At 36.9% G+C, this 70,539-nt stretch overlaps 8 protein-coding genes and 1 pseudogene across 11 annotated transcripts in view; 5 read left to right on the forward strand and 4 right to left on the reverse strand.

Annotated features, from left to right (window-relative positions):
* The first annotated feature begins 1,777 nt into the window (after window positions 1–1,777).
* On the forward strand, window positions 1,778–4,022 carry LOC103933748 (style cell-cycle inhibitor 1-A). Its single transcript, XM_009343436.3, is given in 5 exon segments — window positions 1,778–1,936; window positions 2,136–2,252; window positions 2,794–2,849; window positions 3,602–3,668; window positions 3,671–4,022. Coding segments are annotated over 5 exon segments (474 nt in total). The 5' UTR covers window positions 1,778–1,866; the 3' UTR covers window positions 3,835–4,022.
* Window positions 4,023–4,981: 959 nt separating this feature from the next.
* On the forward strand, window positions 4,982–10,339 carry LOC103933747 (proteasome subunit alpha type-2-A). The gene is given in 13 exon segments (XM_009343435.3): window positions 4,982–5,137; window positions 5,297–5,360; window positions 5,465–5,541; window positions 6,578–6,642; window positions 6,875–6,921; window positions 7,084–7,159; window positions 7,615–7,682; window positions 8,081–8,117; window positions 8,119–8,151; window positions 8,829–8,914; window positions 9,231–9,293; window positions 9,451–9,516; window positions 10,054–10,339. Coding segments are annotated over 12 exon segments (708 nt in total). The 5' UTR covers window positions 4,982–5,137; window positions 5,297–5,319; the 3' UTR covers window positions 10,103–10,339.
* Window positions 10,340–10,495: 156 nt separating this feature from the next.
* Window positions 10,496–13,859, reverse strand: LOC103933769 (pentatricopeptide repeat-containing protein At3g24000, mitochondrial). The gene is given in 2 exon segments (XM_009343453.3): window positions 10,496–11,627; window positions 11,630–13,859. Coding segments are annotated over 2 exon segments (3,006 nt in total). The 5' UTR covers window positions 13,695–13,859; the 3' UTR covers window positions 10,496–10,686.
* Window positions 13,860–14,553: 694 nt separating this feature from the next.
* LOC103933746 (DEAD-box ATP-dependent RNA helicase 10) lies at window positions 14,554–20,012 on the forward strand. The gene is made up of 13 exons (XM_009343434.3): window positions 14,554–14,884; window positions 15,014–15,137; window positions 15,243–15,312; window positions 15,701–15,763; window positions 15,868–15,942; window positions 16,420–16,539; window positions 17,317–17,358; window positions 17,453–17,527; window positions 18,332–18,478; window positions 18,591–18,728; window positions 19,160–19,271; window positions 19,351–19,439; window positions 19,573–20,012. The coding sequence occupies exons 1-13, from the start codon at window positions 14,722–14,724 to the stop codon at window positions 19,708–19,710; spliced, it is 1,356 nt and encodes a 451-aa protein (XP_009341709.2). The 5' UTR covers window positions 14,554–14,721; the 3' UTR covers window positions 19,711–20,012.
* Window positions 20,013–20,447: 435 nt separating this feature from the next.
* LOC103933744 (protein PHOTOPERIOD-INDEPENDENT EARLY FLOWERING 1) lies at window positions 20,448–33,125 on the reverse strand. Its single transcript, XM_009343432.3, is given in 21 exon segments — window positions 20,448–21,260; window positions 21,395–21,972; window positions 22,158–22,865; window positions 22,867–22,942; window positions 23,379–23,446; window positions 23,517–23,581; window positions 24,060–27,123; window positions 27,208–27,270; window positions 27,391–27,459; window positions 27,739–27,777; window positions 28,199–28,333; window positions 28,416–28,489; window positions 28,573–28,911; window positions 29,373–29,508; window positions 30,252–30,322; window positions 30,421–30,557; window positions 30,676–30,764; window positions 30,874–30,954; window positions 31,088–31,195; window positions 31,354–31,434; window positions 32,878–33,125. Coding segments are annotated over 21 exon segments (6,483 nt in total). The 5' UTR covers window positions 32,938–33,125; the 3' UTR covers window positions 20,448–20,818.
* A 757-nt stretch (window positions 33,126–33,882) lies between these two features.
* On the reverse strand, window positions 33,883–41,163 carry LOC103933766 (G-type lectin S-receptor-like serine/threonine-protein kinase At1g67520). Its single transcript, XM_048573727.1, has 11 exons — window positions 40,858–41,163; window positions 40,300–40,634; window positions 39,533–39,586; window positions 39,057–39,134; window positions 37,329–38,729; window positions 36,711–36,833; window positions 36,395–36,603; window positions 36,104–36,314; window positions 35,763–35,997; window positions 35,484–35,634; window positions 33,883–34,861 (listed from the first exon to the last, which is right to left on the reverse strand). Exons 5-11 carry the CDS (start codon window positions 38,551–38,553, stop codon window positions 34,553–34,555), a joined length of 2,463 nt encoding a protein of 820 aa, XP_048429684.1. The 5' UTR covers window positions 38,554–38,729; window positions 39,057–39,134; window positions 39,533–39,586; window positions 40,300–40,634; window positions 40,858–41,163; the 3' UTR covers window positions 33,883–34,552.
* Window positions 41,164–42,397: 1,234 nt separating this feature from the next.
* LOC125468089 lies at window positions 42,398–44,538 on the reverse strand (annotated as a pseudogene).
* A 3,365-nt stretch (window positions 44,539–47,903) lies between these two features.
* Window positions 47,904–51,271, forward strand: LOC103933743 (G-type lectin S-receptor-like serine/threonine-protein kinase CES101). Of its 3 annotated transcripts, none has more exons than XM_048574078.1 (7): window positions 47,904–49,325; window positions 49,421–49,531; window positions 49,607–49,809; window positions 49,899–50,109; window positions 50,221–50,461; window positions 50,576–50,717; window positions 50,819–51,271. In XM_048574078.1, the coding sequence occupies exons 1-7, from the start codon at window positions 48,113–48,115 to the stop codon at window positions 51,125–51,127; spliced, it is 2,430 nt and encodes an 809-aa protein (XP_048430035.1). In that variant the 5' UTR covers window positions 47,904–48,112; the 3' UTR covers window positions 51,128–51,271. The 3 variants fall into 3 exon arrangements, with proteins under 3 accessions (XP_048430035.1, XP_048430034.1, XP_018499630.2); XM_048574077.1 differs by having other exon boundaries at window positions 47,915–49,325; window positions 50,576–50,726; XM_018644114.2 differs by having other exon boundaries at window positions 47,934–49,325; window positions 50,224–50,461; window positions 50,576–50,726.
* A 17,224-nt stretch (window positions 51,272–68,495) lies between these two features.
* The window catches only part of LOC125468003 (cysteine-rich receptor-like protein kinase 10), a 3,238-nt gene continuing 1,194 nt past the window's right edge, over window positions 68,496–70,539 (forward strand). Inside the window, exons 1-4 of one of the 2 annotated variants that reach the window (XM_018644116.2) lie at window positions 68,496–69,762; window positions 69,882–69,992; window positions 70,068–70,270; window positions 70,360–70,539. The exon at window positions 70,360–70,539 is cut by the window's right edge and continues 31 nt beyond it. In XM_018644116.2, the coding sequence (XP_018499632.2) occupies window positions 68,574–69,762; window positions 69,882–69,992; window positions 70,068–70,270; window positions 70,360–70,539 (1,683 nt within the window). In that variant the 5' untranslated portion in view covers window positions 68,496–68,573. Of the gene's footprint in view, window positions 69,763–69,881; window positions 69,993–70,067; window positions 70,271–70,359 lie in introns of those variants that run through there. The other variant, XM_048574079.1, reaches the window with a different exon arrangement.

Raw genomic sequence — 70,539 nt, forward strand, 5'->3', positions numbered from 1 at the left:
CTTTTGTGTGATACCCGAAGATTAATCTACGTCTGTTTTCTTTTTCTTTTCATCTCGTTCTTTTGTTTTATTAAACTTAATTCATTAGGGTTTGAGTTTTTAATTTGTATTTTGATTGTAGGTTTCATTTTCGGGTGCGATTTGTAAGGATTTTCAGTTTTTTTTGTCAAAATTTCTTTTCATCTTTATCTTTTGTTCATTGACTTTATTAGGGTTTGAGTTTTTTCATGCGTATTTTTGCTGTAATATTTGTATTTCATTCAACTTGCTCAGATGGTCAGATGTACAAATTTTTTGATGTAATGTTTCTTATTTTTTAATGAGCATACACCATGCCCATGATAGAGTTATACTTTGCATATATAGCCAATTAACTCACCTTATAGCCAATTAACTCACCTGAAAAGGAATTCTACTGCAACTAAAATCTGCAAATACTCACTAACTTAAGCGTCATACGTTTTTTACAAGAAACTTTTCGTTCTCTTTATTGGTTGCAAGCAAAGATGTTGTTTGTAACTTTTTGTATGATTACAAGATTACTTGTTGGAGAATTAAAATATCCTGTTAGCCGAGGAGCTCGAGCAAGAGTTTACTAAAAGCTGAAAAACGGAAGACTGGGGCCTTTTTACAAAAAGTATGGGAAATGAGAAACGGAATATCTAGGTCGCACACTTTCTCTCATTTTATGACATTAATAACCACTTATTTTATGATATCAAGAATCATTCACTTTACATTTTATTTTATTGTTGTACAATCAAGCACAAGCATGTATAAAAAATAAATCAAAGATTTTGCTTCCTTTTTTTTCTTTTCATCTTCTATCCAAATCCGAATCCCTCAAACGCAACTTTATTCTTACCATTTAAATATTCCACAAATTCGTATATATGTTATACGGCATTTGAGGTATGCTACTTAGGTTCCATTTTGGTTTATTTTAGTATTATTTTTCTTCTTAAATTGCAGCAACTTTAATCCTTTCAAACCTTCACCGTAACCTACCCCTGATCCCTCCCATTGATCTGGCGTTTAGGTCAAAATACATTATTATTCCGGTGAAAGTTCAAGCCAAACGTCCATGAAGATGAAAAGAGAGAAACTTTATTTAAACTCATGCATTGTATCTCTCAACAAACAAACTTATGGTTTTAATGTAAATTGAGATTTTTATCATAATATATAATTACCATTAAAAGCAAGATGCAATTACAAATTAGAATTAAAATATATAAACAACAACCAAACCACCATGAATTCCCTTCAATCCAAGTTTCATTACAAAATAAAAAATAAATAAAACCTTCACCACTCTATCCCAAACCCTAAAATGCTTTTGTAGAGATAAAACAGAAAGAAAAAAAAAAAAACTCTTACTGACTAATGGATGGTGATTTCAAATATTTGGAGCCTCCAAATTAGGCATGGGCTGATCTGGGCTGCTTGGGGATCTGTCATGCGCGATCCTATGGCATGGTTTACCCAGTGGATCTTGTGGCTGCTATTGCTCCAACCTTCAATCAACGGATGATTTTAATTACCAATTTACAATGGCTTTTTTCTTGTTTTTGTTTCTGTTTTTTGGTCAATTGTGTGAGTATTTTTGTTAACACAAACTAAAATTAACACGGAAGAAGTTGTCACAAACAAATAAATTTACAAAAAAAATGATTGAACACAAATAAATTTCAAGGAGGGCAAAGTTGTCAAATAACACTACGAAAAGGCCAGATGAGATTTGTGGTTAGAAGGATGCTAAAATTTCCCAAAATATTATATATACAAATTCCCTGGGTCGGTCGATGATCTTGGTCTCGGGCTTTCCCTGGTTCCTCTCACCTTTTGTAATTCTCTGCAATTCAAATGGGAAGCGACCGGAAATCCGAGGAGAAGAAGAAGAGTAGGAAAAGGAGCACCTCTTCATCGTCCGAAGGTGCTCAATTCTCTCTTTCCTCTCTCTCTCTCGGCCATGTTGTTTTCCAGTTGAGAAAGCATGGGGCTTTTGATTTTCTCTCTTTCCCCAACATTTTCTCAGCAACCAAACAAGTTTTATTTCTCCAGGGTTTGCTTGAAAGTGTGTGCAATTTGTTCCTCAGAATATATATATTGAATTCTGTGTTTTCTTTTAACAGATGAGGGAAAAGGCAAGAGGCAGAGAACAGTAGAGGATGAGGACAGGAAGAGCAGAAGGAGTGACAAGAAGGACAAGAAAAGGTCGCATAAGAACTCAAAACACCGTTCCGCTAAAGGTATATCGATACGTGTCTGAGTCTCACACTAGTTTAAGATGGATTTTACTTCGTTAAATCGAACTTTGCAATGCTTGTTAAAATTGAACTTTTTAGGATTCGGATATGGCTATGAGTATATTCACTTTGTTTTGACCTCAATCTGCTGTTGTATATAGGCCTAATAGTTAAATTGCGAAAAAGAAAATTATGTTTCAGTTAGCTTAGCAGTCCAATTAGCTTAATGGTATATTGGAATTGTTATGTTTTTACCAGACATGTACGGGCTTACTAGTTGAATAATCATGTAAATTGTGCTACAAGTTGCAGTCGAATTAGAGTAATGGCATTGTTAGTGGTTTATCGGGCACGTTCGGTGTTTGTAGAGTATGGGAAAACGTTGTTTCATCGAGTTGTTTTGACATTGAAAAAGTAAACACAAACCTACGAGATTAAGTACATGAAAGTGCATTATTTGACTAACCATTGTAGCTTTTTTAGCCTATTGAGGATGAGGTTCTTTATGGGAAATTACTTATCACATTGACGTATTTTGCCTCAGAAAAGAAGACAAAGGATAAGCACAAAAGTAAACATCACAAAGGCGATCACCTCTCGGTAAGCTTTCTTATCTCCAATCATGAATAAAAATTTGGTGTTTGAAGTACTCTCATCTGTGAACTATATATAATATGGATTTTATATGTACCTATAAATCTTTACAGAAATAAAAAGACAAAGGGTCAAACTTCTTGCAACAATTCTTTACAAAAAAAAAATGTCAACCTGTCATTACATTTAATGTTATAAGTGCTTGAATATGTTGGCAGAAGTCCTCCATACTTTGAGTAATTCGCCTCCTCTGAGTTACCGAAGAAGCGAGGTAATCACATAATGTTAGGCTAAAGTTGCAGAGATTCTCTAAAGTCGGCAAAAATTTGATTTCTATTATTTAGACCTTTTTGTTATTATTGGTAATCTGTTTTAGCTTCAGATGAAAGAGCATCAAAAGTTTATATTGTTTAATGGAATATACAGAAAATATGGGAACTTAGAGAGCGGCAACGGATAGTTTCCTACTTGTGAAGTTCTAATGTAGAAACCAGAAAACAAGAGATCTAGTTTCAATATGCAGTTTTCGGTATCACTTGTCTTTTCTTGCAAGTTATAGTTCGTCGGAAGTAGTGTCTTTAGTATTGTATGGAATAGTTTTTGATTGCACGCAAGAGTTTGCGGTGCTCGACCTATGGCGCAAGGAATTGTCTGCTTTTTGATATTGATCACTTGATGGTCCTACTTATTATGGTGTTCAGTGTATCCGGTTCTTGAACATTAATTTTCTGATGGTTAGGATATCGTTTTTCTTGCAGAAAATTGACTTCCAGGAGCTGTCCACCGATGACTATTTCTTAAAGAACAATGAGTTCTCTATGTGGCTGAAGAAGAGAAAGATGTGTTCTTCTCCGATCTTTCATCAGAGTCCGCACGCCAACTATTTGCAGACTTTGTGAAAGTTTGGAACAAACAAAAACTTGAATCCAAGTACTACGAGGGGATCGCAAGCGGGCCCCGGTGTGCCCATGCGTGGAAAATTAAAGGGTGAAATGCAAGAGCAGTAGATGATCCGGCTTTACCTGTTTTGTGCTGGTTTTCGGTTAGGTTTTCCGTCTACAGAGGGATGGTTTTGGTGTGACTAAACATCACAAATATATAGCTTAATTTCGTATGTGATTTCTTATTTGTAGCATGGTAAAAGAAAGGGTGTATCAAGATGAAGTAGTTGACACGGCATATGCAGTTTTAATCTTCATTTCCCTACATGGCATTTGTAGATTGAGCTCGAGCTTGTTGCACTAATGAGCCGAGTCCGGCCGTGCTTAGCTCGAGCTCACTCTAGAAGAGCCGAGTTGAACCAATTTCAAGCTCGGGCGAATGTATCCAAGCTTGATCCATTTTGAAAATCAATTTAATTAACAATCAAACAATCAATTCGACCAAAGTTAGAAATTGACGCAATGTTTATAAAGTCTTAAAATTGAGACTTCATGGTCTCTCTTGAAAATCATGTGAAATGTAGTTAGGTCAAATAAATTCGTGTCAAGGGCGGCCGGCCTTAGTTTTAGAGAGTTTTAACGAAATACTCTTGGTACTGTTCATTTTTAACAAAAAATTACATTTTTACCTTTTCCTGAAACTATTCACTACATCTTTATTTGTCATTTTTCATTAAAACTAAAGTTTTTTTTTTTTTTTTTTTAAATTACTTTCCTTAGTTTTAATAGGACCTCTAAATTTTATAGTCTTTGAAAAACAACCTTTTAAGATATTTTGTTACATTTCCATCCTTTGTAATTTCCTTTTTTTTTTTTTTTTTGTGTGGTCAAATGAAAACTTCATTAAAGACCCGAAGATGGGGAGAAAGTACAAACAAAGGCAATGATAGTCCAAAGGCAAAACCCAAAATAAAAAAGAGAGTCCAATTGATGTAAACTAGACAATAGCAGAATATGATCTAGACAATCAAATATCGTTTGACCATTAAAAATTGTCGATGAAGTTGACTTTTCCATCCATTCGTGTGTACATGTTCTTTTATAAAAAAGCCGACGTGGAAAAGAAATTTCCGTCATTTGACAGAACTAACAGTTGTAACACAACGAAATTACAAGGATGAAAATGCAACGGAAAAATCTGCAGGGTCAGTGTCCAAAATAAAAAAACTAGGGGGTCAAAAGTAAAAACCCAAGTAAGTAAACAAGACACAGGTAAACATGACACGCCAGTCCATACGCCGTCGTTTCATCCATCTTCTTCTTTTAAGCACTGAAGAGTGAAGACTCTCCCTTCAAGGAGCCTTCTTCTCTCGCAGGCGGTTCTGAATTTCCGAGTTTGATCCTCCGAGTCAGGTACTCCTCAAAAGACCCGAAAGCTTGCCGTTAGGGTTCTATAGAAACCCAATTTCCTAATTTTCACTAGAAATCGAAAACTTCACTTCTCAAGCAACAATTAATTGTCTTTTTTAATTGAAAATTGATGGGTTAGTTCTGATTTCTCTGTTTCCGCAGGATTTTTTGGGCTGGAAAGCACAATGGGTGATAGCCAGTACTCGTTTTCTCTTACCACTTTCAGGTATTTGACCTGTGGACTCAATTTTGTATTAGAAGTTTGATTGGAATCGTGTTTTTTTTATTGTTTATTTTGGGGCATAATTTTTATGTTTATTTGGGATTCAGTCCTTCTGGGAAGCTTGTTCAGATTGAACATGCGCTGACGGCAGTTGGGTCTGGCCAGACGTCGTTAGGGATTAAAGGTACGCAAACTGTTATGCCTTCTCTAAGTTTTTATTTTCGGATACGTTTGAATTTACACATTCTAGTGTTCGTCTCGAATAAGAAGGTAGACAGATTCAATTGGTCAGGAAAAAAATGAACAATCTGTTCGTTGTTGTTTGAAACTGGTGTGCAAGAGTTAAAGGGTATTACATGTTAACTATATTAGTTCGGTGGTTGCCTCTTGTCCTTGTTGGTAAGAAAGAAAAATTATTTCCTGTTAAGGAATGAGTTTCCAACGCCTCAAATGGAACTGAGTTCTTAGTGATCCACGATAAATGAAATTGGATGGAAGCTGAGTTTAGTTTCTATGGGTAGGGGAAGAAAATGGGTGTAGTTGAAACCAGTGCATTCAGGAGAGAGAAATAAAAGAAGCTAAGAGTTAGACATGGTAGAAATTAGTGCTTAGGTTTTTTAATTTATAGTTTTGTTACTGATGGGAAGGGGCTTTGTCTTTCTGGCCGTTTGTTGCAGCGGGCTAAGTGTCACAAATTTGGGGACAAGGGTTTTTGCAGCTGAAGGTCTTAAATATCTATTTTACTAAAACATAGATAGTTCAATTATATTGCAATTTTTCTTTGGTGGTGTACTCTGTAGTACGAAAAATGAATGATTGAGATTGAAAGTAGAAATTTAAAATGTAACATTTTTTTGGTTCAAATTATTGTGATCACCCTCGTGATATACCAACTATGATAGCAACGTGCCTATCGTATGCAAGATTGGGGATCATGCTTCCGTTGGTAATTTTAATGGACATCGAATGAAAGATCTTACGACAGCATTGGAGTCATTAGTTATATAAAAGGATCATTGTTCTTACTGCTATAGTGCTAAACATAAATACCATCTGTTGCTTAAATGTGTATATCTTTAACTTTCTGAAAAGTTTCCGGATCTTTTTTCATTTTGATTCAGCTTATTGATTTGGTTTTTATGCCAGCTAAGTTTGGAAATCTATCATATAGTTAGTGTTAATGATTTTGTTATTTAGAAAAATCTATCTGGTTGTTGTAGCTGCTAATGGAGTTGTCATAGCAACAGAGAAGAAACTGCCATCTATCTTAGTTGATGAAGCATCTGTGAGTGATTACGCTACTCTCTTTTATAGAATGCAGTTCATCAGTTTTGTACTAGTTCCATGCTGGTGCTGGATTTCCAAACTTTTTGCACTGATGTATAGCTTGTGTATCTCATCAACTATCTTATTTAGAAATTGAGTTTGTTTTCTTTCCACCTCTATGGCATGTTCTCTCAGATAATCACGTAGTATACTTCCGACTTCTTGTAACCTTTCAAGTTTTTGGGTTGCAGGTTCAGAAAATTCAGTTATTGACGCCAAACATTGGAGTTGTTTACAGGTTTGTCTGTGCTATATGCTTGAGTTTTTCAAGTTGAGGTTTCATATTACTAGTTTGATATTACTGTCATGTTGTTGCTGCTATAATGCTTCAATAATCTCTGATCCATGGAAAGTCTTAGCTATGATAAAAATAACTGCAATTTACTGTTCCTTCATGCAGTGGCATGGGTCCAGATTTCAGAGTTCTGGTTCGGAAAAGTAGGAAACAGGCAGAGCAATATCATCAGTTGTATAAAGTATAACTCAAATTCTGTCTTTTTCATCTCTTATTACCTTTATTTTTACCCGTAGTATTGATATTGTTCCTTGAGCATATGCTAAGTATTGGAATTTCAGTTTACATTCCTTAGAAGAATCCATTTGAATCTATATTCTCTTCAATGTGCACCACACCATTGAAGCATTTTTTTTTTGTTTGGTAATTTTATTGTTTTTTGAGCTTCTAAACATAGTATATGAATTTGTTTTGGTCATGGGATGGGGCTTCAAATGGATTGAAGTCTTAGTATTTTGGGACTACGTCTAACTAGTATCTTTTTCTTAAGTGATATCTACCTTCTACCCCAATTTGTGATAATGAGTCTCAACTTGAAACAAGTTCATTTATTACTTTCCTTAGTCACTCAGTCAATTACTGTAATTTGTCCTATTTTGAACGTAACTTACAATGTGATTTGGTGGGTATTTACAGGAACCGATCCCTGTCACACAACTAGTGAGGGAAGTTGCTGCTGTTATGCAGGAGTTCACACAGTCGGGGTAATCATCTTTCTTCTCACAACCTAGTTTACTATCTTAAGATTCTTAACTATGTTCTTGCTCATATTTAATCATCCGTCTTGGTCCAAACTTCGAAGAAATTGAAGGGTTTTAATGCTTGAGTTGCTTATATATTAAAATGCGTTAAGGGAAGTTTAGTATCATTTAATCATTTTAAAATTTTTAGTATTTTAAATGATTTATCGTTGAAAATATGCCTGCGGAACTTAAAATTTGAAAGATTTTCATCTTGATAACTTAAGCTTGAGTATTGTAATTTTATGCTTAGACTTCGTGCACAAGCAAATGTATGTTTTGTGTTTTCAACTTGAGTCTGCCACTAACTTTAGGTCCTGTCCCACCTTAGAAACTCTGATTTGACTTTGTCATCTTTCTAGTGGTGTAAGGCCTTTCGGAGTTTCACTGCTGGTTGCCTGGCTTTGATGACAAAGGTCCACAACTATTTCAGGTATGTGTATTCTGTCCTCTCTTAGTGTAAACGTATGGTGCACAAGTGTGCTTGAGTCTTTGAGTACAAACTATAGAGGTCCAAGGAGAGCAATCCTTTTTTCTTTTGGCGTTCCCTTTTCTTCTTAAAATTAGCATGCTCTTGTATTTCAATATTTCTCTTAGCCATCAGTTTTTATGCTCTTGTGTTTCAATATTTCTCTTAGCCATCAGTTTTTTCTTTCTTGATTTCTCATCTTGTGACATTTGAATGTACTACTCAATCATAATTCCTTTACCAAAATTGTCTGTTTCCAGTACTAAAGTTGCAGTTGAAACATTTTTGCTTTTAAAACATTGCACTTCGACCTCCTCTCATCATGTAAGTGAGATATGGCAACATCATTTGATTTACAACGAAATATGTGAACTTTAAATTTAGGGTAGTATATGTAACATGCGCATTTCCTCCTTTGTATATGAAATGCCCCTTTTATGCTGGCAGGCTATGTCATAGAATGTCTTCAACCTAGCTAAGTAGCAATTAATGTTGCAATCTAGTTGTCTGAAAAAGTCATAATTTAGTTGGCAAAACATACACACGCATACCACAACCTTTTAAAGATTTGGTAGGTATTTATTTTTCCGATATCTATTTTCCATTGAATTTCTGCATGACTGATTTTTGTTATGCTGTAGGTGGACCCATCAGGTTCTTACTTTTCTTGGAAAGCTTCTGCCATGGGGAAAAATGTTTCTAATGCAAAAACATTCCTTGAGAAAAGGCACGTTAGGATTAACAATTATAGAAACTGTCGTCTAATTTATGTTCCTTTTGTCTAAATTTGTAAACTAAAGCAATAACCACACGGTGCTTAATATCTCATAATTGCATTGTACACTTAATTATGAATCAAGTTGGAGACTGAACGAAATTTTGGAACTCAATGGTCATTGATTCGCAAGAGTAGTCTTCGTTCTATTTTATTTATCTCAGTAATTATTGACAGCCTATATTGGATGTCTAACCAGGATATCCTGGCCTTGAGTTTTATGTTTTCTTTGAATTTAGCTTACGATTCATGTGACTATTTCTTGTAGGTACACCGAGGACATGGAACTTGATGATGCTGTCCACACAGCAATATTGACCCTGAAAGAAGGGTATGCACTTTATCCTTCAGTTTTTTATTTTAATTTTAATCTTCCTAAATGAAACAAATTCAGACCTGAATTAATGCATATATCAAGTACAGCTGTATTCTACTATACAAATATAAGTTAGCTCTTTCATGACGTTTCTTTCTGCGTTTGGTTTTAGGTTTGAAGGACAAATCTCTGGGAAAAACATTGAGATTGGCATAATTGGTGCTGACAAAAAATTCAGGCAAGTTTCCGTGTGTTACAAAGTGCCGTTACTTTGCTCATTATTTATATTCTTAGTTTGTTGTAGTTCTTCCTTTCGTTTTTTGCTAAAATATGGCGGATTGAAAAATTAACTTTGAACTTAAGCAAATCTGGGCTGATTTTCACCGGCTTTATTTGAGTAGTAGTTTAGCTTTAGTTTCAGCCAGGACGAAATTTTAATCTGGCTCACTTAGCAACATGCAAGCAGTAGTCCAACCATGACCACAGATATGTAGACTTGCATGAGTTATAACATAAGATGCAGAGTTGTTTTCATGTAAATGCACGATTGTAAACCGCATAACATAAGTTGATGCATTTCTAACCGGCAGGTTTGATTAATATGGAAAACCAAAGAAAAATAAAAGCTAAAGTATATAGTACTAGTTTCCTAGTTTTAATTTTTGTCGCTTCCTTTCTTATTCAACACGAAATACTATAATGTGTAAATTGGTTCACCCTTTAGTTGGGATGCTGCATTTGCATATGAATATTTGTTGTGATTTTGTTGTTGCAGAGTACTTACACCAGCTGAAATAGAAGATTACCTGGCCGAAGTGGAGTAGATTGGGACCAAGAGAAACGGAAAGATCAGAGCAACCAGACTACAGAGTACTCACTGCTTTCGGGAGTTTTGTAGTACCCCCCGCTTTGTTGTTCTAGCAAAACATGCTTTCGGGTTTTCTTTCTTCAACTATTGTGCTTATTTTGTAAAATGCTGTTAAACCTAATCGTTACTCGCTTCTAACGATGGTACATGCTTGTGGCTCTGGCTTTTTCCTCAATAACTGCAAGCTCCAGTATGCATTAGCTTCACTTCTTTGATAAGCTCACTTATCTGACAAATTCGCCAATCCCTTTCAATTTTTGCAATTTCCAGAGACGTAATTTTGAATTGCAGTTCGGATCATGTCAACTTCAGGGTACAAAACTATTCGCATACGAATTAGGTCCACAAATTAGTATTTCAACTTCTGTTCCCATAAAATTAATTGAGATTTTAGATAAGAGTACAGAGATGGTACAAAAGAATTCAAGTCCCAATACATGTTGGAAGAATTGGGATTTCAAACCTATCTATTGCTTGGTGCCGAAGTAACGATGCTCTCTTTAATCAGTACCGTGTTATCGAGGTTCTTATTTAGCTTCCTCACCAATAGTCAGAACAAGAACACTTGCCGTAGCTGAAATGGTGAAACCGGTAAGGATCTCTCAATATGATTTTCTGCCCGACTACTGCACTAACATGCTTGTAGACAGAATGGCAATCGCCACACACACGAAGGTTCTTGAAAACCTTAACTGGTGAACCTTCTGGAGTATTGATCAATGCGAAAGCAAGGGCGATTCTCTCACTGTGGTTCCAAAGATTTTGTTCCTTCTGTTCTTCGTCTGTATCCTGCAGTGCGTAGCTGGTATCCGGAACATAACCTGCTTCTCTAATCATCTTCATGAGCTCTCCCAACTTGGCATAAATTTGCTCTGTCTGTGGATGGGACTGCTCTCCCATCCCAAATTTACTCACCTCGGTTTTCAACTTGACCCAACTGCACGCAGGCTTCTTCGTTATGTTTCTCGATCCCATCTGCCTCCTTACGTTCTCTACTTCCTCCCATCTACCAGTAGTTGCACATACATTTGAGAAAAGAACATAAGCTGAATCGTCCGATGGATCTAGCTCTAGGAGATGTTCTGCAGCTTTCCTCGCTAACTCCACATTACGATGGATTTTACATGCAGCCAGCAAGCTCCGCCACACAAGGTCATTTGGCGGGACAACCATTCCTTTAATGAAATTTTCAGCTTCAGCAAGCCTTCCAGATCGTCCAAGAAGATCAATCATGCACACACAATGCTCTATTCCTGGTGGTACGCCAAACTCTGTGGTCATTGAATTGTAGTACGCAAGACCATCATCCACCAGACCCCCATGACTGCAAGCAGACAGAAGTGAAACAAAGGTAACATGATCTGGTTTCACGCCAAGATTTAGCATTTCATGAAAAGCTTCCCTAGCCTTTGGGAAACACCCATGTTTGGCATAAGACGATATCAAAATGTTCCATGATAATCGTGACCTGCTGGTCGGCAAGGAAGTAATTTCAAAACATCTTTCATATTCCCGCATTTTCCATACATATCCATGGCAGCATTTGTAACGTAATCGTCTGAGTCAAAACCAAGCTTAACCACCAAGGCATGAAGTTGTTCGCCTTCCTCCAACATAGCCAGGTCTGCACTAACAGAAAGTGCCACAGAAAGGCTGAACTGATCTAAGTCCACTCCAGCTTTTCTCATCATCACTACAAGTTTCAAAGCTTCCTCTAAGCCATGATTAGCATTTGCAGATATGAGTGCATTCCATGCGATAGAGTTCTTGAAAGCTAATCCATTGAATATGGAATTACTTGAATTTAAATCACCACACTTAGCATACATTGTTATGAGCGTACTCTGCACATGCTTGTCCGAATCAAATCCTGTTAGAACTATATGCGCATGGATGGGCATTCCATGTTTGAGAAGATCGCCAGGAGTCAGAAAAGCACCAAGGACATTGATTATTGTAATGTAGTTTGCTGGAGTTCCTTCTTCTCTCATGAACTTGAAAGCTTTTATTGCCTCATTTGGTTCTTTGCTCTCAGCGTAACCACCTATGAGGGCATTCCAAGTAACTTGATCTCGGTTGGGCATTATTTGCAGCACCTTTTCTGCTTCAACCATCATACCAAACTTGCCGTACATTGTAACCAGTGCATTGCCAATTATCAGATTGTCTTGTAGGCCTGCAAAGACTGCAAGAGCATGAAGAATCTTGCCTTCAATGAGAAATTCAGGGTTCGGACAAGCAGATAGTGCACTTGTTAGAGTCACATAATTTACTGGTTTTCTCATCCGAAGCATTTCAGAGAAAAGTTCCAAGGCATTTTGGTACTCATCATTCTGCACATAGCATGCTAACATCGAGTTCCATGAGATTATATCCTTCTCTATCATTCTTTGGAAAACTAACTCAGCATCTTTGGACCTTCCAGCCTCCGAATACATACTTAAAAGAGTATTGCAAACACAGACATTTGACTCCAACCCTAGTTTTACAACTAAGCCATGAATTCCACTGCCCCACTTCAGTTTCTCTGAGGAACCAGAGACTGTCAACAATGTCGAAAGCGTTGTGGAATTCACCTCTTTATTAACACTCCGCATCCAGTGAAAGTGCCTTAATGATTCTTCGCAAAGCCCATTTTGTGCATCTGCAGAAATAATCGAATTCCATGAGATTATATCACGCTCATCCATCTGATCAAAGACGTAGCAGGCCGCTTCTACATTTCCGCAGCTACCATACATGGATATGAGAGAGTTTGCTACAGAAACACTAGTCTCTAGTCCGAGTTTCACAACATGTCCAAGAACTTGATGACCTAATAGTTCATTCCCTAGCATCCCACAAGTACTAATGACTATAGCAAATGTGTTATCATTGCAACACACTCCTTCATATATCATACGCTTATATATGTTTATAACTTCTTCCGAATCTCCATTAGTTGAACGGCCAACAATCAAAGAAGTCCAAGTAACCACATTCTTCTCCGGCATCTCCTCAAAAATCTTTTGAGCAGAAGACACAAAACCATAGGTGCCATAGAAGTGCAAAAGCGAAGTCCCAACAAAGACATCACAAAACAAACCAATTTTAACCACAAAACCATGGACCTGCAACCCTTCACTAAACCTACAAGCAGACTTATCACACGCAGTTATCAAACTAGCAATGACAAACCCGCTTGGCTTAACACCGCAGCCAATCATTTCGCAGAAGAATCCAATCGATTCGGAATACAACCCCACTCGTACATAACTCGATATCATCGTGTTCCAAGAAGCTTCATTTCTCTCAGGAATATTATCAAACACATACCTTGCATAACCAATACGACCAAACTTCGAATACATATTCACCAAAGTATTAAAACTGAACACACCAAGAGGCACAAAACCCTTCACGCACAATCCATGTAGCGCTCTTCCATTGATGTCTCTGGTGATCTCTGAGAAGCCCTTTTGAGAAAAGCAGTGAGACTTCGGGGTTGCGGGTGGTTTGAAAGGTGGAGATACTGAATGCCGCCATAGCTTGTGGGTTCTTCTGGGCATGGTGGGAGAGAGATGGGTTTTGGGTTTAGGTAGCTTCTGCGTGTAACAATGGCGGAATAGGTGGGTGGAAGTGGAAGAAGCACAAGTTTCAGAGCTGAGAGTTTTCTGCAGCGAATAGCCAGCTCTGCTTCTTTTGCTTCTTCAGTTCTTCCACTGAGCATACAAATTCTTCAATAATTTCTGGGTTAAGGTAATTTCAAGGTTTGACTATTGTAATTATTGGGCCTTAGGGTGAAATTGGTTAAGCCCAATGATGGATTTTGGCCCAGCTTTTATCTAGCCCAATGATGGATTTTGGCCCAGTTTTTGTCCAGCCCAATCTTACTCTTTCTCAAATTTTACTTTTTGTAACAAGCATCTTTCTTCGGGTGGTTTTATTGCCAATTTGCCATCCCTTGACACAAATCTATTGACTGACAACAAAAATAAAAACACAAAAATAGGTCTATACATAACACTACTCTTGTGCGTATTGTTAAGTATTGATTACTGAAGCTCGATAAGAATTTCTAAACTTTGCATAAATCAATGGACTATTTTGCAAATTAATGTTATTACATATTACTAAATCGATACACAAGCTTTTAATCGATCACTACAAATTGCTAAAAAGTTTAATTGTATTCTAACATATTCAATTTTATTTTGTTTAGTTGTTAATTTGTTTATTTTATTTGATACAAAAATAATAAATAATAAGTGTGTAAAAATTACTTTTTTATTTATTTTTTGGAAACAAAAAAAAATCACTTCTTTTTGAATTTGAAAGATAAAAATAGAAAGTAAATTAAGGCTAAATGAATAAATTATCAGGGGTAAAATTGTAAGTAGACATAATATAATCTCCATGTTATTTGTCGGCTTAAACCCTCACGCACCAGAGGCAGAGACTGACGCAAGAAAAACGAAAAACCCTAACGGCCGAGTCCCGTAGACTTCAACCTCTCGCGCCATACACCTACAGCTTCAGCTGACATTAATACGCTGCTGTTTCTGCTTCGAAGTACAAATCCGGCACCGAGACAGCATGGCGGCTACCGACGAAGAGAAGGAGGCGGCGACAACGACGGCGACGACGACGACGTTTAAGAATTTGGGGATATGCGACGAATTGGTGGATGCTTGTGAGAAATTGGGCTGGACAATCCCTACCCCAATTCAAGTCGAATCCATGCCTGCCGCCCTCGAAGGTCCGGTCGCTCTCTCATTGCATTTGCTTCAGTTTTTCTATCAATAAAATTTGAGCTTGCTTTGCATTTACAGATAGATTTTATATATATTTGGCTACTGATTGTATATATGATTTTTTGGGTATAAAGGAAAGGACTTGATCGCACTTGCACAAACGGGTTCGGGTAAAACCGGTGCATTCGCGCTTCCTATACTGCAAGAACTAATAAAGACTCCACAATCCTTTTTCGCTTGCGTTCTGTCTCCAACGAGGTCAGTTAAGCGACTTGAAGTATATGTTTATAGGAAGATAAATGTCTCAAAAAACAAAATTTGTTGTTGTTTTGTATTGTTGAAATTCATTTGGGTGTGCTGCAGAGAGCTTGCAATTCAGATCGCCGAGCAGTTTGAAGCTTTGGGGTCCGAGATTGGCGTCAAGTGTGCAGTGGTGAGCAATTGATGTTTTTAGTTTACTAGCTTGGCATAGTGCATGTTATGCATTGTATGAGCTTTGTTCTTTTGTGTATGTAGTGTCGTGGTAATTTGATGAAAATGTAAATTGTTACAGTTTTTAAAAGGTGAAAACTAATGAAAATATACCAGTAGCTTCTTTTGTTGTTTGTTACAGTTTTGTTTCATATTTAGGACGAATGTTTTTGAACAATTTATAGTGTCAATGTGTTGGTGCTTTATGTAGGCCTGTAAAGTACAGAGACGTTATCTTTTCTAATGCTCTGGAAGCTAACAACCTCTGAAGTTGTTAATTGAAGCTTTTTATTGATTTAACTATTCTAAACATTTTCAATGCTACTTAGTGCTTTACCTAATTGTTTTAGCTTGTTGGAGGAGTGGACATGGTGCAACAATCTATCAATCTTGCAAAGCGGCCACATGTTGTTGTAAGTTGTTATTTTACTTAACCGATAGCTTATGTAACAATTTTGTAGAAATGCCTTTGGGTTTCATGTCAACTTTTTCTAAAAGAATAGGTATTCTCTTGCAGGTTGCAACACCTGGACGCCTCATGGATCATCTATCCAACACAAAAGGATTTTCTCTTCGCACGTTGAAATTTTTGGTAGGAATTATTTTTGTTATGTCATCTGTTCAGTTGTTTCTTTGAATAACAACTTAGAAATGGGTTAGAGTGGTTTGGGCATATAAAATGTAGACCACTAGATGTAGTTGTTGGCAGAGGCAAGACTAGTAAAAGTAAGAACAAAAAGATCAAGAGGTCAGCCAAGACGAACATGGGATTACATAATGAAAAGATCATTGAAAAAATGATTTAGATTTAATAAGAAACATGAAATATATTTTGTTTTGGTCTATCATTTGTTTTTAGTTAGTTAAATTTGTTAAACATAGAACAACGTTTGCCGTCATACATTTTTTGAGAATATTTCTTGCATCTTCTTTCCCATCCATTAGACTAGCAACATTATCTTATACGATCATCTAGAACAATTTGTACTTGTGTGTGATATAACCTCAACTGTCCCATGACTGAGACTTGGTTAGAAATACTCTGAGTCTCTTATATCCAATGGAGCAGGTTTTAGATGAGGCTGACAGGTTGCTTAATGAGGACTTTGAAAAGTCAATTGATGAAATTCTGAATGAAATCCCTCGTGATCGGAGGACATACTTATTCTCTGCTACTATGACTAAAAAGGTACATGTCTAACTAATTTAAAGCATCTATGGAAGTGTTTGTATTGCTGCAATTGTTTTAGTTTTGTGTCATGACTTCTCTGCACGTCAAGTACCATAAATCAATTTTTTAGTTGGACTTATGTCACCAGCAAATAAAAGGAATATATGTAATTTCACTACTTTATTGGAAAGATAAAAAACAAAAGGAATGTTAAGAAGCCTGCAAATGAAGAAAAATTCTTTTATGCTGCTGTTACAGTTATATGAGGTTGCATTTTGTACTTCAAGTGTTCTTGTACTTCCTTCATGCTTCTTAGCAGAGACGATCGGTGCTTCTCATAATTTATATAGAGTACAGATTATGGAAGCAGATTCCTAATGCTTGTAATATTAGGGCTCGTTTGGCAAGTGCTTTTAAACGACTGAAATCGCTTTTAGATAAAATATTTTTGGAACCAAACCTTAGTAAAAATGCAAGTTAATTCTGCAAAAGCCCTTGAAGTGCTGCCAGCAAGAAGCTCATAACTGCTGCTTTTAGCAGAAAGCACTTTCAGTCATTTAAAAGTACTTGCCAAACGAGCCTTTAGGTTTTTGGGTTGAGCTGGCCTTAGTTTAGTAGTTAACAATGTATCTAGTTTCAGTCCTTGAAAGGCACCAATTAGATTGTGCTGGTGTTGCATTGGAGTGCAACACATAGGAAACAGATGAGTTGTATATGACGGAGGCTTGCCTTCTGAACCTTATATATTCCAAAAGTTATTCATCAGCTAATAGAATTGTGCTTGTAACATTGCAGGTTCGGAAGCTGCAAAGGGCTTGCCTAAGGAACCCTGTGAAGGTATGATGAAAGTGTTTGCTGGACCATGTTCATTCTGCACAATTCATTTTTTTCTTCCAGTATTAAAACAACTGCATTTCTTGACTTATCTCAGATTGAAGTAGCGTCTAAGTATTCGACGGTTGACACGCTAAAGCAGCAGTATCGTTTTCTGCCAGCCAAGTACAAGGTTTTCGCTGTCTTGCTATTTTTCTCCTCATATGATTTTTAATCCAGTGTTATTCGTCTACTCAGTTAGATAATCAGGACATGTCATGTTGCTCATGAGTCATATACAGATAATATTATGGCACGGACTGCTGCTAATAGTTTCCAATAAAAGTACATATGTGAATTATCACGAAGATATTTTGGTCAACATTTTGATTAGGAAAGAAGATCCTTCTATTATAGTTGTCATTCAGCAGTTTGGGAAAGCATTTTTTTAATTGCTTTGAGCTTTTATTTCCTGGTTGTTTGTGAAGCCAGATCCAGTAACTTGTGATTTCTCTTGTGCAACTGCAAATTAGTTTCTTTATAAATAGAAAAGAAATACAATGCCTGATGTTATGCCTTTTTCTCTTAAAACATTGATCTGTATTAGTATATAGGGTTATAGATAATAAAGAAATGTCAAGACCAGTAGGTTTAACTTGGGCTATAATAGCTTCTGAATTGGTTAATATATCTGGGGGACATCCTGGAGTGAAGGTATGATTTGAAGCATGTGTGCCTGGGGAGCGGAAAGGCATGCATGACAATATTATAATTATAGATGAATTGTTGGATTCGTTGGTGAATTATGAAATACCATAATACATGGTATGCACCATAAATGAGGCACATCAAATATTTGGTGCAAGATCCGGACACAGTTTGAAGATGTAATCATGACATGCATTCGTTCATTCACGAAGTTCCTAGCATTTTATGCCTTTGTTTTTGTTAATGTCTGTCTCTCTTGCTTATAAATTCACAGTTATTGTGATCACAGGATTGCTATCTTGTATATATTCTGACAGAGAAGTCTCAGTGTACAACTATGGTATTCACCCGCACATGCGATGCAACACAAGTTTTGGCTTTGATGCTTCGAAATCTTGGCATAAGGGCCATCCCAATTAGTGGTCACATGAGCCAGGTATATAACATCAAATTAAGTACTCTTGAATTTACTAATTTCATTTGAAGCACATTGTTTGGCTTATATTTCAAGGTTTTCTCTAACCTTGTTCATGTATTATTTCTGGCAGTCAAAAAGGCTTGGAGCCTTAAATATGTTCAAGGCTGGAGAATGTAATGTACTTATCTGCACTGATGTGGCTAGTAGAGGATTGGATATTCCATCAGTGGATATGGTTATTAATTATGACATTCCCACAAATTCTAAGGTTAGGCTTGCTATTTACTATTTGGGTCTTACAATATTTGTTGCATTTTTGTTCCATCTAAAACCCAATATTGTTATGGACTGCATTGCACAGTTTTTACCAGTACGACCCCGAAATGTTTGTCATAAAGTTAATTAGTGGTAGTGGACGACAATTAGTACGTGAAGACTTCATTACTAGTCAGTGATACAGAATGGCTTCCCTTGCCTCCCCTGCGTCCCTCGTCTCTTTCTATATAATACTTGTAATGCTTTGCAGAAAGCATGCTTGCTTAACCTGTAAGCGTACCTACTCAAGGAATAAAAAGATAAAAAGAGGAAGAAGAAAAATGATATATTTTAGTTCTGTTTAGGGGATATATTATTTGAAGAACTGTGCTATTCTTTTTTTCTTTTTTTATGCCATTGTTTGCTAACTATTATGAATCACAGGATTACATCCATAGAGTTGGAAGGACTGCTCGTGCTGGACGATCTGGAGTTGCAATCTCTCTAGTGAACCAGTATGAGTTGGAGTGGTATATACAGATAGAGAAGCTTATCGGTAAGCTATAGTTTCCCATGCTTGTCTGGTGGGATATCGAAACGAGTGTTTTTTACGCTTACAATTGGTTACTGTTCAGGCAAAAAGTTACCCGAATTTTCTGCTCAAGAAGAGGAAGTCTTGCTACTGTTGGAACGTGTCGGACAGGCCAAAAGACTAGCCCAGATGGTACTGTTCTTCCCAAGTTGATGTTTTTGATTTTTGTTTACATATCAATCTCAAGGATTTTGTTTCATTTACGGGGTATGTATCCCATTGAATAGATATAGTGCTCAACGTGTTCTACATTTGACATCTCCAGAAAATTAAAGAGAGCGGAGGCAAGAAGAGGAAGGGGGGAAACAATGGTGAGGAGGAGGATATTGACAAGTACTTAGGTCACAAAGGAGGAGGAAAGTCCGGAGGAAAGTCGAAGAAGTTCAAAAAATCTAGAGATTGATTCCCCTCCAATGCCAAGTTTTGTTCTCGAGAGAATTTTTTGCTTTTCGGTAACTATGTACCTCGATTCAACAAGGTGCCACCGAATACTTGCTTACCTTCTGTTGTTTGACGAAGGCAACAAGTAACTAGAGGACCGGCAATGAAATTTTTAATCTTTTTATGTAACATATCATGCTCAACATTTTCTTGACTGAGGGATGATGTTGAACATTTGTCCCACAATCTTTTTGGAAGTTTGATAAACATTGTTGATTTAGGTTTTCAGTTATTTAATATCATCATTTTCTATCATTTCTCTTATTTGGAATCCAAATTTCCAGTTGCAATACTACGGAGTATTGAAAAGATAGGGACAAACAATGTGGTGAGGTCCTAAGTTCTTGTCATGATAATGGACAAAATGATTCGAACTTGAGACCTTCTACGTCATAAAAAGAAAGTTACTGAAACAACAATTTCTGGGTTCCTATACCGCCTGGGAGCTACGACTGCAACGACTCCGTGGTTGATGTCTTATTAAGCACTTCCCATCGACTACACTTGTTGATTGATTAGGAAGAAGAAATCGAGCTAAATATGGTCAAAAATATAATTTAGCCAAAAGAAAAGTCATTGCACACTAAAGTTATCATGCTACACTCTAGGAATAAAACATATGATTTGATTATTTTTGTTACGTCTAATTCACGTCTAATTCAACTCTTTGAACAAGGGGGGGGGCGAGAGAGAGAGAGAGAGAGTAATTTCATTTGCTACTTCTAACGGAGTAAATATGCCCGTACAGACGTCTCAATAGAAGCCCTAAACAAATTCAAAAATCTGCCAGTGAAAAGTTCGACTACAAAAATTGTGTCACAATTTGTTTCCTCCGATCCTGGCTTCCATTCTTCGAGCAGAATGATCGATTTCTGCATATGACAGCAAGACGTGCCAAAACACTCCCTCTCCATCTCAAAAGGGTAAAAGTCCTAGCTCCCCAAATGTCATTTGCTTTATAGTCCACCGCGTCTGATGGGAGGGAGCAAAAAATCTATAATCCCAAATCCGATGGCCGGTATCCATCAACGTCTTTCAATACCAAAACTTGTGGCTCCAGCTCTCAGAGCTTACCCAATGTCGGTATATTCTGGCAATTGTTCATCATCGAGGCCTCCAATCAAGCCAGGAACGTAATCATGTGGCAGAACTCCAAAGGTTTCCATTTCCAGCAAAGACTCGTCAAGGCAAGAAAAGGAATTGCTTTCCAAATCATAAATTCCAGCATCCTCATCGATGGGGGCGTTCAGGTCAAACCTCGGATTTGGATTCAGGGGTGCAGCCATTGGGAAAGGTGGGAGTACCTGCTCGGAAACGAAGTTACGCATCTCACCATGCTCCACTGAACTTTTTCTGATCTTCGATTTGGAAGGTCTAACGGAATCGGAGAAGACAAGTTTGTGCTTTCCCGTGGTCGGTAACTTTGACATTGACCGAGACCTGATATCATTTGTCGGGAATACCGATGAGGCCCATCCCATGGCATCTTCATTGCAAGTTCTTGTTGCGGTCCTGAAAAGAGACATGACATTTATTAGCAACCTCCCAAAACCCAGAACTCCCCACACTTACGTAATTTTGACATCAGATACACATTTATTTTGCATTCAGCAATCGTTTTGGAATCATGTTGCAAGAGACCTTACCTGAAACGGTTCTCAGCCAAATTTACATTGCTTGATTTCCTAAGATGATGATCTTCAGTAGCTTTATTTAGCCATGGAAAATGGTCAGAATCAGATATTGATAAATTTAAAACAGATGGCAATTCATCCATTGTGTCATCTTTTGCTCCCTGAAATTCCAGAGTTATATCCAACCGTTCTGATTCAATTGAAGAATCTTTCCCCAGGTTTGGACGAAAGACTGTGTCATTGTCACGCCTGCTGCTGGCATCATTAAGTGCAGCTGGTACCAACTTGGTACCCTGTCTGTTGCTGGCATCATTCAGTGCAGCCGCTACCAACTTGGTACCGTGTCCGAAATTGGTCAATTTCATTCTTTCTGTACGTTCCATCATGGGAGTTTGAGACTTTTGGTTGGAAGGGCTGAAAATGCTTCCCCCAAAATATAAACCATTCTGGGAAGATGGGAGATTTTTTCGGCGGTCTTTGTGGGATGTCACCTTCCAGATAGCTGAAAGCAAGGCAGTGAAGTGTTTCTGAATGAGGAACTCTGTATTGGGCTGGTCAGCGGCAACGTTTAATAACATTCGAATATTATCCTGGCACATAAGAAAGATAATTAGATGATTACTGGTTTTTCCTTGCGCAATGCTTTAGTAAATGATAACCGTACCAATTTTAATGCACAATAGTTCACTAAGTCCAGTGATATAAGTGATTATGAGGTCGACAAAACATATGCAGTTCAGTATATATAAAAAAGTAAAATAAAAACCATTTGTACCTCTGTCACTTTTAGAAGAGCCTTTCCAGATCCTATATTGTTAACTTTTTCATAGTTAGGATTGTCCGGTGTAGACAAAACATATCTTTGGATGAGTTCCCTAAATCTCTCACAGCAATGGATGGGATGGCGATATCTTCCCCTATAAAACCCACCAGCGGTCATTCCATAAAGCACGTCACTAACCAAGCTCCAATGAGGACCATACTCATGTACAACAGCACATAACATAGCATCCTCCTGTGACAACCAAAAATCTGGTGATGGAATACAGTCTCTAGACCAAATGTTCCCCTTCTTTAGCTTCTCTGGTTTAATTAGTAGAATTCGCTTTACAGGCATGGAAGTGATAGAAATTTTCCCTCCCATTTTGCTTCTGCTAGCTGGCTTATGATCAAACTCAACCATACTCTCACATGGTTTTGACTCTGTAACTTCATCATGATCCATAGTAGTGAGGTTAGTATCAAGCTCCGTAGGACATATTTCAAGAGTAGACTTCTTGAGCTTCTTAGACTTCTTCTTTGAACTCTTCTCTTCGCCGACTGGTATGACTTCAGCTTTCTTACGTTTTCTCTGCACGCTTGAACGTGGTGATTCCGTATCGGAATAGGTAACCATCTCATGAGAGAGAGAGTCTTCATCTATGGACATAGGTTCGGCTTGTAGCTCTCCTTTCAAAGGTTTCAGTTCAGAAGCTAGAGACCTGTTTCTTCAGAGATTTAAATTTGGCTTTCTTCGATTTCTTCTTAGTCTTTGGTTTAGGATCAATTGGCATCTCATTCCTGGAATATTATACAACTAATTAATTAGAGAAGCTTCAACTTAAAAAGAAAAAGGTTTCAATAGCTACATTCAGAGGTTCCCAAATTTAATATGGTATTTCAGAGCCAAAGTGCTCTTATTTCTTCAGTTGACAGTTTGGATATTCGTAAAACTTGAATATCTTAATTGCTATTCTAGACACCAGTACAGATGCTTGTGTTGTGTGTATGTATGTGCAGGAGGGGATCTTGTAACATATACATATTGGGTGCCAGCTACAGGACTTTTTTCTGAGAAAGGGGGATGGGGGAGGGAGAGAGAAAAACATCAATTCATTTTTTCTCAACCTATTGCACCTGATACGATTCTTTTTACTATATCTGAATGAGTTGATGGGAAAAGAGAATTAATTTGAACCAACTACTATCAGGAAAAATATTGAGTCCGTCAGCTTACTTCATAGAATCACCATTTTCCTCTGCTTCATCTTCCTTCAGTTTAGCTTCGTATTCCAGTTCCTCTAACTGAAAAAAGTTTGCACATTAATTATTACATAGACACTACAATATGCAGCACAAAAACTATCCCACTGACCTGAATTTGAGCTAAAGCCTCAACCTGCTGCCGATATGCCTCAGTTGCAAAATCAGCATCCCATGCTAAGTACAAAATACACGAGTTTAGTCTAAAGTTGCAACACGCATACATGGCAATATAACATATTAGTAGTTTGAATTTCTCAAACTACGTCAATGACCACCATGTCCCAAATAATTGCAGAAATTGATTTGCAGATACCAGATACCATATCATGACAATATGTAATACAGTTAAGGGACAAATTGAAAAACAAGAGCCATGTAGGCAAAAAGATGATGTCAGGTGGAAACAATTTTATTGTAAGAGACGGGAGAAATCATTATAGCTTAAAGAAAATAAAAACTCTTTCATGTTCCAACTCAGTTTGATGTCTAACGCAAACTTAATTTGGCAAATTGAGGTAAGATGTGGAGTGAAGGTCACACGATTTTATCATGAAGTAACACACATGACAAACCATAGAGTTGGATATATTTAAGGTTACGATATGCCTCAAGGTAACTTAACAAACAATGCAAAGAATACAAGGGTACGTACTTTCATATACAAGAGGTTCCTCATCTTCATCAATCTCAGCTTCCATTTCCTCCTTGTATTTTTCAATGCGGTCCAGTTCCCATTCTGTCTCCTCAAACCTAGCCTGAGATTCCACTGCTTTCTTGTCTATAATTGGGTCCCACAATTCTAGAAAGCGAATTGCATACCTATCTATCGGACGTAATTGATTGCCAAATGATGAGATTTCTTGTCCTGCAGCTGCAGCAGCCGCAGCCATCTGTTTGACATCAGCCATCATGTCCACATCATCTTCTCTACAAGCAACAGTATGAGCTCTTCCTTCATTAGGATCACCCCCATTTTCTTTGCTTGAAGACGCCACGCATCCACCCCGATCTGCAGGTTCATCAATCTTCACATCGTCCTCATTTACTAATTCATCATCTTCCAATCTCACAATGGCTTCTTCTGTAAATTCTTGGTTGTCCACAGCTTCTTCCTGCTCAACTTTCTTTAATGCCATGTAATCAGCTTCATCTTCTGCATGCTTTAGAGCAGCTTCAAGATCAGCATTAGACAGAGAAACCTCAGTTGCGTTGTGATTTTTCTCCTTTTGCATATTCTTCACGGGAAGTGCCCTAAGACCAGAGAAAAGCTCCACAGGGTCAAGCTTTTTGAAGAATTCAGTGTTGTAGCCCCCACTCTGTATAACTAGATCATCAAGTGCACGCTTCTGATTTGCCTTCTTCAGGATATTTTCTTCAATGGTACTCTGACTGATCAACCGATAAATATTTACTTCACGTGTCTGTCCAATACGGTGGCATCGATCTTGAGCTTGTTGGTCCATAGCAGGATTCCAGTCACTATCATAAAAGATAACAGTGTCTGCCCCAACTAGGTTAATACCCACACCCCCACTACGGGTTGACAATATGAAAAGAAAAATTTTTGGATTCGTGTTAAACCGCTGCATTAAAGTCTGCCTCTCCTCTGGCGGAGTGGATCCATCTAAACGCATATATGTGTAACCATACAGATTGATGAAAGCCTCCAAGGTATCAAGCATCTTGGTCATCTGAGTGAATATTAGTGCTCTGTGACCTTCTGACTTTAGTTTTCTAAGTAAAACTGCAAGCTCTTGCAATTTACCACAGTCAAATTGTATAAGTCGCCTGTCAGGAAAATATACTTGCCTTCGAACAATTGCAGGTCTGAACGGTGATAAAAGTGGTGACAAGTATTCAGAGCATTTCTGCTTATAAGCTGGATGCAGAAACACAGAACTTACAGACTTATTGCACCAGCATACAGGTGGTGGCGCTCGTGCGGCGGGGATTGCAAACAAGAAGCTTTCAACCAGGTCAATCGTTTCCTGGAAGCGCTCCACTGGTGAAAGGACTATATCAGCAAGCTTTGAGGAGTGCATGTAGGATATAGGATTAGCCTTGTGACGATGAATATCAAAAACAGGATGTCTTACTGTAACAAGTTCCCTTAGGCTTGTTGAGTATATGGGTTTCCTGTTGCACCTCAAGGAATTCCACCATGCAATAGCTGCAGCATGTTCCTTTGCTTGTCTTAGTCTCTCCTCCATAATTGCCTTATGAATGTCTTCAAAAATATTGGTACCATGCAACTTCTTGCGATGTTTAAGTCCACCAATATCTTCAAGATTAATCAGTTCTACACGCTCCTTGATTGAATTTGATGGCGTAGCAAGAGCTTTAACTTCATCACTCTCCCAAGAATTCATTGTAAAATCTAAATGAGTAAGTAAAAACCCTAAACCCTTAAGGTCTACTGCAGAAAAGGGTCCAGGTAAAAGAATTGAACATACTGAAGAACTCAATTGTGTGTAAATACCCCCCATATCATAGGAACTGACAATTGGACGACCTTCAAATAAGTCGGGATGATTGCATACTTTACGAAGTTGCATTATAATACTTATCATTCCAAAAAAATTTGCACTTGCAAGAGTTGCTTGTGTTTCGGAGCTAGCAATGAAGTCTTCATACAAGTTACGCTGCCTCTTGGAGAGTCTACAGTATATGACATGCTCATGTTTCATAGGAAGCTGCTTCTCCACATCTCGTTTTAAACGACGGAGAATGAATGGACGAAGAACATTATGCAGACGATCAAGAACTTCTTTATTTACTCTTTCTTGCCCCTCAACCATCCCTGATATTGGATTAGAGAACCAATCCTTGAATTCCTGATGAGACTGAAATACATGGGGCATCAAGAAATGCATTAGAGACCAAAGTTCCATGAGATCATTTTGTAGAGGAGTACCAGTTAACAAAATGCGCCGTTTGGAATTGAAGTTCAAAAGAGTCTGCCACCTCTGAGACTTCCAATTTTTAATCAGATGGGCTTCATCTAAAATCAAGTACTTCCACTTCTTACGCTTGAAAACTTTTGAATCTTGAATAACCAGTCTGTATGTTGTTATGCATATATGAAATGAGTTTGGTTTCAACCAGCCTTGCCTTTTCAACTTGCGCTCTTTAGCACTTCCAAAATAAGTTAGGATTTTGAAAGCTGGACACCATTTAAGAAACTCAGTCTCCCAATTAAGCATTACACTAGTTGGGACCACAATAAGATGAGGACCCCATATTCCCTTTTCACATGCTAGGTGTGCAAGCAAAGCAATTGTCATGATTGTCTTCCCAAGCCCCATCTCGTCGGCTAGAATCCCATTCAGTCTTTTCTCATACATCGTTACAAGCCAATCCAAGCCAATATGCTGATACTCACGTAGAGGGAACTTAAGAAGAAAGGGGAACTTTGTGCGGACATTGGTTGTGGAGAAGGTGTTTCCAGTTGGCTGTGCAGATCTAGCGGCAGCAGCCGCATCCTCAAGTCTGTTTTCACTGTCTTTTCCCCCTTCTGAAATCTTAGTTATACTTTCACTGTGTTCTTCAGTAGGAGAATCAAGAGCTGGCTGGTGTTCACCAGAGTCAACATCTTCATCCATATAATCATCTTGCTTTGGTTCAACATCTTCAAGAGATGAAGAATCCACAAAATCCTCTGATAAAGCAGAGCCATATTCAGATTCACCATCTGCAACTTCATCACTGTTTAAATCCTGAAAACAGGTTGATAATAGAACAAAAATCATATATGATGTGAATCACTCAACCTACAAGCCGAAGTATACAATAAAGCATACCTTTTTATACCTTGCAAGCAGTTCCTGTAAAGGAACTTCACTCTCCTTCTGCAGTAAGGCAATCTGAAAGATGGCAAAAAACCATTCAAACAATCAACAACTTAGGCCAAACCATTTAGTGTTTCTACCAATATGCCTAAAGTATAAGGGTACACATGAAAGGTACATAGACTAGCTCCTAACCTCATCCATGCGGTCATTGGTATCTGCTTTTTCCAGTTCCTCCTCCTCTGATAAGGTTGTCTCATCATCCTGGGCATCAAATTCAGATCAATAAAACAAAGGCTATTGGCAACAAAATTCAACCACTTCAAAACCTATTTCCAACTACTGAACTAACACAGATTAACACAATTACGCTATATTAATAATCAACCAGAATATACCTAGAGGTTGCAAAAAACTCAAGTTTATAAAAACAGTATAAAAAGGCATCTACGATGGTTGAGTGGGCAAGTAACAAACAATAGCTACTTAAATCAGGAAAAAGACCAGGACTTTAAATTAGTGAGAACATAAAGTAATTCCCACCTGTTCTTCTCCAGCAGCAAGAATGAAGTCACCATCTTCCTACATAATTTAGAAAGAAGAGTGAGCAATAACCCTCTAATTTTTATTTTTATTTTTTGCAGAAAGAAAAAAAATTTAAAGATATTTTAAATGAAAGGAAGGGAACTAAATCTGAATTTGGAGAATCTGAAAGTTGGAACATATAAATTCAAGGTATATGTATATATAGATAAATACATACATACATATACACACACAAATAGTTTTATATTAACACATATATATCCACAATTTAATCTAACAAGTCTGAAATAAAATAATTGGTTTTAAAAACTACCATGCTAGGACAAACCAGAGCTAAACGAGTTCACCAGACATCAAGGTAGATAAACACCATGATGCAAAAGCAATGTTGCTGAACATATGCTATCATTGTAAAAGGAAGAAGAACAAAATGAAAACCTAAAAATAGCACTCTCACATGTTCATCGTTAAAATCATATCGCATCTGTCCTTTGGCAAGCTGTACAGGCGCTTCTGAATGATTTTTATCTTCATTTATCTCAATCTCTGATAAATGGCTTTCTGAAATGGACAAACCGCCGTTACTTTGCACCTGTAAATAGAAAACAGCTATCATGCCAACCATTCATAAACTGCACAATTCAGCATCACAACCACAAACACATACAACTTACACAACGACGACCAGTGACAACATCTGAGTTGATTTTCTCAGTTATATCGGACACAAAAAGATCGCTTTTTTCACCTGCAGTATAATTGAACACTCACCTCTTCAGACATGATCATAAGTTTCACTCGATAACAAAATACATTAACTGCTACACCTACCAGGTTCCTCCCCCACGGAGGTTATTTCTGCGGCATCTTCAACCTTTTCTGAACACATACCCTTCTCTTCTCCAACTGAGGTCATTTTTGTGCCATCTTCATCCTGTTTAACACGCTCCTCCTCCACCAAAGTCATTTCTTTGCCACCTTCATCCTTCCCTGGAGACATATCATCCTTTTTCCCCAACGAGATCAGTTCTGCACCATCCCAATTCTTACCGGGAGACATCCCATGCTCTTCCTCTACTGAGGTCATTTCTGCTCCATCGTCTCCTGATATCATTTCTGTAGCATCTTCACCCTTTTCTGTACTACTTTCTGGGCTAACCGAAAGTCCATCTGTCAGATAAGATTTATAAAAATGCCATTAATTCAAAGGAGCTCATTTAGCATACAAGAGACAGGGGAATAGATCCCATCAATGATATACCAAATCTACTATATATTGAGCACAACTCTGTGACTCTAACACTATGCACACGACACGAATAAAATTCATAGTGTTAGAGAAGAAAAACTACTGGAAAAGCCATCCCAACTGGCTCATAGCTCTTCCAGGACCAAAATATTTGGCTAATTGGAGAGGAATCTGAACAATGTGGAAATAATTACACTTAGATACATGCCTAAAGCAGGTAAGAAGAAAAGCATAACCCGCATCTTCCAACTGCGAATTTTTGAAACCTAGCTATCATCCTGTAGAAAATTATGCTAAAAGTTCCAGACCCATACTTAGAACATACAAACTGCCTCTCATAATTAAATAAAGTATAGTTGAGCAAAAAGTTATAACCATTCACCTTTCTCCGTAGGATATTGTTTGAGTAGCTCCCCAAGTGGAAGATCTACTTCATTCTGTAAAGCAGCCAACTCTTCCTTCCTTTCTTGTTCAGTAAAAAGAGCCTCGTCTTCCTCAATAGTGTTCTCGTCATCCTCCTAAAACAGCATCATCATGCAGGAAAACATCTGTTAAGAATAGAAATAATACATAAAGAGCAGTATCAAAACGTCCTTCAAATCCACAAGGGGTAAGAGTCTAACTCTCCAAATGCAAAGCAGTTTTTGCAAACATGGTAATGTAGACAACAAATTTTTCCAGTAGACATACAGGCAATATAACACTTTACAGATAGACACATACTCCAAATAGCATGTTTAGAGTATAAAACTCACAATAACAGAACCTGAGGCTTCATATAAAAGTTGCAAATACAGAAAACTAAGTATTGGAGTCAGAACTCTATTCCAAAATTCAATGGAAATTTTTTTCCATGTGATTATCCAGGCTTCATTTGATATTACAGAACTTCCCCGGACAGCAAACAGTTGCACTGTTAGCAGACAAATTGGTCAGTTCAACTGTAGACTTTATCTATGCATTACCTTATACTCGTGGTCAACTACATTACCAACTACGCTTCTTTCACCTTTGCCTGACATCCCTGATCCAAGGGCGGCATTGACTTAGATGAAAATACTATAAAGTATTGGAGAATGTTGACTGACGTACTTTTCCTTAACATCATCAAGTATCATGGAAAGAATTATTGTAATCCACTGCATATGCACATAGTTCCTTGCATAATTGGCCTTACTATCATGTAAATGCATACCCATCAAATTGAGTTAAAAAGAAACATCATATATTTACAGAATAGAAAAGGAAAGGAAAGACTCACAGTTCTATCTTCAGACTGTACGTCATAATCATCATCATCAACGTCAATGTCTGCTCTTTCTGTGTCAGGTTCTGTTTAAAACGTGTGAGAGTATTTTAGTTCAAGATAAAAGTAAAATAACTTTCTAGGTAAGAGAAGAACGTCAATGAAATAACAACCTTCAACTTACCGGCATTCAATTCAGTTGATTTGTTAGTATCATTTTTGTCCATCTCTTTGAATTGGATACTTGGTTGACCTTGGGTAGGATATTGCTGAACAGACTTGTAGCTGTCCCCAAGATTTTCTGCCAACATTGTTGAGTACCTGGAAATTCCATGCAGAAGTGTCATTCAGTTTACCAGGACAATAGCAAGAAATCAAATGCAGCGCACAGAAAACAACAACTAAGATCATATCAATTAACCACGAAAAAAAATTTCACCTCTCAGTTTGACCTAGAAGGAACTCAAGCTGCTTATCGAGTGCCTTTTTCTTTTTCTCATCAAGTTCCATCTGATGCTTGTAAAGCACCTAGAATACAATATTAGGCATATACAGTCAGGGCCCTATCTATAAGGACAATAAACTAGTGAAAATAAATTTTTTGTTAAAGTTGGTGACTTAGCAAAGATAAGCTTACCAGCTTTTCTATTTTCAGCCAGAATTTCTTCACATCCTTCGATATATTGAGTGCAATCTTCTTTAGCCGTTGCTCTTCCTCCTAAATTAAAATTCATAATGTTGCAAGGAAAATAAACGCTTGAGCAATTATATGAACCAATTTTGTGTAACATGAGAACTGAGATAAACTTGTATGCATAATGCATTGCGCTTCAGTTAGGAAAAAACAGAACCTTCAATTTCCTTTCTCCCCTTGTAGCCTGATCTAGCATGCCCTTGCTGGCTCTTAAAGCAACTTTCTTCGCCTGAGCTAATTTCCATTTTCTCTCTGACTCGAAATCCTGCTAATAACAAGTTTCATAAGCAAGGAATACCAAAAGCATTTATCTCATATTCTCAACTTAATTGAGAAGATTTCACACTTTCCAACATAATACTTGTTCTAAAGATAATAAAGCACAATCATACCAAAATTTAAAGGCGCATATCTATAAATTACCTTTGAAAGCCATATCATCTCTTCCAAAACATGATCCCAGTGAGCTTTTGGCCGACGAGGCTCACTTGCAGTTTCAAGGGCCTATCACAGTCAAGTTTGTATAAACTGAGTCAAGGATTAACAGAAGGATTGCAGCAATACATTCAAATTACTGACTGCTTTCAATATGTGGAATGTTTATCATCACCAAGGAACATGAAGACAGAAGACCATTACATGTAGGTGCATGTTATGCATGTAAAACAAAATACTTGGATTTTAACAAAATTTTGTCAGCTCTAATATTTTTATTGAACCTTGAACACAAAATTCACAACCTTGTATTCAAGATCCCTTGTTGCAACAATTCAACACAAGAAGCATTCTTTTAATCTCAAGTCCTATTAACAAACCCATTATCACACTTTGTAGTAGTAATAATACTTCAATATATTCCCATTGAAGAACGGAACCATAACGCAAAAATGAAGACTTTGTCCTAGCACTACTTATCCCCTGGAAAATTCTTTCACTTTGCTGCAATATTAGTCTGAAATTTTTCCAGAACAACAATCATAAGCATTGTAATGCACAATGATCACTTTAAGGGTTTCCTCTCAATGTCAAAACATCCAACAACCCAAAATTCTCGAATTGGTTTGGCACATTCTACACTAGGGAAATGTATCTTTCGCAGAACTAACGCCAACAAAAATTATTTCTTCTCATCTCTACACTTCTTATGAGTCATAAAAAGTTTATTTTATTTTAAACAAGGGTTATGTCATAACTTTTCAAGGCCAAATCCATTAAAGAAAGTGCTTTCTACTTCAATTTATTCATCCACTGTAACTTTTCACTCCATGGACTTCCATAATCTCAAAATTGCAAGACAAAATGAGAGTTCATAAAATAGTGGGGGTTCGGGCCACCTCCACTCTAGGTGCACACACTTTTATATATCACTGAGACATGATTGCTTAAGAACGAAATGCACATATGGAAAAATTCTCGAACGTCAGCAGCATTTTTGCATACGTTCAGCTCATTGGTTCCTGAGATAGCATCCTGAACGTTGTTTACTCAAAACGAAATAAACAAAACAAAAGCTCAAACTTCCTCCGGCCATGCTTTTAGCCTCGACCCAAGCATACACTCAACTAACACATCTCCAAAAAAGAATTCTCCTAAGATATACCCACGCCAGCAAAATTCTCACGAAATACAAGTTTCGTGTTAAAATCTCCATAATTTACCAGAAAAGTGAATAATTTATGAATTAAAATTACTCAAAACTACAATTTCAAGCCAGACACTGCTACAAAAAACGAGAAAAAAAGGAAAAAAAATATATATATTTCTAACCAAAAAAATCACAAGTTTCAAACTTCAACAACGCTAAGCCACAGTAGGATTACAAAACTACAAAAAAAAAAAAAAAAAAAAAGCATAAAAACAAAACAAAAAACTACTATTTATTCATTCCTAGCTCAATAAAAATTAAAATCTCGCAAAAATGCAGACGTATAATATCGGAAAGCTAACCTTTTGGCGCTTAGGTCTGGGTTCATGATCAAGCTTGGACCTTGGACCTTTGGAAGCCATGTCTTCGGGTCGTCGGATCCAGAAAACCAGTGGATCTGGACCGTACGATCAACGCCAGTGTGCTCTCCTTCTCCGATTGCTCTCTCCTCTTCCTTCCGGTATCTCTCTCTCTCTCTCTCTCTCTCTCGCTCTTTTCCCTTCTTTCTGTGTTTTGTGTTTTGTTTATCTGTGTGGGAGCTGCTTCTTTCTTTTCTGAGAGGACACCCCACCAGCCTCTGATGATCGTTACGGCGCTGCGTTTTGGGTTTTTCTTTTGTTTACGGAGTTGGATTCTGCTTTGGGCTTTCTTGTTATAGTTGGGTTATGGGCCAAATTAAATAGCTACAACGGCCCAACATGTTTCTTAGAAGAGCTCCAACACCAGTATAATCGCATTTTTTAACTGGAAAATAATATTTCCAATCCAAAAATGTCATCACAGTCCTTTTTTTCTTATAAAAACATAGTGAAAAAAATATAGACGAAGAAGTTTATGATGACTTTCTAGAATGTCGATAACAACACTCTTTTCTGTTTTGTGATAATAGGCAAAAATATTGGCTCAACAACAGTATTACATATTGTTTACTTCGAATTGTTTTATTATGGCCTAAAATACATAATAAAATCCTCTAAAGCCCCCCAAAATCCTCAGTGTTTAAAATGTGAGACTTTTATGAAAAGTTAGAAGAATTATAGAACAACATGATTGTACAGAAAATTGGTCAAAATAAATTAAAACGTAGAAAAATTAACTATGGAATACAAGCTTAAAAGAGAAATAGACGAAATACTTTAAAAGAGATGCATAGAAAGAGAAAATATTTTAAAGAGAGAAGCAAATACCTAGAGTACAAAACCTCAATCATACACACACACACACACACACACATATATATATATATATATATATGAACCCCAAAGGAAAACAAATGCTGGTCCAGTTCCACGATTGTAACTCTAGCCTAGGCCGCCAAATAAACTGCATCTGTCTTTTGAATCTCTCAGTATTCAACGTTCTCCTCATTAATATTTTTCCAACCAGGAAAACCCTAGTTGTCATCAATAGCACACCTTCTGTCTTATCAACTACCACAACCTATTGCTCCTCCTCTATGAGGGCCAATCGTTTCGAAAAGCTAGATACCATGTCCTCCATTGAAAACCAAACCAAACTAAATAGCCTTTTGCCCAAATTCCACACAAGCGCCGCCGCAACTCGCACCTCCGTAAAAACCATACAGCGAAACTATCCACACCAGAGAACTTGTAACCAAGAAACCCTTTATGCCGTCGTCGGAATAGAAATAGGAATTGTCGCCGAGCGACTGTTTTAATATTCTCTCCTAGGGAACCCTAGAGCCAATGAATACTAGTAGTTACGGACCGAATACTATTTTTTCTAATAAAAAATTCTAAATCCACTCCAACATTGTTATTCTTGAGACGTTTGTACATTGTATATCGCCATTAATTGCATATAAAACTTCGAAATTGCATAAAAGATTTATTACTGTATATGGTCTCGTACTTTTAAGAAGAAGGCTACCCATAAAATTACAGTTGCGTTTTCTTGCCATCCAAAAACAAGCTTTGTTGCAGTATTGGTAAGGCACAACAGATACAATCAATACCTTCAACGTCCAATGAATTCGGAAATGGACAACCCGTTTATATCCAGTGGTGGTCCCCTTCTATCTATATCAGCATTACCCACATTTCTCTCTGCGTAATAAAATGCTGGTTTTTTTGGTTCAGGTAACCGCATGCTTTCGTTTGTTAACATGAATATCAGCTCTGGCATGGTTGGCCGATCAGCTGCTTTTTCCTCCACACACAGTAGACCTACTTGGACGCATCTTAAAACTTGATGACTAATACATGTTTCAACTAGTGTTGGATCCATTAGTTCTTTCCCTCGATCTTCTTTCCATAACTCCCAGGCCTGGAGAAAAAAATTAAAATCATTGAATATCACACCTTAAAAAATGAAAAAATAACTTACATAAAGATTTCCGCACACTATTTTTCCCCTATTGCAGACCCCTGTTTTGTTTACTTTTTGTCCCTTCATTTTCTTTTGATTTGTTCAATCTGATGTTGAGAGTTGAAATGTGAGGAAGAGTTATCCCACATCAGCGAAGGACAAGATTTGCTATATGCTTATATGGTCTTGGGCTACTCTCCATATTGCTAATTGGTTTTATGGTAGAACCCTAATTTCATCATGATATTAAAGCAGATTGTCCCTCGTGTGAAAGCCCAAGGGCTACATGTGCTCACGCGTCGCTCACTTGTTATCCACGTGTAAGCTTGAAAAAAGGCTGCACGTGCAGGGGCATGTTGAGAGTTGAAATGTGATGAGGAAGACTTATCCCACATCAGTGAGAGACAAGATTTGTTATGTGCTTATGTGGTCATGGGCAACTCTCTGTATTGCCAATTGGTTTTATGATGGAATCTCAATTTCATCATCTGAAGGCTAGAAATAAATAAGGGTGTGACGGGAAGAAAAGGGGTGTGTAGAAAAAAAAAAAAAACTAACTCCAGTGATTTGTTTGGCATACATGTCCTACTAAGTTGAGCACACGATCTTCATTGCAGAAGCTGTTGTTTTTCCTACCACTGATAATTTCAAGCATTAACACTCCATAGCTGTAGACATCAGATTTTACAGAAAAGTGTCCTCCCATGACATATTCTGGAGGCATATAACCACTGTACCAAATGAGAAAAGAAAAACTTAAGTACATTATCTGTATATACGTACATTAATGCATGCTGCTCAACCAAAAGAAAAACAAGTGATGATACGAATGTATTCATATATGTTATTGTTTACTTACTGTGTCCCGACAATTCTCATCGTATTTGCTTGAAGCTCCTGAGTGAAAATCCTTGCCATACCAAAATCTGCAATTTTGGGGTTCATATTTTTGTCAAGTAGTATGTTACCCGCTTTCAAATCTCTATGAATCACTTTTGTTCTCGAGTATTTGTGCAAGTAAAGCATTCCTTGAGTGATTCCTTCAATTATATTGAAACGGCTTTTCCAATCTAGTTGCCGACGTCTGATGGAATCTGTCCAAGATAGGATTAAAGTTACGAGAGGATGTTATGAACTCCCAATGAAACTGAATAAATGAAATGAAGATCTAATATTAAACTAGCTAGTGTAATTCCCAACCAAATAAAAAGTAGTCCAAGCTTTTGTTTGGCATGTACTCGTATATTAACATCCTCTCGTGTTCGTGAATACAAAATCCAAACAGTCGAACAAGGTTGGTGTGTTGGAGTTCATAGATGAGTATCAATTCATTCTTAAACTCCTCTGTGCCTTGGCCTGAACATCTTGAAAGCCTCTTCACAGCTACTTCTTGTCCCGTCGTCAATTTTCCCTAAATTCATAATCCATAAACATGTCTCAGTAATTCCAAATACAAATATGATACTTTCTTGAGATTATTTAAAGCCTTACCCAATAAACAGGTCCAAAGCCCCCTTGTCCAAGCTTGTTTTCTTCAGAGAAGTTTCTTGTGGCTTCCAAGACCGATCCATAGGTAAATACGCTTAAATTAGGGTATCTCATATTTTCCTGATCATTTTGATTCCCAACAACATGACCTATAGGTCTCTTCGATTCCATGAAGTTAAGCAATTTTCTTCGAATAGTTGTCCAGTTCTTCCCTAATTGGATTAGCATGCGAGTTAAAATTTCAAATTAGGGACAACAATTGTGAGAGACGTGAAATTATGTACATCTAACAAGTTTACAGAAAGTTTAAAATGTTTACCTGCTGAAACCATATATATTCTTCTCAGGCGAAAGCCCAAGAAGCAGAACCCCATTACTAGTAATGCAGCGCCAATAGAAATGCCAATCCAGAACCATTTGTGTGCTGCATATAGTGATAGTATCAATTAATTTGTTATATATACGGGAAAGAACTGATAAAGAATATATACTTTAATATTGGCATATTGACCTGTTATGTAAAAAAGTCTAGATAATAACTATGATACAATCAAAATCGCTCGTGACTATATATTTTCAGCATAAAAACTTAAAAAACACTTTTACCACCCATAAGCACTTTATGGAGAAACACTTAACATGTGCTTCTATAGGAAAAGAACTTTTCAAGAAAGCACTCGAATTGTCTAGCTACTTAACTAACTAAATTCATGATGAATATTTATTTGAGTTTGTATCGTTCAATATAACCCAAATTCATTTTTTCGATATTCATCTTTTTGATATACATAAAGCTCATTTGATTTCCAGTTAGTTGATTTTTGTTATTTGTGTGCAGATTAATTGTCTCATAATTCTGTGAAGTGCTTGTAGGAGATATGACATGTAGTCCAAGTTCAATATTTAGTAAGATTAGTACATAGCTAGCTAGGCTTACCAATCTTTCCCACAGGTGGTGAATCCGGTGATTGTGGTAGTTGCGTTGCTGACGGCAAAACAAAACTAGTATTTGCAGTAAAGTCTTCAATGAATCCACAGTCCACGCTCCAAAATCGGCATCCTGCACCAGTAGTCGGATTACCAGATGGAAAGTCGAATCCAAGGCAGTCACAATCTTGCCAACAAGTAACCTTACAATCCTCACTACCACTACCAATCCAGTTGGGGGGTCTCGAAGTACTAGAGTTGATTACCTTGAAGTAACCCTTTTTCAGTTGAAAATCATCACCAGCTTCCCCAATACAACCACTTGGCCTGTCCCTCCTCACGCACCCTCCGATGACATTATAACCATCACAGGTCTGCGCTTCTATGATGGCAACTGATGCGCCAAACTCAAAAAGTGCCCCCCTGGTGAATAGCACCCATTCTGGCTCAGGATCACTAGGATCATTTCGACTAGTATAAGTGAGGTAGTCTTCATCTTGATTTGAAACAATGCTAAAATTGTACCTTTGCTTGGACACATCAGGGAAAATAAATTCAAATCTCCCATCTGCAAACACCCCGCTAGTCCAATACACAACATCATTTCGCTTTATATTCAGTTGGTGTCCATTGGTGTCCCAAAAAAGGCTGTAAGGCCCTGGTGGCATGGGGTTGTTTGCAGATCCCCATGATGAAAGAGACCAATAGAAGCCATTTCTACGATCAACACCCAATTTCATGCCCGGTAAAAATGTGTCCAATGGATAATCAAAACTTTGCCACCAAATACGGATCGTTGATCCGCTGGCGGAGTTCACTTCTTGTAGTACAAAATTGCCGGAATCCAAAAGGGTAGCCACAACACTAATACTAGTGTCATTAATATATGGAGCGGCTGAAAGGACAACAGGATCTCCATCTTGGCGGGTAATTTTCAACACGTTATTGAAGTCCAACGTAAGAAGTGGGGATGAAGTGGATGAAAAAGGTGTGTCTCGGTTGGCAATCCATGCCCTGTTTACTTTACTTCTAACACGCAGGATAGCAAGAAGAATGTTATCGGAACCACCAAGTTCAACAAACTTCATAGTGAACGATCCAGATGCCGAAAGTAGGGAGCCTGTGGAGTTGAGAGTGTCCCCTGGTTTCAGTGTGTCTATTGCATCATGACAAGTCCACAAGGATGCAAAACAAACCGAGATAATTGCGTACTTGATCACTGAACGTGCAGCCATGAATAGTGACCACAAGGCTACTTTAATTTGTTTGGATGATCTTGAAAAGTTGTAATGCGCTCGCACTCATCCGCTTCTTAGAAAGAAATGGATAGTTTCCGTGCAATGTTCATTGTTTTATTGTACAATACTAATGTTATATATCCAATATAGATGATGATGTCAAAGATGGCAACCTGAAAATGAAATTGAATCACATTTCCACATCAATTAGTATTTTGTTGCAATGTGCCACTTTTTTATTGGTATTTTGACGTCTGAAAATTCCTCACAAAATATTATACGAAGGTCAAGAAAATGCAACTTTTTTTTTATGAAAAAGTGGATGATTATATGCGGCACGCGTTGTGCCGAATTGTAACAAGGCCTGTAACTGTAATGTTTTAAGATATGTGTATTTGGGTTGGTAATCCAGCCATCAAGTGTGCAGCTTTTCTGAAACCGAAACTGAACTTCCTGTTCTCAGACCGTTAATTAATAACTCTAGTAATATGCAGATTTACCTGGTTAGAGTTGTCCCTGCCGTCTTGCAGCATGATGAGTACATAAGTCCAAATCTGATGGCATGAATTAAGTTGCGGCTGCAGCAATCAATGAAAAATGTGAAATACAAAGAAAATCGAAGCGGGCCGGAAAGAAGAAGCTTATCTTTTTGACATGTAGATTAAAAATATGAAGTTTTACTAATAATTCTCAAGCTGGAACCTGTATCTTCTTAAAAAAAAAATATTGGTGACAAATAATCTCCGAGGAAAAATTGGATACTAGATAACATCGATCCAAATTGAAAAATGATGTAGGAGTAGAAACCGAGGAAAATACATCTCGGCTAACTTGAAGGTGAGGAATATACTGTTCAGCTCACAGAAGGGCTGAGAGAAACAGATGAAGAAAGGGGTTGGAGGGAATTAATATGGATTATTTTTTGGCATTACTATTCTGCAAAATCAGCTTGTATATATGCAGTTTACTCAAATACCGAGGAAAACCAAGAGCCAGCTGGGACGAGGCCAAGTTGCAGGATTTTTGTCGCCTAACACGAAAAAATAGAATAAAGCAGCGTCAATGGAAGTGTGTCAATCTCTATGTTGTGCTTGTTTTATAGTTACATTGTTAACTGCCCTTGTCTTGCATTGAGCAACAAACAACTATAGCTTTAACCATATTAACATGTTAATGAGTAATAATTCAATAAAAATATAAAGGCTACAATTCGTTTGATGGTAGAAGTAAATGGTGAATTCTAAGAACGACTAATTACAAGAGGTGCCATATAGGTACATATTCTTCAGTAACCAATTATTTGATCTGGAGATAATTTGCACAAAACATAAATAATTATAAACCCTAACACGGCCACCACACATCACACCAATGGAACTAGAAGTCCCAACGCAGAATTGTCACAAAGATGATAGACACAACATACTTAGCACCGGAATTCGCACATAAAGCCATTGCAAACAGCGAGGCCACATAAGTACTAAGGTGAACTTAGATGAAATGTGGTGTTTAAATAGAAGAACTCTAATTAGTCAAAGGCTACGCTGGAAAAGGGCCATCTACTGGTAACTATAAATCAAGATTAATGCCCATAAATTGTCAATTACAAGAGCATTCAGTTTCCATGTCATCCAGGTATAGAAGATATTGAATTGCATTACCATGTCAATTAAAATTTTATTGCAATGTGCCACCTATAGGGTATAATTCCATCCGTTTTCGGTTCAAAAATTTGCACGTTACCTTTTGAATGGTATGTTGACGTCCGAAAAATAATCTTTATATGGTAGTTTTCGAGACTATCAACATTTTCCCCCTTCTGGTGCCGAATTGCAACAAGGCTTGTTATTGAAACTTCTCCGGATATGTGTATTTGGGTGGGCAATGCATCAAGTGCAGCTTTTTAGGAAACCGACTGAATTTCCCTTTTAGATAAATTTGTATTTATACATAGCTTGAGTAACCGAGATACACCTGGTTTGAGTGTGTCCCGGCCTGCTTTCAGCATAATTACACAGGTCCAAAGCTTCAGGCATGAAAATTGAGCAGCAGAATTAAGTTGAGACTTGAGGCTGCAGCTAGCCAGGATAAATGTGAAACACAAAGAAAATCAAAAAGTCAAGGGGAAACTTATCCATTTGACACGTAAATTAAATCTCTGGAATTTTACCCATCAAATTGTGAAGGTGTGCAAATAAAGAAAGAGGTGCACATATGGAGAAAAAAACGTGTGCGGATATTGTTTGGCCACTAAAAGAATGGCAAAAAATAAATTGAGCTATGTAGAAGCTGAGGAAATACCTTTCGCTTAACCTGAAACTGCAATGAGCTCACTGATACGGCTGAAAGAAAAAGAAGAGAAGGGTTGGAGGAAACCAATTCGAGAGGTTGAAACTTGTAAGTTGATTACGTGCGATTGGGTAGGCAGTGACCAGACCAACGATTTATAAACTCCAAAACCGAGGAGATTAATCCAAGAGCCGGCTGGGGAGGACGACAATGGCAATGAGCGGTCAACTACTCTTGGTCTTGGGTACCACGACCCCAGTGAAGAGAGTAAAGCAGCAGCGATGGAAGTGTGTCAATCTTTATGTTCTGCTTGTTTGTATCTACATTGTTAATTGCCCTTGTCTTCAAATGAGCAACAAGTAACTAGCTTTAGCCGTATTTATATTCCATTAAGTAATTCATTGAATTTTGGGAAATATTGTTACCTTTTTATACATCGATAGTAGGAGAGTGGTGAATTGAATTCAAGACTTCGGATACAAGATGAAACACTATCATCCTAATATATCTTTATATCATTGACAAGATACGACATAATGACGATGTGGCTATACCATCTAAGTTGTTCTTCTATGAAGGAGTAGCGTGAGAAACACGCTTAAAATATTGTGGACAGTAAAAGAAAAAAAAAAGACAAAATTATGGCTATCAATTGATATCATATTTACAAAACAATTTTAGGAAAGTTGCACAGACCACAGGGACCAATAACAACAGCTAGCCAAACGAAGGGTTTAATTTCACTAAACATACGCCTCAAAATTTATTGTGTTCTAACAAAATACCGGGTTAATATATTGGGTTGCGTTCTCCTAAAAAAACACTAGCAATTGTACACATTCTTGCAAGTGCTTATCAAAACTTTGAAAATAAAATTTACTGTTTCTGTACAACTATTTCTCACTAAAAGTTTATTTATTTGGGAGAAAATTGTGGAAGAGAAAATATAATAAACTGATGTGGTTACCTTGATGTAAGGCTCTAAAAACAAAAACCGTAAAATTATTTTATGTTTTATTTACTATAGTGCCCATAGTTTTTACTTTGGTTATTTTTCTTTAGTTTTGTTCACAGTGTTAATTTGGTATGAGATGTGTAATTTTTAGTAAACATGATCATTGATAGGAAACCTAAAAGATAGATAGCTCAAATTGTTAAAATACATTATGGATTGAGCCTCATAAAACGTGTGTAAAAAATTGTATAAAAAAAGTGATGCGGATTGCCCCCTATAAATAATATATACCGATTATCGACTTTTCTTAAAAAACAAAATTGCAGAAATTTGAAAAAGCACCACTTGAATATGAAACGTCGAAATTACATGCCGTATAAGATTTATCACAGTATTTGGTCTCTTATGAGAAAAAAGGAAAACCACCCATCGAATTACAGTTAAATTTTTCCTCAGAACAAGCTTTGTTGCAGTATTCATGAGGCACAAAATACATGACCAGTACCTTCTACATCCAACGAATTCGGAATTGGACAACCCGTTTATTGATACCAGTGGCGGTCACATTCTACCTATATCAGCAGTGGCCGCATTTGTCTATGCGTAATAAAATGCTGGTTTTTTTGGCTTAGGTAACTGCATGCTTTCGTTTGTTAACATGGATACAACCTTCGACATGTCTGGCCGATCGACTGCATTTTCCTCCACGCATAGTAGGCCGACTTGTATACATCTTAACAATTGACCTCTAACGGATGTTTCGACTAGTGTTGGATCCCTTAGTTCTTCCCCTTTACCTGCTTTCCATAACTCCCATGCCTGATGAAGCAAATATTAAAAATCCTTGATCAATATCGATCAAACTGTAAAAGATGATAAAAAAAACTTAAAAAATAATTCTATTTAGACACAAAATAGACACACTTGGACAAACCCTAAAAGAGGTTGACCTTACTCTTGTATATGTGACCCACATGTATTAGAAAGTGTTAATTTTGTGTACTAAATAACATTAATCAAATAACTGTAACAGCAGTGATTTGTTTGACATACATGTCCTAAGTTGAGCGCTCGATCTTCATTGGAGGAGCTATTGTATTTCCTACCGCTTATAATTTCAAGCAGTAACACTCCGTAGCTGTAGACATCAGACTTAACGGAGAAGTTTCCTCCCATGGCATACTCGGGGGACATATAACCACTGTAACGAATGTGAAAAGAGAATATGGTTAGTAAATCTCTGTATATGTAGATGCATGTTTCTCAATTGAAAGAAAAATGTGTGAAACGAATGCATGTGTGCATTGTTTAAATTCTCACTGTGTCCCGACAATCCTCTTAGTATTAGCTCCCAGTTCCTAAGTGAAAATCCTTGCCATACCAAAATCTGAAATTTTGGGGTTCATATGATCGTCAAGTAGTATATTACTGGCTTTCAAATCTCTATGAATCACTTTCTTCCTCGAGTATTTGTGCAAGTAAAGCATTCCTTGAGCGATTCCTTCAATTATTGTGAAGCGCTTTGTCCAATCTAGTTGCTGACCTCTGGTGGAATCTGTCCAACATAGGGAGTCAAGTGAGAATGTTTTAAACTTTATGCTGAACAAATGATGAAAGAATCATCAAGAGCTATCATTATATATAAAATAGTGTTAATTCCCCACCAAATAAAAAGGAGTCCAAGCCTTTGTTTGGCATGTACTCGTATATCAGCATCCTTTCCTCTTCATGAATGCAAAATCCAACGAGTTGAACAAGGTTTATATGTTGGAGTTGATAGATGAGTATTAATTCATTCTTAAAATCCTCTTTGCCTTGTTCAGAACACTTTGAAAGCTTCTTCACAGCTACTTCTTGTCCCGTCGCCAAATTTCCCTGAAATCATAAGCCACAATATTTTTCACTTAGCCCAAAAAGAAAAAAGAAACTGCGATATTTGTGTGACGGCCACTGAGGTTAATAGAAAACATGCACACTTTATATTGGGAAATGATTTCCACACTCTTCTCTCTCTCTTGGGTTGAATAAATCAAAATAGTAAGAGACAAAACAATGGAATGAGTGTAGAAGGAGAAAAACGAGATTATGAAAACTACTCCCCTATATTATTATTAAAATCTGACCTTATAAACTGTTCCAAAGCCCCCTTGTCCGACCTTGTTTGCTTCAGAGAAATCGCTTGTGGCAGCCAAGACCAATTCATAGGTAAATGCGCGTAACTCAGGGTTTAGCATAATTGCCTGATCTGAAGGTATCGTAGCTTTGATGAAGCTAGGCAATTTTCTTAGAATCTTTTTCCCCTTCTTGCCTATTTAAATTAGTAAAAGTAAAAATTTCAAACCAGGCAGAAAAAGTGTGAAATCCTGTCCAGCAAATGCAAACCACAAAAGTTGAACAAGGTTTGTATGTCGAAGTTTAGATATGAGTATCAATTTATTTTTAAGCGATCCAACGTTCTTTACACCAAACATCTTTGTCATCCACCACTTTGTTAATCATTTATTGTAGGTGAATTGTTAATGGTTTTGTAATTCACTAATCACTACTTTGTTAGTGATTTGTTGTAAGTAAATTGTTGGTGGTTTTGTCATCTACCACTTGTTTCTTCTTCTCTTATCAATGGGTGGGCGTCCATATGATTACTATTACATCAAGATTTTTTTTAGTCAAAATGGTCCATGAGATTGACATAATTCTTTACTTAGAAGTGGTGCCTGAATATGTTTACCATCAATCATTTTAGTCATTTGATGAACATTTTTGTTAAATAAGAACCAAAATAACAAAAATACTAGGGATGGGCACTTGGAACCGAAAACCGAGACTAAAACACAAATCAAATCGAACCGCACCGAACGGTTTGCGGTTTTAAAACGGTTTCGGTTTTGAAACCGAACCGCAACATAGAAAATGGTTTGGTATCGGTTTTGGCTTTTGAAAACCGCACCGAAACCGAACCACACCACAAATATTAATAAATATTTAATTAGATGTCCATATTAGGTTTCATGTTTTAATTGGTTGTTTGTTAGAATCTATACACTTAGTATGAACTCAACCATACTAGAATATCATCATTCATCACTTTCTTTCGATCATTAACTTGAAGGACCTTTGTTATTTTATACCATCACACACACACATATATGTACAGGGGTGGACTAATCTTGTTATTAAGAGTCGAACAATGATCTAATGAAGTCGACTCATTTGAAGCATGGTGTCACATATTCTAGTATGAAAGTTTCGCTCACATTTAATTCATTCAAATTTATTCAACTTGTTTTATGATAAACATTGTAAGGGACATCTTTTTGTTGCACAAACATGTTTTAACATCACAATTGCATGCAACATGCTAATTGTTTACATAACAAATGTCTTTTTCCTATTGCTATTGAGAAATGCTTATTAATATGTTAAATTGCAAATTGTACATTTTTTCTTAAAAACCAAACCGAAACCGTTTGAAACTGCACCAAACCAAACCGTGCCCACCCCTAAAAAATACTGTCATTTAACAAATAATGAGACAAAATAATTTGACAAAAATTGATAGTATTTTTGCCAATATATCCGTATTTAATAGATATTTTTCATGGAATGACAAAAATAATTTAGAATGAACAAACTTAGGACCACTTTTATTAGTTTCAAATCTTAAGAACCAAAGTCATAAGTTATGTCAATTTCAAAAACCATTTTAATTAGTTAAAAAGCCTTACAATAATTAAAGTTTTTTTTTTTTTTTTCTTTTCCCTCAATGATTTAATTTTGTCAAACATATTTTTTTATTGATATCATTAATCACGTGTACCTCGTTGTCCTTTTCTTTTTTTTCACTTATTCACTTTACCCAGAAGAGAACGAAAATTCTCGTCGACATCATCTTTTTTTGAGCTAAGAAACTTGATCTGTCTGCATTAAAAGAGAAAAAAAAAAAAGTAGAAAGAGAGAGCTAGGATGCTCTAGAAGGAACGGGGGAAAAGGGAAAAAAGAGGTGGATAGAAGGAAAAGGGGGAAGGAAATAAAAGGGGAGGACGGCCAATACAGAAAAAGGGGGAGAGACGGGACACTTGCACAGAGCCCCATATCGAAAGAAGGAGAGAAAACTAGGATTGGCACTGTCCTGCTCCTTCCCAAAGTTCCCAAATCGAATGCGAATCGCGTCGAAGAAGACCCATAGACTCAGCCATCACCGGCCATGGCTGCTATTTTTGCTCGGAAATTTCTAATTGAGTTGAGTTGAGCTCTACCACTGGCTACGTTGCTTTTAGAAGGATTGAGATCCACTTCATATTTGTGTTCGAGTTTGCGGATCACTCAATTTTACTTTTATTTTTCTCATTAGCTTAATCTACTGGTCTACTTCGTAAAAATAAAAAAAAATCGAACGATCTGGATCTTTTTCAGTACAACACAAACCACTTTTTGTAGAATTCAATAAATGCTATAAAAAGTGTTTTATATCATTTTCTCAAATGCTATAGTAGGCCATGCTATAGAAATCTCTACATGTAAATTGATGTTTGACCTCTTGAACTATAATTTCAGTTGAAATTGATTCCTAAAACTTTTTTTTTTTATTTTTTTTATAAACTAACCCCTTGAATTATTTAAAATTAGCCAATTAACCCCTTGTCATTAGATTGTGGAATTAATTCGATCAAATTCAAGGGCAAATTAGTCATTTCATCATCAATTGCTACTTGTCAGCTATAACCACCAATAAAATTTTTGACATATGGACACAGAATAATTCAAAAACATATAGCATAATGAGAAAACATAAAAATAAAAACCAAACATTTACATAACGGACCATCTCACATTGTTATTACACATTATTTTGTCTTCACATGTCATAATTTCATTGGTAGTTATAATTGAGAAGTAAGAATTGATGATGAAAACACTAAATTTCCTTTGAATTTGACGACATAGTGGGAAATCTACCGACAAGGTGTCAATTGGCTAATTTTTAATAGTTTAGGAGGTTAATTTACTGAAAAAATAGTTCAAGGGGCCAATTTGAACTGGAGTAATAGTTTAAAGCGTCAAATAACAATTTATTCAAGTTTTACACCTTCAATAGCATTTTTCAACTACCATAAAGGAATTGCTATGAAATGTTTTTCATAGCATTTTCATACAATTCTTAGCACTTGGCGACATATATAGGAAACGTCTATTACATTTATGACATACATCGTTATACGATCAAATATCACTTTGAAAACACTAACTAAACCAAGAACTGTTTCTTTTATTACAAATCACGTCATATCATCATTCAAACAATTACAACCATACGATATCTCAAATTTTTATATAAAGAGAATTGAACTAAACGAATATAACCATATACTCAAATATTCATATCAGCCCTTTTAACCATGCAACAGCTCCATTTTCATCTCGCGTAATAATATAAATCAAAAGTCATTCAATGATGAAAATACCTCAAATAGACCACACATAATCAACATAAACAGACATGTTTCGCTCAACGAAAGTTGAATTGAAAGGGAAACAACCAGAGCAAAACTCCAAGAGTTATTTACAACAAGAAGCAGAGATTGGAAATAAACATGCCACTAAGGTCACTCAACAAAAAAATACCAACTACGTAAAATCCTAATACATTATGACTTGTAACCAGAGATTGAAAATAGATACGCCAACATATGTATGAATTTAGAACAAGAACCAAGTTTGGGTGATTACATACCTCTGAAAATATGTTATTCGAATCTAGTTCGATCATCCAGTTAGAAAGACATAGCAAATCGGAGAGCAAAGAAAGGTAAACATTTGATTATTAATAACGATAATAAACGCCACTCACTAATATTCATCTCCAAGACCACCAGTTTCTCTTGCACAACAGTGCCTCTGCAAAAGAATCGAGTTTCTGCACTGTACAAACACAACAGTTTATTTCCCTTAAAGTTGATGCAGTCTTGTTTACTAACCAATTTAATTCCCATAAACAAGACAATACATATAGCTAAAATTAGCTAGTTTGTCAAACAACATATGTAGGTGCGTGAAACATGCGTAGCTCCAATCTTAAGAAACCTTACCCAAAGTTGTGTGCGTGTATGTTTCAGTGGTACAAAGGGGTCCTTCTGTCTTGTTCTACATCTATTTTGTTGATTGGTTATCTTTTTAAAAGTTTTGTCGGCCACTTGAACTTTAAAGTTTAAATCTCTTCGGACCTAATAATTTGCTTTATATTTAGGGCTTATCACTCAGTTACAACCAACAAAGTACAAAGGTTAGGCAGATAATATTTTTCTGTACTCATTCATGGCTAGCTGCAGAACTTGCTTGCTCATATTTTCAAGCTTAGTGGTGTGGACTTATTATTATACTGCTGCAAGTGCACAGGACACACCCAAACCAGGTGACACACTCATACCAGGTGACACACTCAAACCAGGTGAGTCTCTCAACTCCACAACTCATATATGTTCTGCAATGGGGACCTTCTGCTTAGGTTTCCTTGTATATGACGAATCGAATTCCAGCCAGTTGTGCATATGGGGACGTGATGCTAATAACCAAGGATGGATTGCTAGCCGAGACAAACCTGTTTTATACCCAACAGGAGTTCTTACCTTGGACAAGGACAAAACATTGAAAATTATGGACCAAGGCAGGACACGGTTGGAGCTTTACTCTGCCAGTATAGAAACTGCAAACACTAACACTAGTACTGTGGTGGCTACTCTACTGGATTCTGGCAATTTTATCCTACAAGAAGTGAACTCTCTGGATGGATCGAAAAATAGGGTTTTGTGGCAAAGTTTTGATCATCCAACAGACACTCTTTATCCAGGCATGGTATTAGGGGTTAACCATAGAAACGGGCATATTTTGTCACTTACTTCATGGTCAAGTGAGTACAATCCAAAGCCGGGGCCTTTCACCCTTGAATGGGACTACAAAATGCAAGAATTGCATATTAAGCACCGTGGGGTGGTTTACTGGACTAGTGGAGCCCCTACAAGTAAGAGATATAAGCTGCTGATGAAGAGGTATAATTTTAGCATTGTTTCGAACGAAAATGAAGACTACTTCACTTACCACTCTCTAAACCACACTTCTACATCACAATGGCTGTTAACCTCAAGTGGACGACTATACGATTTTGATGGAGTTGATATTGCAAGAACAGATAACTGTTATGGCTATAACACAGATGGAGGGTGCCAGAGATGGGCGGAGAAGCCAACTTGCAGACATGTTGGTGACATATTCGAGCTAAAAAGTGGTTTCTTTAGAAAAACCACCTCAAATTCAACCTTCCCGATTGACTCTAATACAAATCTAAGTATTAGTGACTGTAAAGATTCTTGTTGGAAAAATTGCGAGTGCCTTGGATTCAACTTTCTAAATGCAGATGATCAGTCTGGATGTCAATATTATACCGGAATAAACTGGGAGTTCATTCAAGACTTCAGTGGTGATACTACAGTGGGTTTTTATATGTTGAAAACAAAGTCACCTCGCAGTAATGGTAAATTTCAATGTGTCATACCTTCCTCACACACACACAAACACACACTAGTATATATGAAATTAAATGGAAGTACATTTACTAAATCAATGCAGATACAAAAAAGCGGATATTTATTGGCACTGGAATCACAGTTGCTACTCTACTACTAATGGTCCCCTGCATCGCCTGGTATGTACTACGAAGAAGAAAATTTGCACTTTCAGGTACACAAAGTTGTTCACGTCAATGAAATTTTTTGTCATGAATGTAAAATTCATTTTGTACCTTAATTTACATAGGTGAGAAAGAGACAAATATCATTGAGGAAGAATTGCTAGACTTCATGAAATCTGATCGACCTACTGATGCCAATGCACGTCAAAATGATGGAAATATGAGACATGATTTAAGTGTCTTTAGTTATGCATCTGTAATGGCTGCCACATGTAATTTCTCACAAGGAAACAAGCTTGGACAAGGGGGATTTGGTCCGGTTTATAAGGTAAGGTTTTAAATCATAGAGTGTTATTTCGTCCACTGATGCAAAAACTTAAAGCTAATCAGGTGAGTTGTTGTGCATCATTAATTCAGGGAAAATTGGTGACGGGACAAGAAGTAGCTGTTAAGAGGCTTTCAAAGTGTTCAGGGCAAGGAACGTTGGAGTTTAAGAATGAATTGATACTCATATATGAACTCCAACATAAAAACCTCGTCAAACTTTTTGGATTTTGCATTCATGGTGAAGAGAGGATGCTTATATACGAGTATATGCCAAACAAAAGTTTGGACTACTTTTTATTCGGTTGGTAACACTGGCTTTAATCCTACTGCTTGATTTATTTTTGTTTCGGATTTGTGTGATATGTCAAAAATACACAGATAATTATCAATCCACTAATTCTTCTATATACAGCAGATTCAACAAGAGTCACGCTACTTGATTGGAAGAAGCGTTTCAGTATAATTGAAGGAATTGCTCAAGGATTGCTTTACTTGCACAAGTACTCAAGAGTGACAGTAATTCATAGAGATTTAAAAGCAAGTAACATACTCCTTGACGAAAATATGAACCCCAAAATATCTGATTTTGGTATGGCAAGGATTTTCAAGCATAATGAACTAGAAGCAAATACTAATAGGGTTGTCGGAACATAGTAAGTAAACAATAAATTGGTCTTTCATCTCTTTCAGTTTGCTATATTATATAACATGGATTATTTATGTATGCAGAAGTACTAAAACAAGTGTCTTTTCCTATTTGGTAACAGTGGTTACATGTCTCCTGAGTACGCCATGGAGGGCCTCTTTTCCATAAAATCTGACGTTTATAGTTTTGGAGTGTTAATGCTTGAAATTGTAAGCGGCAGGAGAAACAATAGCTTCTACAATGCTGATCGCCTGCTTAATATAGTAGGATATGTATGTCATTCCAATCTTAATTGGGACGAAAAAATTTTGTTCGTGGTTTTGAGGTGTGTGATTCTAATTAAATACAATCCTGCATTTTTCAGGCATGGGAATTATGGAAGGAAGGCACAGTTCTAGAATTAATGGATCCAGCATTAGGTGATTCATGTATCAAAGATCAATTGTTAAGATGCGTTCATGTTGGTCTACTATGCGTGGAAGAAAATGCAGCTGATCGGCCTACCATGTCAGATGTCGTATCTATGTTGACAAATCAAAGCACACCGTTGCCATTGCCAGCAAAGCCAGCATTTTTTACAGGAAGAAATGTGGTTGAAGATGGTTCGAGGGGAAAAAAATCAAAATTTTTTTCATCAAATGAGATATCCAATTCCACAGCTGTGCCGCGATGAATTTACATCCTACTATGTTTACGGTTTGCCTGAATTTTTGCTTGCTTTTATATGTATGATGGAAGTACTCTAGTTGGAAAATTACTTTTTCCTCACAAACTAATGTACCTGTGGAAATATCAACTATAATAGCTGTTGGCATTATGTGCTCTCTGTTCTCTGCTGTAAAACGTTCAGTTATATATAAGAGCAAATGGATGAAGCAAGACGAACGATACTTTCATGTGTTAGAATCTACCTGATCAAGTTGTGCAGCAGCGGTAGCAGTTCCAGTTCATATAATTACTGTTGATGTGCCTCTGAGGAAACAGCTTAGTGAGTTAGCCACCTTCTTTCTCAGGCATAAGGTCTAAAATCAAAGCGTATTTTCTAGATCATGTAGTACGCCTATGGAAGCAAGTATACTGAGGAACACCAGGCATGTTAGTACTGAAGAAAGTTGGGTTCCACTATAAAATCAATTGGTAATACGAAGAGTAGCCCTACCTCTTATAAACTCAATGCAAAGTTTATCCTCCTATCAATATGGGACTCATTCTCCACAAGTACTGTACCTTCATCTTCCTACTATATTGGAGTCAAACATGCCATTTCTCTTGCTAAAACTTCTTATTCGTTTCCACTTATTATATTCAACTTTTATTTTTATTTTTTTTTTAAATCTTGACGGTACAAGAGATTTTATTGATAACTAGAAAATAAGTTACACCTAATAAGGACATAAACTTTACCTCTATGTTGAGGTCAAAAAAAAAAAAGGGGGGGGGGGGGGAAAAGAAGCCGTTCCTTAAATCAAGGAAAGTGGGAATGTGAGTGGCAAACAAATCAATGGTACAGATTATTTTAAAAAATCTACACCTTCCATTGTAAAATAAAAATAAACTTTAATTTTATAATGGGAAACAGTTCCTCCATTTCCCTAGACGTGCAAAAGAAGTTAGTGAAAACTACCCACTTTCACCACACTTTTCACCCCACGTTGCCTGTCAGACTCAAAGTTCTTCAAAGTCTATAAATAGGACGTAAAACACAGGTGAGACGGAGGGCAAAAAGCATTCAAAGGACAGGGAAAAAAAAAAAAAAAAAAGAGAAGAGACTCTGCAGAAATTAAGAAAGAAATCAAAGGGGTGAACTGCTGCAGAAATTCAGGGAGACAAAAGCAAACAGAGAAGAGGATACACATCAAAGGAAAGCAACAAAGCATTTAAAGGTACAAATCCATGATTTTAAATCTTTCTTTGTTTGGTTTCTCTCGCTTTGTAGGAAAAAAAAAGAAAACCTCTCCCATTCCCCAAAGCAAAAAAAAATGAATGTGGAGACTCTAAAGAAGCAACCCCAAATCCTTCCCCCGACTGCAATGCATCGCTTTCCTCTCCTAAGTCACGGCATCCATCACGGCGAGATTGCAAACCCTGCAAAAGAAAAGTAGAAAATGGAGATTGCAAAGTCTTTTGTGTCAGGAATTCGAAAGATAAGAAAAAAAGTGGAGATTGCAAACCCTGAAAAAGAAAAGTAGAAAATGGAAAATAGAGAAGGAAAAGAAGAAAACGTATTGTTCATCACATGGGTGTCAGCAAGCTTCAGTGGTGAAGTCAAAAAACAAAAAATGATGTTCTTCCTTCGTATTCCGCCAACTCCTATCTCTCATAGAGAGACGTATCGCAGCAAAACCCAAGCAACTCAAGTCATTTAAGAACTCTACTTCTGGAAAATCGAAGTCTTCTGGTTGAGATACGTGAAGAACGAAAGAAGGATGGGCAATTGCCTTTATTCCAACTTCAAGTATGTTTCTCTGCACAAAGAAGGAAAAGTACATACAACGAGTTTAAAAACTCTAAAACCATCTCCAACAATGGGCTAAATGCCAAATTTCCCCCCAAATTTCCCCCCCAAACCATCTCCAACCCATGCTAAAACATTGGGCTAAATGCCAAATATTAAAGTTGGGCCAAATACCCCCCAGATTTCCCCCCCCGCGACTGGACTCGCTAGCCCAAAGGCCAGTCTCGGCCCGCTCACTCGCGAACGCGCCCCACGCGGAGCGCTTGCATTCCGTCTCCGACAGGGTGGGCCCCGCTGTCAGCGGGTTGTCGGCCACCGAGATGAACTCCAACGGCTAGTTTTTCAATCCAACGGTTGCGTTTCAAGGACCGTTGGTTGATCCAACGGTCCAGATTCAAATTTGATTTTTTAAAATATGTTATTTTAAAATACATTGAATCCAACGGCTGAGATCAAATATAATCAAATCTAACGGTAAAAAAAAAAGATCTAACGGCCCAAATTTAAATCTAACGGTTAAAATAATTAAAAAAATATATTTAACTCAAAATTCACCCAAAAACTCTATAAATATCTATGTATTTGTTCAAACATCCACACAAAACTCAAATTTCTCTTACAATTCTTCCAATTTATCTTTCTACCATTTCTTTCCATTTCCAAATTGTTCAACATGGCAAGAGAGCATATTAGAGGTCGTAATTGGACTTGTGAGGAAGATGTTGCTCTATGCTTGGCATGGGTTTCTGTTAGCGAAGATGGTGCAGTTGGCACTAATCAAAATAAGAAGGTTTTGTGGGATAAAATCATTGCAAAGTTTCAAGAAAACTGCAATGGTAGCAGGCGGGATGGTGGTGGTGTTTATGATCGGTGGAAGACTATCAACAAAGCATGCACTTTATGGAAGGGAAGCTTGGAGAGAGCCGTGGTTGGCATGGCTAGTGGGAGGAGCGCCATAGAAATTGTGAGTTTTGTTCTTGATATTTTATTTGTCATGTACATAATATTATGTTGCAACTAATTATTTTTATGTATTTTTTTCATAGGGTGACAAAGCAATGGAAATTTACAAGACAAGAGTAACACCAAAAAATCAAGTTTTTAAGTAGCAACATGCTTGGGACATCCTCAAGGATTGTCCAAGGTGGGGAACCGATGCGGACCAACAATGGGGAAGATTATTTCAACGTGAAGCTGCACAGACAAATGCCGGAGATGAAGGTGTTGTTGAAGGTGTCGATGAAACGGCCCCATCTCCTTCTTTTGCAAGGCCCCCAGGAAGAGATAAGCAAAAGGAAGCAAAGAGAAAATGGAAGTCCCAAGATCTGATGAGTGGACACTTTGATACCGGAATGGCAAAATTGAACGAGACTCATAGCGCTCGCCAAGAAGAAGCGGCTCGAATTCGTTTGCAAATGAAGGAAATCTCGGATAGGGAGGAAAATAGGTTTGAAATTGAATTCATGATGAAGGACCTCAGCCAATACACTCCAGAGAGGAAGAAGTTCTTACGTGATAAGCAAAAGGAAATTATGCGAAAGTCTGCCTCAAGGAGTATGTTTCAAGATGATGAATCTTCTCAACCCTATATCCCAACATTTCAACGAAGTCCATCACCAAGTGAAGATAGTGGATATGATTGTTAAGTTTATGTAGTGTATGAATTATATGCTTTATTAATTATGTGCTTTATTAATTAAGTTTATTAATCATGTGCTTTATTAATTAAGTTGACGGCTTGCTTTGTGGGAAATTTAGTGATTTTTCAATATTTATCGGAATTTAAATTTTTTTAGATTAAAATGTTCATAAAATTAATTTACGATAGTCTACATATTTATTTTTTTAAAAAAAATTAATTTAACAAAAAAAATAGCATAAGTTCATTCTTTAATAATCCCGGGCTAAAATTTTAGGCCAGAACGGTTGGAGCAGAAAAGTTGTTTCTGGGCTAAAAGCTAAATTTTCCGGGCTAAAAAATTTGGCTTTTAGCCCAACCATTGGAGATGGTCTAAAGGAAGAAAAGTGCTCCAGATGCTTTTATAAAGCTAAATGTGGCTTGCTTTTCCTGACACGACGTGAAGCCCTGCTTGGACTTGGAAATCCTAGTCCACGGATTTGGATCCTCTCCTGAACTAATGGAGAGGATCCTCCTGATCCATCATCGTGGATCGTTAGATTTTTATCTAACTGCTACAAACAGGAAGGTTCTTTTAAAATTATAATAATTGTAGTCATTGAATAAAAATCTAACGATCCATCATGATAAGTATGGAGAATCCTCTCCATTAACTCAAGGGAGGATCCAAATCCCAAGTCCACAAGGAGAAGAAACGGGAAGCCTGCAATATTCCTAAATTAATTGAGAATTGATGCTTACGTGGAAACCAAAAGGAAGAAAATAAGTCATTTCAAAGACTTTGCTTCAAAAAAACAAACAAGTGGCTGTATTTATTTAATTCTTAAAAGTCTGTTGGATCCCAAACAAAGAAAAGGAGAAAGGAAAACGGTATAGCAAAAGAAGAAAACAAACTTGATGTGCCAATCACATGGGCACTACGAACATGATCCCTTTCCATCAAAATGTTGTGCATACAACAAGAAGCATGACGACAAAATGGCAAAGGTACCATGACACGACAAATCCAAGCTAACCCGTTGTCGAGTACAAATACAAACGGACAAGGAGACGACGTCGATCACTTCAAATACCGTAGACGCGAACCATTTCAAAGCACAAAGTTCGATGGACTTACTATCTCAAATTAGTGAATTTGTGCTACATCCAAACAAATTGATCAAGCTCCTGTTAAATACTTGAAGTGATCAAATGGCACAAATCCATTGCAAATTTAAATGGCACAAAGCTGCCTCGAATGGCACAAAGCCGATTCAATGGTATGAAGCCGTATCATATTTCAAATGGCACGAAGCCACATCAAATCCCAAAGGCACAAAGCCACATCAAGTCTTAAATGGCACAAAACCACAAGAAGGCGTCAATTGCTCCAATGGCTTAAAGTCTTCACCTGCATGAGCTAAAATTGCATAAGGCATTAAACGCTCCAATAGCTTAAAGTCATCACCCACATGAGCTAAAACTGCACAAGGCATTAAATGTCCTCGCTTGCATGGGCTAAAACTGCACAAGGCATTAAACGCTCCAATGGCTTAAAGTCCTCGCCCACATGAGCTAAAACTGCACAAGGCACAAGGCATTAAACGCTCCAATGACTTAAAGTCCTCGCCCACATAAATACATAAAGGAACTACGAGTGACTTGATCCCTCAACAAGGGTACGTAGGCAATCTAGGGCTCTACCTAGATGCAGTCACAAAATCAAATAAACACCCAAATCCCCAAGTTACGATTTATTCATATTAGAATCAAAGGGTACTCCTTTTCCAAAAGAAGGGTTGTAATTAATAGGCACGTAACCTAGAATGGGTCGAACTCAATTTAATAAAACCCTCTTCGAAAAATAAATGAGGATGAAATTGTGTCGAGTGAATTATTGGTTTACATGTTGTGTACAATTTTTGCTCAACACTCTCATAAAACAAAGACAACAAAAAAGAATATACGAAAAAGGAGGACATAAACCTTTCCCTTCCCTTCCAGAAAAAATAAACAAGAATGATACAAAGAAAAATGGAGGACATGAAACCTAATTCCTCTAAAACCAAACCTAAAGGTCTAAACCTGCAAAACAAGTCGAACAACACCATAAAGTTAGGAAAAAAACAAACAAATGAAACAAACTTGGATGCCGAGATGCCCACTAATTTGTGAAGCGGTAGCCAAGCAAGACAACATAGTCTGAAAACAAAGCAACATGAGCTGCTAGCAAAGGAAAATCATGTCATATTAAAGATGGGGAAGACAAGCTCAAATTAGCAAAATTGTCTGCAACAAGATTTTCTACGCAATATATGTGAGATGCATAGAAAGTCATTTTCCGAATGCGATCTAAACAAATAGACCATTGTGTACGAAGAGGCCAAGAAGGATCAAAACGACGAGGCCAAGGATGATCAAAATCAGACGGTTGAAGAGCAGAGATAACACTAGAACTGTCAGTTTCCAACCAAAGAAAATGACAACCCCGCTGATATACAAACTCTACATCAATAATAATTACTGATAATTCTACAATAAAAAAAAAGTTACGATGACCAATCCATTCACATAAACCTCTAAGAAAATGCTGATAATTGCCGAAATTCTGAAATTCGATTCAACCTCTTTTCTTCCTGTAAAAAATGCTGGCCTTGTTGGTACAGGTGACGGCGTGCTTTCATTTGTCAACATACATATGACATCGGACATGGTGAGCTGATCAGCTGCATCTTCTTCCATGCATAGCAGACCAACATTGATGCATCTTATCAACTAATCTTCTTACATGAATCGCCTAGCATTGGATCCATTAATTTCAGCCGTGCACCTTCTTTCCATAACCCCAAGCCTGAAATAACCTTACATTCATTTAGGATATCAGACTCACTAAGTCTCACCTCAAAGAGGAAACATTTTAATCATAGAAAGATTTTATTTGAAATACCTATCTTACTATATTGAGCACGCGATCATTGTAGAAGCTATTATTTTTCCTTCCAAATAATCTCAAGCGTTAATACTCCAAAGCTATAACGATAGATTTTGTAGAAAAGTTTCCCCCCATGACATACTCAGGAGACAGGTAACCACTGAAGGCACGATTTAGCTTATACATACATAAATGCATGATTAGTAACCAAAAGTGAATGATGTGATAAGAATGCACTTCTTATTTGTAACTTATTATGTCCCAACAATCCTATTTGTGATGCATGAAAATCCTTGCCATACGAAAGTGAGAAATTTTGGGGGTTTTATTTTCATCAAGTAGTATGTTACTAGCTTTGAAACCTTACCTTATAAACAGGTCCAAACCCCAAAAGTCGAACAAGGTTCGTATGTTGAAGTTCATATATGAGTATCAATTCATTCTTAAACTCCAATGTTACGTGCACCGAACATCTTTGTTGTCCACAATTTTGTTAGTGATTTGTTTTAAAGGAATTGGTGGTGACTTTGTCATTTACTGTTGGATTTGTGACTCACGTAGTAGGCCCTTATATTTTGTGAGCCCAACAGCCCAAATTGTTTCGGCCTCAATTGTCCAAGCGAAAGAGTGGGTAGGGTTGCTGATGCCTGATGGTTTAATTGGCAGCAGCCTTATATAAGGCTTGATGTCTTTTGTTTTAAATGGAGAGCAGCCAACAGCTCTATTGGAAGAAAAGAATGAGAGCGATCCCCCTATGTTGGTAATCACTCATTCAAGGGTACTGATGTTACTTTTGTGGGTTTTGGGACAGGAGTCTATTATGTATTTTCATCATCTCCATTTGTTTTTGGTTTGAGTGAGAGCTTTGGAGTGTATACGGGAGAGTTAAAACTTTATTTGTAATCTTCATTTTGATTATTAGTGAAATATTATGGTCGTCTTCAAATTAGATGTAGGCTTACACCAAGCCAAATTAGACGTAGGCTTACGCCGAGCTAATAGACGTAGCCTTACACCGAGCCAATACAAACCCTTATGTCACTTTAGGTTGTTTGTCTTGTAATATATTTCTATATTAGTTTATTGGTTTCATATTTGACGCTTTATGTGAAATCCCGTTTGTCACGCCCCGATCCCGACATACGTCCAGGATCGACACGTGACGTCACTCAAATACTCGTAATCTCACATACCCCGTCTCATAAATATGGCAAGTCACAATTCGAGAATCAAATCTCAAGGAAATTTTCGTTTACCTTATGGCTGCATCTAACGTCCTCGTTAGACTGCCTACGTACCCTCAAATAGGGATCAAGCCATTCGTAGTTCATTAACACAAAATCAGACACTTATCCCACTAAGTTCAGGAAAAAAAACAAAGCATTCCTCAAACATTTATTATAACCTGATAACATGTAGTTCCAGGACTCAGGCTACATAAGCAGCCCCATGAAAACATGATTTCTCACCCTTCCAACATATAAATCATTATGTATCATCATGATATCGCAATTCACAACATACATTATATTTAAGAACCGACGAAACACAAAACCATGCTCTAGCCGCACTAATTAATTAATTTGATCAAAGTAATAACAATCATTCCCATATCTTTTAAATTCATACCTTATGAAATCATAATCGAATCATGAAAACTCCCGAAGGAGTCACCCGGACGTCCAACATATTTTCTAACTCAATTCATAAGACTCGCAACCATTGACACAAATATATATAAAAACTAAGGCTAGAGTGACTTAGTTAGGCCAAGCCTACTTCTCTAAATAATGGGATTTTAGGCCACTCCACGAAAAACAATAACTTGGGTTCCGGACCATCACTCAACGGAACTAAACCAAATATGATCACCTACAAAATGTACCAAGTACAATCAATCATCATCACCTCTAGAATGCGTATGGTCCCCCATCGTGGGTATACCAAGCATGACCATCCATGTACCAGCTCCACGTGGTGCAATCTCATCATAACACATTGAACACAATGTTACGCATACATGCTATCGATTCCACATATCAACCAACATCTAGTCAGATGGCGCACAACACAAGGAATTCCCTCAATTACTATTTCCACTAAAAATCTAATAAAGTACCTAACTCATCTTCTGACTTCCATCCCCATCTCATGCTAGGCAATAGTGCCAAGTTCAAATAGGTATTCAGTTGGCAAGCATATCCAAATAATTATCAAACAATATTTAATTCCCATAATTGCCATAACGTTCATCATAATTATCAATCACATTATTAAAAAGATAATTAAACACATGTATCACAAACATCATCAGTACACAAGCCAAATCCTATTTTATAAGCATAGGTTTATAAGTATATAAAATTCACATTTCAATAGAAGCCACATTACAAAACCAACTCACATTTTCATGCTAGTAAACATGCATAATATTTCTCAACTATGCAATCAACATCGTAAGGTTCTATGTCTATGTTTCGTAACCTTCTTTCTTTATCCTTTAATAACCAACCTAAAGTTAATGGTTTTTCAAAACACTACCTCTTCACTCTTGCCACTACCCCTTTTCGACAAGTATAAGCCGCAATTATATACTTATATATAGACACATATGTATACATATATATGATAGGGGCATATTTATGCACCTTAGTTTAGCTTGTCTTGTGCATTTAAAGTGTTTTTCCTTAGTAAAGTAGTCTTTTAAGCTAGTTTTATGTATTTTCAGGATTTAAGGGCAAAGAATGCAAAAGGATGCATTTTGGAGCCTTTTGGAGCAAATTAGAGATTGGAATGGATATCATATGCTTGGAGCCAAGAGGATGGACGAAATTGAAGACTTGAAGATGATGATTCCTACTTGAAGTAGGAAAGTTAAATCCTAAAAGACCTCATGTTTGAGCAACATTGAAGACTCCTATCTATTCTAAGTCACAAAACAAAGTCTCTTGCATCATCAAAGTCCTTGCCGTGTATCCCCTTTGTGTTTGCCTTCCTTGCCGTGCAAGGAAGGGCCTTGTTTCCCATTCTATCATTTCAACCACATGCACTCTTCATCATTAAACCATATATATTCTCCCATGGATTAATCACTCAAGCCATATAACAATCCCTAACCCGTGCATAACCTACCAATTCAGCCACATGCACCCAAACAATCCTTTGCCGTGGCCTCCCCTTGCATTTCCAGCATTCCACACCATCATTGCAGCCACACTCTTCCATATTCCCTCTTTAATCCACATGCATCTTTAATCATTCACTCACATGCTTTCCCATGATGTAATTCAGCCACATGCACCCAAAGAAGCCATTGCCGTGCATAACCCATCCCATTTCCAGCTTTCCCCCTTCCACTTTCCAGCCTTCCCACTTCATCATTGCATCACATTCTCTTCCATATTCCCTCTTTAATCCACATGCATTCATCATCATTCACCCTAGCTTTAATTCACATGCTTTCACATTCATTTCCAGCACCAAACATCCCCCTTGCCGTGCATCACACATCCATTCCAGCTTTTCTCCTTCATTGCAGCCACACTTCCACATGCATTCCCTCTTTAATCATTCTTTTCCTAGCTGTTTTTCCATCATTATTTCAGCCACATGCACTCTCAATCATAAGAGCCACATGCACTCTTAAACAATCAGCCACATATTCTCCCATTCCCCCTATAAAAACCCATGCATTCATACACAAAAACACAAGTCTTGCCATGCAAAACAGCAACCATTTCATCACCCAATCTGCCTAAGAAGCCTTTGCCGTGCACTTCACACCAAAACACTCCTTAGGCCGTGGCTTCCCCTTCCATTTCTGCACCTTATCTACTCCATTCCCATACACACACCACCCCAAAACCTTTCCTTAGACCTTGTGCCACAACAAAGAGGAGGAGAAGAGTGCCTAAACGTTCATACAATTCAAGTTTGAGTTGTTGGGATTTTTAGGTGTTTCTTTTCCTCGATTTCAATGGTTAAATTTACTTATCTTTGTTTTGTACGTATGAGGAACTAAACCCCCCCTTGGCTAGGGGGGATTCGAAATACATGTTTATGCTTGTGATATGATTTGATTACTTCTAATTGCGTTTCATAAGTCGTGAATTCAATTTACTTATCTATGTGAATTACATTGATTTGTGTGTGTTGGTTGAGAGTGCACGATTAATCATCATGCGTAAATCTAATGCTAGGATATAAGGAAATTTCACTTAATCGTTATGGAATTATATTCACAAGTAGTAAAGGTTGATAATCTCAATCGCGTTAAGTAAATTCTTGGCATAAGTTTCATGCAATCATAGTAACAAGTGATTCGTCAATGCTTATGGTTTTCAAAGAACTTAATGATTCTTGTTTGTATCTCTATTATGCAATCATGTAGGGGACTTGTGGGGAATGTTTTGGGTTGTCGTATGCAATCATCTAATTCAATAACGTTAGGAAAATCTGAGGGTTAATTAGTGCAATTCACGGTTAATCTGGGGCGTTGAGAATTCATGGTTTATTGAAAAGCAATTAGAAATCGTTTTGTGTGCAAGTATAACATGTGTGGAGATGAACCCCTTAGCTAACTTCCTATCCATTCAATTCCATCAAATTCGTTTTTACAATCTGTTCGTTTTACAAAATATTAAGTTTTGTTTCCAAATTCGTCAAAATCAAAATCCCCCTTTACTAGGAGTGTCAAATTAGTTAGAAATCAATTTAGTTTGTGTTTTTAGAGTATCTTGAGTCAAGTTATAACTATTTCCGTCCAAATTCTTCTCTAGTGCTTAAAACTGCTCAGAAAGTAGTTTTAAGGCAGTTTGAATGTTTTCTTGCTGTTTTAAGTCTTTTGGTTTGTCTTAGTGCTTTAAACTTTAGTTTTGCATTCTTTGGGTCTAGTTTGGTGTCTTATATTGTGTTTTTACGTTTTTGAGTCAAATCCAAGTGATTAACAATCTCTCCTAATCCCCGGTCCAGAACGATCCCTACTTACATACTTCACTACAACTGATAAAAAGAGGGTTAATTTGTGTGCTTATAAAATATCACATCAATATAAGAGAAGTTGGTTCGTTTACCATTGATTTGAATATAAATACTCGTAAACAAACTAAACTCTTAAACCCCAACCAACACACTGAAATAAGCACAAAATTAACAAGGATGTTATTTCAACTAGAATTCCCTTCTAGGTCTAGATGCTTGGTAACCAAAGAAGCATTTCATAAATCAAATGTTACATAATAGAAAATTCGATTTTTCCCAAAAATTCTCAAATTTCACAAGAATGAAGATCTCAACAAGTAGAGTAAACTTTATACCTGCGGCCAAGGCCTATTTGGCCGGAAAACACCCCAAACTAGCCATGAACCGCCGAAACCCAAAGGTGGGTGTTCTTCAATTCGACTTCCTCGGTATCCCAATGCCCCTACCACCTATTGGGTCTTGTTCCTGGGTCCAAGGGGAGTTGACTAAGGGTGGTGGTGGGTGGTGAAACTCACCGGAATGGCGGAATGCCGTCAAAACTCCATAGGTCACCCACATGATTTTTACAAGGTTTTGGACCCAAAACCCTTCAATCCTAGGCGAGAAAGGTAGAAGGAAGGTAGTGGAAGAGATTGCAGGTAGTTAATGGTGGTGGTTCAACGGAAAAGATGGCGAAAATCGCCGGAATTTGCTCGGGGTGGAGCGCGGGTGTACGGACTGGAAAGGGAGATCTCTTTCTTCCTTTTTTTTCTTTTCCCCCCTTTTTCCTCTTAAAATGCCGGTCCCCCTATCCCCAAAAAGGGTTTTGTCCACTTATACTCCTAAGTGGAAATTATAATAATTTCCACAATCTATAGTTTCACAACTTCAAACGTCCGTAACTATACCGTTATAATTCGGACTCGTAAACGGCTTTCGCCTATGCGCTCGTGGCTTCGAGACCTATTCGAAAACGTTACTTGTGACCTCAAAAGGTCAACGAGTAAATACTAATTTTCCAAACTTCACCCTTCACACCTAGTTTAATTGAAATCTAATTTCAAATAAATTAATATAATTTCTCAAAAATAATATAAAATCTAAATAATACAAATACGTAGATTATAACAGTGAAATCCAGGAACGGGATTTCACACTTTAGCACAACATCCTCCACCACTTTGTTAATGATCTGATACAAGCGAATTATTGGTGGTTTTGTCATACACCACTTGTTTCTTCTTCACCTTTCAATATGTGGGCATCCATATTATTAGAACTAGCCTCCCTGCACGCGCTCGCTGAAGGCTTTTTTATAACTATGGTGTTCTATGCGCGACTTATACAATTTAAATGTATTTATCTATGTAGATTTGAAAAGTAAATTAAACATTAAAAGAATGAATGGACCTTGTCATATATTTGATGGAAGCAAAATATCTTTGTACACAACATTTCTTGTGAAGACTCCCATAAATTAACAAACCATAAAACACACAGTAAAACAACATGACACACTAATTATGAACAGTTCACCAAAATTAGGACTTCAATTTAAACACGATTAAAGCTAAAAGGAATACTAAAGTTTATTCGAACTTAAAAAACAGAACGAAAACAGATACTTAAAATTTGATGTTAACAATTCCCTAATTTTAGATCACTTACCTTTATTGCAAAAATCCTTGAAAAAGAAACGGAAAGACACTGAAACGTGAAAGCACAATATTTCGAAACCCTTTTTTTCATAACTTGCAGAGTTGGAATTTTTTAAACACCTGCATTTGTCAAATGAATTGATCACATTATATCCACTTATTATTTTTTCAGAGACTGTAGATAACCTTTTTTTTTTTTTCACAGCTGTGAAGTAAATTAGTCACACATATACAATAAATAAATTAGGCTAACACTATTAGTAACCCAAAAAAATTGCAGAAAAATCTACAAAATAGCAAGACATGAGAAATCAAAACCACAAAACCCGAATATTACAATGATCCATTAAAAAAATAAAAATTTAATTAAAATTTAAAATAAATAAAAAAACCGAAACCACTGCATAAATCATAAATTACACCAGGAAGAAAAATTAAAAGACCTTTGCAAATTGCAATTAGTCATAAACCTAACATTTATAAACAGTAACACTTTTAATTACAATTTTTTTCCCGTCGCATGTTTCAACATAGAATTATTTCTCTGTTTTTTCAAAGCTTAAAAAATCACTAACCTACAAAGAAAATATCCAACCATTCTCTATACTCCACAACCAACCACATAAATTTTAACCCATAACACTTATTTCACCACACAATTTACCGTCTTGCCTATTCTCAGCTTCTCCCTAACCAAATAAAAAAGGGTATCCCTAAGTAAATAAAAAACTCCAATTTATCTTTTCCAAGCTATGATAACATGATTTGAAACAACAGGAAATAACAATTAACAAAATCAAGCCAACAGTAATGAAACCCAACAAAATAAAATCACAGCTAAAATTAAAAATTATAATCTTGTTCTACACTTTCTTATCTTCATTTTAATATATTATGGGTCGAATTTGGTTAAGAATCGATTGAGTTACGAAGCTTTGAAAATTGCTCAAAGAATTTTTAACGGAATGACCAAAATTATAGATGGTGGACAATCTCAGAGACCATTTCTATCTAGAGACTATTTTGTATAATAACCCAATAAAAAAATAAAAATAAAACTTTCAATTCACTCAATGAACTCAAGTATAGGTAGAAAGATCGTCAAGAGAGGATCAACTTTCTCTCTTGGGCAGAGACCAAATTCCGGCGGGATTGGGCGGAATCAAAAAAACCTCCACCAAAAAACCGTCACTGTTCTAGGCTCCAATCTTTAAGCATAGTTGATTTTGAGGTGTGGGTTCATATCTGATGGAAGAGGGTACTGATCTGCACACCGGGAGAAAAAGAGGAAAGAAGAAATGAGGAAAGCAAACCGACTATAAAAGCTTAGGCATTTTTTATGATAAAATTATTTGAAAATAAATTTACAAAATTACTCTTGTATTATTTTATGATTCATTTTTCCTGCTTTTAACTTTTTTTGGTCGAGGGGTATGTTCGTTCAATTAGTTTTATCGAAGCCGGTGACACCAAAATCGGCCTCTGGCTTTATATATAAAAGATAATTGGGTATGTTTTTACTTTTTCCTAATAATTTAATTTTGTCAAAAATATTTTTCTATTCTTATCAATAGCACATCGCTTTCTTTTTCTTTTTTTTTTCATTTCTTTTTCTTTTTCACTTATTTACTTAATAAACAAAAAAGAATGAAAATTCTCATCAAATAATATTCTTTTTTGAGCAAAGTCTAAATTAAAGAGAGAGAGAGAGAGAGAGAGAGAGAGAGAGAGAGAGATGGCCTTAGAACCCGCAATCGTCAATGACATCCTTTTTAGAGCAAAGTCTACATTTAAAAAAGAGAGAGAGAGAGAGAGAGATGGCATTAGGACACTCTATAAAAGGAGGACGAAAGAAAACAGAAAAAAAAGGGGGAAAGAGAAAAGAGGAGAGGAGGAGGACAACCAAAAGAGAAAAAAGGAGGGGGGGGGGGGGGGGGCGGGAAGAGACGGGTCACTTGCACAGAGCCCCTTATCAAGAGAAAGAGGCGATAAATGATAAGGTTATAGAGAATAAAATTTTAAATTAAATTCGTAAACTGAAAAGTATGAACCAATAAGAAATAAGTACGTTAATCAACATTTAAATTAGTAATTTAATCATCAACATTTACACCATTTGGTTTATAAATTTTAGCTTAAATATTTAGTCTCACTAGCATTACCCGGAGAAAAAACTAGGATTGGCATTGGCCTGCGAGTTTTGATCAATAATAGTAAAAAATTAACACTCAATTCCATAAATGTCATTTTTTATAAAATCTTTCAAAAAAATAACCAAAAATTCACTAAAATAGATTTAAATGCCTTCAAAATTAAATCTAATAAAACATAAAGATGTAGTTGGTAATGTAATGGAAAACATTCTCATTGCGGCCTCTTTATAACTATGTAGTTTTTTCAATGAGGAAAAAAAATCAATTGGAAGGAGGTTAGTGAGATCTCGCCAGTGTTTGTCTGAGATTGATCAACGCCCAGCTTTATAAAAACACAAATAAATCAGAAAAAAAATTATTTGGTAGGCTTTGATATGTGAGTTGCTGATTGGGAATAATATTGTCGATTGTGAGACAATATTATCCATCTACTATTTACTTTGGTTCCTCCACATTCAATCAACCAAAAGAGAAAATGTATGGACACATTTGGCACGAGATAGAGTCCAAAATTATGAATAATTGATGGACACATTTGGGCACGGGACTATTGATGGACACATTTGGGCACGAGATAGAGTTCAAAATTACAAGCTAGCTAGTCAGTCAGCACAGTGGACAAATTGCTGAATAATTGAAAAAACTACATACGAGTTAAATGAAACAGAAACCGGTTTAGTCTCAGTTACTGCAGCAAATGGAGAAAGATACGAGTGACTGCAATCTTGAATCTCCGACATCTTGATTTTCTTCCTATATATGGGTGGATGGCCGCTGATATTCGGACAAGTCGATTATGTTCAAGAATTTCACAGGATTTTTCATATGCTTTATAACCTCTTCTGCAATTCTATTCTTCTTGGAGTAAGAAGAGCTCAAAGTTTGGTGCGGTTGAGTTGCTCCCTTACAACTCCCACCAGAATTCCATTTACCCATTTCGGAGAAAGAGAAAGAAAGGGAAAATGTAGAGAAATTAAGAAAACTAAATAACGATATTCTTCATTCATACCTTCTTTACATCATAAAAGGATTTAAATACATATAAAGATAATAGGAATTGAAGTGTAATAGGCCTAATGGAAATACATGTAATGGGCCTAATTAGTTATAATAGAAATTCAATATCTTAGAATCGCATCAAAACTGGTATGCACAAGTTTGATATAACCAACTCCCCTAGCGGCCTCACACTTTGTGCATCTTTTTCCAAACAAACAATCTTGATACATTGAAGAGTTATTGCTGAACCAGCTCAGCTTGGAATGGGATGATTAAAAACGTACAAGACGAGAAATTTTTCATTGTCATAGGAATACAAGTAGTATACCACGTGTTTTAATTGAAGTGATAGGAAATTTTATTTTTTAAATTATTAACTTTTTAGCACACATATCTCACTATTTATATAATGACACATGGTGTACCATCCCGTATACTAGTCATACTGAAAATTCTTTTGTACAAGACACTATAGCATAGCATTGAACGCTATTAATGTAAAAACTCAATTACAGCTGCTGTTGAAAATCAAACAAAACAGTTGCACATTCGAAAGATAAAAGCCATGGTAGTTGAAAAAAGGAAATGATTGGGCAGAACTATTTCATATACGTGCATGAAACATGTGTAGCTCCAATCTTATGAAACCTTTTCCAAAGTTGTGTGCATTTATGTTTCAATGGTACAAATGGGCCTTCCGTCTTGTTCTACATCTATTTGTTGAATGGTTATCTACACGAATGGTTATCTTTTTAAAAGTTTTGTCGGCCACACGAACTATGAAGTTTAAATCACTTCACATAAAAATTTGCTTTACATTTCCAGTTGAGAGGATGAGATGTAGGGCAGAAAGTTGAGAGAGAGACGAGAGAGTAAGGAGAGATTTTTCAGTGTGATCAGTGCATCAAATGGTACATCACATGTAATTATATAAATGATCGAATATGTTTAAAACACGTGATATACTACTTATATTTTCGTCATAATTAAAAATTTCTCGAGAATGAAACACAAGCATGGAATACGAGAGAGAAAAGGGAGGAAGGAAATTAAGAAGGGAGACAGGTCACAAATGACCCCGTTCCACCGTGAGATCAGTTTGGGCACATTTGTTGTGAACCGTCAAGATCAAATCCAAGGGCTTAAAACCGTCTGCATATTTGGTCCGCATAGTACAATTTGCCATTTAGGGTGTTGATCGGTCAGCATTTTAATAGTTTTGTCGGCCAATTGAACTTTAAAGTTCAAATCACTTTGACACAAAATAATTTGCTTTAGATTTATCACTCAGTTGCAACCAACAAAGAAGAAAGGTTAGGCAGATAATACTTGTATGTAGTCATTCATGGCTAGCTGTATAACTTGCTTGCTCATATTTTCAAGCTTAATCTGGACTTATTATTATACTGCTGCAAGTGCAAGGGACACAATCAAACCAGGTGACACACTCAAACCAGGTGAGTCTCTCAACTCCACAACTTCTTTATGTTCTGCAAAGGGGACCTTCTGCTTGGGTTTCTATACATTATACAAATCGAATTACACCCAGTTGAGCATATGGGACAGTGCCGGTAATAACAAAGGATGGATTGCCAACCGAGACAAACCTATTTTATACCCTCCAGGAGTTCTTACCTTGGACAGGAACAAAACGTTGAAAATTTTGGACCAAGGCGGGACACGGTTGGTGCTTTACTCTGCCAGTAGAGAAACTGCAAATACTAACACTAGTACTGTGGTGGCTACTCTACTGGACTCTGGCAATTTTATCCTACAAGAAGTGAACTCTCTCCATGGATTGAAAAATCGGATTTTGTGGCAAAGTTTTGATCATCCAACAGATACCCTTTACCCAGGCATGAAATTAGGTGACCATGGAAACGGGCACATTTTGTCACTCACATCAGCCTCAAGTGACTCCAACCCAAAGCCGGGGCCTTTCACCCTTGAATGGGAGTACAAAACGCAAGAATTGCAGATTAAGCGACGCGGAGTGGTTTACTGGACTAGTGGAACCTCTACAAGTAAGAGATTTAAGCTGCTGATGAGGAGGTATAATTTTAGCATTGTTTCGAACAAAAACGAAGACTACTTCTCTTACTACTCTCTAAACCAGACTTCTGCATCAGAATGGTTGTTAACCTCAACTGGACTGCTATTTGACTTCGAAGGAGTTGATATTGCAAGAGCAGATAACTGTTATGGCTATAACACAGATGGAGGGTGCAAGAGATGGGCGGAGAAGCCAACTTGCAGACATATTGGTGACATATTCGAGCTAAAAAGTGGTTTCTTTAGACAAACCACCACAAATTCAACCTTCCCTAGTGATTCTAATGAAAGTCTAAGTATTAGTGATTGTAAAGATTCTTGTTGGAAAAATTGCGAGTGCCTTGGATACAACTTTCTAAATGCAGATGATCAGTCTGGATGTCAATATTATACCGGAATAAACTGGGAGTTCATACAAGACTTCACTGGTGATAGTACACAAAATTTCTATATGTTGAAAACAAAGCCACCTCGCAGTAATGGTAAATTTCTATATGTTTCTATATCATACCTTCCTCACACACACCCACACACACACACACACAAACACACACTAGTATATATGAAATTAAATGGAAGTACATATAATAAATCAATGCAGATACAAAAAAGCGGATATTTATTGGCACTGGTATCACAGTTGCTACTCTGCTACTAATGGTCCCCTGCATCGCCTGGTATGTACTACGAAGAAGAAAATTTGAACTTTCAGGTACACAAAGTTGTTCACGTCAATGAAATTTTTTGTCATGAATGTAAAATTCATTGTATACCTTAATTTACATAGGCGAGAAAGAGACAAATATCATTGAGGAAGAATTGCTAGACTTCATGAAATCTGATCGACCTACTGATGCCAATGCACGTCAAAATAATGGAAATATGAGACATGATTTAAGTGTCTTTAGTTATGCATCTGTAATGGCTGCCACATGTAATTTCTCACAAGAAAACAAGCTCGGACAAGGGGGATTTGGTCCGGTTTATAAGGTAAGGTTTTAAATCATAGAGTGTTATTTCGTCCACTGATGCAAAAACTTAAAGCTGATCAGGTGAGTTATTGTGCATCATTAATTCAGGGAAAATTGGTGACGGGACAAGAAGTAGCTGTTAAGAGGCTTTCAAAGTGTTCAGGGCAAGGAACGTTGGAGTTTAAGAATGAATTGATACTCATATATGAACTCCAACATAAAAACCTTGTCAAACTTTTTGGATTTTGCATTCATGGTGAAGAGAGGATGCTTATATACGAGTATATG

Source organism: the organism of the source record quoted next, unplaced genomic scaffold (genome assembly GCF_019419815.1).
Source record: "Pyrus x bretschneideri cultivar Hongxiangsu unplaced genomic scaffold, Pyrus_bretschneideri_v1 Contig7, whole genome shotgun sequence".
Classification (NCBI taxonomy): Eukaryota; Viridiplantae; Streptophyta; class Magnoliopsida; order Rosales; family Rosaceae; genus Pyrus; species Pyrus x bretschneideri.

Bases quoted from the DNA above. Each gene is read 5' to 3' on its own strand.
- LOC103933746 (XM_009343434.3), top strand. From the start codon at position 14,722: ATGGCGGCTACCGACGAAGAGAAGGAGGCGGCGACAACGACGGCGACG. The intron at 14,885-15,013 runs GTCCGGTCGCTC...TTGGGTATAAAG, and splicing joins CATGCCTGCCGCCCTCGAAG to GAAAGGACTTGATCGCACTT. The intron at 16,540-17,316 runs GTACATGTCTAA...GTAACATTGCAG, and splicing joins CTGCTACTATGACTAAAAAG to GTTCGGAAGCTGCAAAGGGC.
- LOC103933766 (XM_048573727.1), bottom strand. From the start codon at position 38,553: ATGGCTGCACGTTCAGTGATCAAGTACGCAATTATCTCGGTTTGTTTT. The intron at 36,834-37,328 runs GTAAGCCTAGCT...CAAATTAATTGA, and splicing joins ACCACCTGTGGGAAAGATTG to TACTATCACTATATGCAGCA. The intron at 36,315-36,394 runs GTAAGGCTTTAA...TTATGAATTTAG, and splicing joins GCTTTGGACCTGTTTATTGG to GGAAAATTGACGACGGGACA.
- LOC103933743 (XM_048574077.1), top strand. From the start codon at position 48,113: ATGGCTAGCTGCAGAACTTGCTTGCTCATATTTTCAAGCTTAGTGGTG. The intron at 49,810-49,898 runs GTAAGGTTTTAA...TCATTAATTCAG, and splicing joins GATTTGGTCCGGTTTATAAG to GGAAAATTGGTGACGGGACA. The intron at 50,727-50,818 runs GTATGTCATTCC...TGCATTTTTCAG, and splicing joins TGCTTAATATAGTAGGATAT to GCATGGGAATTATGGAAGGA.